Source organism: Miscanthus floridulus, chromosome 3, assembly GCF_019320115.1.
Source record: "Miscanthus floridulus cultivar M001 chromosome 3, ASM1932011v1, whole genome shotgun sequence".
In the NCBI taxonomy this organism is placed as follows: domain Eukaryota; kingdom Viridiplantae; phylum Streptophyta; class Magnoliopsida; order Poales; family Poaceae; genus Miscanthus; species Miscanthus floridulus.
Window position 1 is genome coordinate 115,855,897 of NC_089582.1, and position 72,089 is coordinate 115,927,985.

The 72,089-nt window shown below is 42.9% G+C and overlaps 2 protein-coding genes and 1 long non-coding RNA gene across 6 annotated transcripts; 1 reads left to right on the forward strand and 2 right to left on the reverse strand.

Moving 5' to 3' along the window:
• The first annotated feature begins 15,700 nt into the window (after positions 1–15,700).
• LOC136546601 (uncharacterized) lies at positions 15,701–20,245 on the forward strand. Of its 4 annotated transcripts, none has more exons than XR_010781405.1 (6): positions 15,701–16,222; positions 16,829–16,976; positions 17,672–17,732; positions 18,453–18,561; positions 19,326–19,397; positions 19,948–20,245. It is a non-coding gene; the product is annotated as an uncharacterized lncRNA (long non-coding RNA). The 4 variants fall into 4 exon arrangements; XR_010781406.1 differs by having other exon boundaries at positions 15,701–16,217; XR_010781407.1 differs by having other exon boundaries at positions 15,702–16,222; positions 16,896–16,976.
• Positions 20,246–33,291: 13,046 nt separating this feature from the next.
• LOC136542155 (transcription factor RF2a-like) lies at positions 33,292–39,413 on the reverse strand. Its single transcript, XM_066534462.1, has 4 exons — positions 37,776–39,413; positions 36,756–36,888; positions 35,176–35,260; positions 33,292–34,982 (listed from the first exon to the last, which is right to left on the reverse strand). The coding sequence occupies exons 1-4, from the start codon at positions 38,333–38,335 to the stop codon at positions 34,591–34,593; spliced, it is 1,170 nt and encodes a 389-aa protein (XP_066390559.1). The 5' UTR covers positions 38,336–39,413; the 3' UTR covers positions 33,292–34,590.
• Positions 39,414–40,684: 1,271 nt separating this feature from the next.
• On the reverse strand, positions 40,685–47,842 carry LOC136542156 (flowering time control protein FPA-like). The gene is made up of 6 exons (XM_066534464.1): positions 47,324–47,842; positions 46,436–46,678; positions 46,263–46,340; positions 45,428–46,167; positions 43,976–45,333; positions 40,685–40,944 (listed from the first exon to the last, which is right to left on the reverse strand). Exons 1-5 carry the CDS (start codon positions 47,678–47,680, stop codon positions 43,995–43,997), a joined length of 2,757 nt encoding a protein of 918 aa, XP_066390561.1. The 5' UTR covers positions 47,681–47,842; the 3' UTR covers positions 40,685–40,944; positions 43,976–43,994.
• Positions 47,843–72,089: the final 24,247 nt, after the last annotated feature.

Consider the following 72,089-nt stretch of genomic DNA (forward strand, 5'->3'; position numbering starts at 1 on the left):
CACAAAAATATCATCTACTAGATAGTCCAGTTGGATTACAGTTAGCTATGGCAAGTATTGGGTGATAAATTCAAAACTAGGGTACGAATATTAGGTGGATTAATACTTGTAGGAATATTTGTGGGTAATTGGTGATAGCTATGGACATGAAAATTTTACAGTAGACTTGTTAGGTTATTAGGTACTTGCTATAAATTTTGCAGCCGTAGACTGAGATGTTAAATAAAATAGCTATTACTCTTGTTTTATCGTACCTCGATTAAATCGGTATTAGGAGTTGCAATACCTGTACTTGCTATAAGAATGTAGGTTATGCTTCATACTTGTTAGTAGTGAGGGTACGTAGCTTAGCCTTTAGTAGGTACACCCCACTTAGTAGTTTAATAAATGTACTTTTGGGTTACGAATTGCTGTTGTCATATTGTTAGACATTGCATCATCATTTCATGTAGAGCACGAGCTGGTAGACTTTGTGCCCGTCGGCGAGCCAGAGTATGACAAGGTAATCAAGGAGTACGAGGAGGAGGTCTTCACATAGGAGGAAGCCCAGGAGCCTGTTGGTGCTGATCCTGCTGACCCGACGCCTGCCCAAGGTAAGCCCCGGCGCATAACCCCTATTTTAATAATCACTGAGTATATATATATGATGTGCATTTACGTTACAGGTATTTTATAAAAACTACATGCATAAATATATTTTCCTATGAGTCCTACTAGTATAGGGCGAGTAGTTGCTATGCTCAGGATATCGGTAGCGTGAGTAACCTGCTGTTACTCGCACATAGGTGATAAAATATGATCTCATAATAAAATGATGGAAAGGTAAATGGTGACTAGGCAGGGAAATGGTTTGGGCATTAGTGGGTGTAAAGGGTTGTGTCCTGCGGCCAACAGGGCATAGCTTGGTTACACTTTGTCCCTGTTCGTGTCGATTAAAGACCGATCATTGCATATGACTCTAGGCAAGTCATAGATTTATTGTCCCGAGTGCATACTTGGGTATAGGCGCAGGGAAGACTTATTGCTCTCTTGTCATAGATCTAGCTCTTTCTAGACCGACTGATTAGAGGCGGGGATGGTGGAGGTCCTTGCACCACACGGAGTTCGGGACTTAGGATGTGGGGGCTTGGAGTCCAAGTTTGGCTGGGGACCTAGACACCCGGGACACAAAAGTGACGAGTCAGTTCCGCTTGTGCCTAGGGTACAAGCGGGGCATGTGTTTCGGGGCACCCAGCTGGGCACATTGATTCGTGAATCGCCGGGCGATCCGGTATGGCTTGTCTGCGGTTTAGCATCGTAGTAAGAACTAAAAGTGGAAAAGGAGAAGAAACAGAACTGATTGCTCAACCCTTGCTTGAAAGTAGAACAAGTGCTTATATAGAGTGGCTAGATGAAAATTTAATACGACTGATAATAATAATCCATAAATAAGGACTTACTATTAGTATTGCTTTCTACTAAAGAAAACCAGCAACCCATAAAGCCTATCATATCCCTTGGAGTCGGGAAAGTATTCCCACTAGTCGGGTAAGTCTTGCGAGTACATTGTATACTCAGGGTTTATTTACCCCTGTTGCAGGTAATGCTTGAAGAGTACCATTGTGTAGAGGATCCTTCTAGTGGGCTCAGACGGAATCCTCGTCCCTCCCGCTAGATGTTATTTTTAAATTCCATTGTTTATCATTCCGCACTATGGTATTTGGTATTGTAATAATGTACTTTTTAAAAAACTCAGATGTATGAAATGAACTTGTATTGTAACTCGTTCTCATTATTAGATCCTTGGGAAAATATGGATCTTTTGGGTTCTTCCTCGAGGTGTGCCCGACAGACACCGCTCGCTGTTGCTCGTTTTCGGGGTGCTTAGTGTCTGGTGGAAGACGAGCACCTCCATAAGTACGCTATTTTGGGCGGTTCTACCACACCATCCATAGCAATGGATGGTCCTTAATCGACACAAATTGGGAAAACTGTGTAACCAAGCTAAGCCCGTTGGCCACAGGACACAACCTGCTACACCCACCAATACCCATACCATATCCCTACCATATATCAAATTTTCCTTTCATCCTTTTATTATGAGAGTAATAATAATTCCCTACTGTGAGCAACGGCATGTTACTCACGCTACCGATGACCTAAGCATAACATCTACTCAAACCTGCACTAGTAAGACTCTTATGATAGGTATATCTATGTGTGTGGTTCCCATAAAATTTCTGTAACGTAAATGCACAACACATATATATACGGTGAATTATAAAATAGAGGCTATGCACCGGGACTTGCCTTGGGCAGGCGCGGTGTCAACTGAGTCAATCAGTGGTGGCTCCGGGGCCTTTTCCTGCATGAGAATCTGCTCCTCATACTCCTCAATGATCTCCTCGAACTCATGATCACTGGTGGTCACGATCTCCGCAAACTCGTTCTCTACATGTATGCGATAATGATGCAACACTTAGCATTTAGGCAATATCAACTCTTAAAATAAGAATATGCATACTAAGCTACAAAAATAGCTCTAATGACTAAGATACTAAGCTAACTATCATTTTCATCAAGCAAAGTGTTGGGTTCCACTAACAAACCCTTAGCTTGGTAATTTAAGGTTATATCTTTATTTCTACTAGTGATTTAATGTATATTGAAATAAAGAGCATTTAACTACCTTAATGCTTAGTCTGTTCTAAAGCTATAAAAATTACAGTGAGCACATAATAATACAATGAAATTGCTGTAAAAATTTCAAGATCAAAACTATCATCAATTCACCACAAAAATTCCTACAATAATTAACTTAATGTTATGAAGCACTTTCAAATGATTTTATAGCTCCTAGTGTCAACATATATAAACATGAACAAAATACACCAACAGATAGATCACAATTTTACGAACCTAACAAAATTTGTTTCGTAATTTTTGGACACATACACGATTTTATATTAATTACCAAAGATCAGCTCAGAATTAAATTAGAAAACCATTCACAAATTCCTAGAAAAAGAAAAACCAATCTCTCGTGCGGCACACACGCGCGGCCCACATGAGGCCGACCCACGGCAGGGAAGCCCACGTGCTGGCATTTTTGCAAAAGAGTCCCCAATTTTCTTCCGAATCACACCTAATCCCCAATACTATTTTCCCCTCACTCAAATCTTCTCACTTAACCCCCTGACTTTCCTGAAATTCCCCCGCGCGCACCCTAGGCGACCTAGCGCACGACAGCGTGGCAGCGGTGACACAGCACGGCCGTGTCGATCACCTAGGACCTGCACCGGCCCACCTAAAGGGCTGGTCACCATCTCCGACCCGAGCGACTACGCTAAGCGTCGGTGCAGGTGACATGACTTGTCAGGGGAAGGCTGCAGCGGCGCGTTGCCATCCACGATGGCGATGCCACTATTTCGGTGAGCTGGGGCTACTACAGACCTAATTAGTTAGCGCACAAGCATCAGGAAGCTACCATGGACCAGGTCAAAGCGACGGTTGGAGAGGAGGACGATGGTGGAGGGCTCGCCACGTGTGGCCAAGCCGTGCGGCGGCGTACCGTGATGGCACGGTCGCTCAGCGACGACAGTGATATAGTAGAGGTTCGGCTAAGGTGCATAGGGCAAAGAGGGGTTCGAGGCGAGTCTAGCGGTGCATCCAATTGGGCTCAAGGTGGTCAGATGAGAGCTGCCCTCGGTGATGGGTGGTGATAAGGACATGCCACCATCGGATATGACCATTGTTTATAAAGTGAGCTTGTTCCTATATTTGCATAGTAATTTTTGGTATAATTTACTTGGTTCCACATGTACATGTCGTTATTTGAATGTAGGTACAAATGTGTCTCAACGTGCAAGTTCATCAAAGTTGAATTTTAGGTTCATCGGCAGCCCGACAGTGCCTCATTGGGAAGGCCATAACTCATCCATCCAGAGTGCGATGGAGGTCAATGAGCACTTGATGAAAAGCTTGTTTGATAATCTTTCAAATAGATCTAGTTCCATCTCAATATCATGTCGGCAAGGCCTCCAAATCACCAATATATTCTATTGCTATTTTTGGTGAGAGCTACACTGTCATCATGGGCTTGTTAGACATCCTTGGGACCCAGGCCCAAGTTGAAGCACGCCCCAAGAAGATGGAGAACACCTAAGAGATGGGCTTGGACGTCCTCCTCCTTGGCCACCACCTTAGGAGGCCAGCAAGGACGTCCAAGCCAAGCCAGAGGCCCAGTCCAATCCGAGTTCGAGTCTGCCTCGGCCGTCAGGACTAGTCTATGATAAAATGGACGCCCAGGACGCATTCGAACTCCGTTTTCGATGATCTACATATGGATGGAAAGCTAATTTGATAACAAAGCCAATCCAAGTGGTTTCATGTCAAAATCTCTTCAGAATCAATGGGAATCGTCAAAACAAGTCAGTGTCCAAAATCTGCTAGGGTACTGCGACACGTACTTTTGGTTCGTTGGACCGTGTATCGTGTTTGGGCCCATTAGGGGGCACGTCCAGGGTAGGTGACGACCCTAAGACCTTTATAATCATACGCCGCTGCCGTCATTAGGTTTTGGGTTTTGCTTAGATTGTTCTGTCAAGAAACCACCGTTTCGCCGTTCTTCGGTTTGTGAGACCCCAACTCGTGAGATTAATCTTTCATCTGTAATTTGGTTGCGTTCTTTTTTGTTCTTGCTCGTGTTCTTCGTTGTGCAGGCAAGGATTAGCCTTATTGGTGAGGTCAACCTGGTCCGTGACTTGGTTGATAACTAGAGGAGCTGTGGTGCTAAGATTGCAGGGTTCGATCTTTCGATCTAAAGCCGGATCAGTGTGTCATTCTCCGCCACAACGATAGTTACCATCACCTGACGGAAGATCAGGATCCCCGTCTCCATTAAGTGGTAATCAGAGCTAAGGTATACCATCAGGTTCTCTTTTATTCCCTAGTTTGAGAGTTTCGCATTCGTCCTATAGTCCAGTGCCATACTTTTATTTCCTATCCTAAAACCTTCCGCGCCATAGCCTTTGCATTTTTCAGTTTCAGATTCCATTGTTGAGTTTGTGTCCTAGGTCAAAGTCTTATTGCTGGTTTAGATTGTGTTCTTTTCTAGTTTGTGTTGATCCCTTCACCCGCCGCTATTCCGTATCATCATCGGTTTGCATCTTGTGTCCACTAAAACTCTTATTCGAGCAGCTTCCTTAAAACAGTCATAACTTTTGCATCCGAACTCGAAACGGGGAAAATTTTATATCTACGGAGAATGCTAGAAAATTTTAGATCTATTTCATCCCAGTTTGACTAGGTTCACAAAAATTAGATTTGCAAAATTCGATTAGAAAAATTGAGTTTCTGGGCCCACAAGTTTTGGTATGCTTTTTAGAGCACAGTCCTAATTTTCTATAGGCCACATCTTTTATTCAATTGAGCTCAAATTTTTTGTGGTTTATTCTTGTGTGCTCCTTGCTGAGAAAAAAATATCAAAAGAGCAAAAGCAAGAAAAAAAAAAGATTGGACAAAAAAATAAAAGAAAAAAAATAGTAAAAGAGAATAGAAGATATCGAAAAGGAGCACATAAGGAACACTCAATAGCTCTATTGTTTGTGGTACCTTTTGCCTTGTTCATATCCGTTGCTAACTTTAATACTTGTTTCCTTTCATCCTTTGTTTTCTCTCTTGTTTATCACAACTGGTGATAGAAACACGTATAGGCCAGCAACTAGGACAAGTGCTCTGGACATTTATTCAATATTGCTGTCTGTCACTGACTTATGTGCCACATATATATATTTGTTTTTTTTGTGCCTCCCAAGCTCCACATATATACTTCAGATCAGTACAGAAAAAAGGTCCTTGTAATCTCGGTACCACTACCTCATAGGTATCATGAACCAGCCACTAGTTGTACCGCCCACTGCTTGCATTGGTAAGAACTTTGTAAGAGTTTGGTAAGACGCTTCCACTTGCTGTCAAAAGTGACACCACTGCAACCACGTAGTCATTTGATAGGGATAATATTTTTGTATTATCTTTTGCTATCTTCTAACAATGTCAGGTTGTTCGTATCCACCGACTTATGATGGTATAGGCACTGATGAGTACATGGAGTGGGAAATTGCCATTGACAACATATTTGCTACTCGCTTTATGTGTCCAAGGAGGAATGTAAAAAATGCAGCTAGTGTTTTGCAATATTCTGCTTTATCTTGGTGGGAGTCTTTAGATCCTTCTGATAAACCTCAAACTTAGAATGATATGAAACTTCTTATGCGAGAAACCTTTATTAATCCACCTCATGTTTTGATTTCATATGATGAGGTGCACCATTTGGAGGAAGAATCTGTTGTTATTCCTCTTGCTATGACTAACCTTCTGCAGGATAATATCCATAAGCGAGAGGATAACATGGAAGAAAATGAGGAGCTCACAACCTTATATGCAAATTCAGAACCATCACTTCACAATGCACCTATTACTCCTGCTGAGAACACAGGTAATGCCTATGGTGCTACACTCACGGAAGGTGAAAATTGTCTTAATGTACGAAATTTTTCCACAAACCATGCTATCATAGAGCAATTGTTAGTGGAACCCTCTCTTGATTTATCTTTGTCCCATGATAATTTACTTGATGTTCCTTGTGATAAAAATGAATTAGTTGATGATGCTTCAGTTTTCCATGTTTTGGAACCAATTACTTATGCTGAACATAAATGTTTGCTTTCCATTGCTACCGAAAAAAAAGAAAAGAAATTATTGTATTCTTCAAATACTTTGGGTTATATTGAGTTTGATACTTTATATGCTCTTAGTAGTTTAGAAGAGAAACTTAAATGTGTTGAATTGCCATGGTTGTCTACTTATACATATCATTTTATTGGAAAATATAACTGTAAAGGAGAGTATATGGTGCATCGTGTCTATATTTGTTCAACTCTGAAATCTCCTAATATTGCGCAAAAGTATGATCAACCAAAGGATTCCAATTGCTATAATCTTGTCATGTTAAGTTTCCCTAGTTTTGTTTTAAAGAAACATGATAAATTTCAAGAAGGGGAGCAATATTGGCTACTACCAACCACGTTTCCTTCAGCTAATCCTAAACCGAGGACGGTTTATTGTCAAGAAGGGGAGGATGATGAGGACATGCCACCATCGGATACGACCATTGTTTATAAAGTGAGCTCGTTCCTATATTTACATAGTAATTTTTGGTATAATTCAATTGGTTTCACATGTACATGTCGTTATTTGAATGTAGGTACAAATGTGTCTCAACGTGCAAGTTCATCAAAGTTGAATTTTAGGTTCATCGGCAGCCCGACAGTGTCTCATTGGAAAGGCCATAACTCATCCATCCAGAGTGCGATCGAGGTCAATGAGCACTTGATGGAAAGCTTGTTTGATAAGCTTTCAAATAGATCTAGTTCCATCTCAATATCACGTCGGCAAGGCCTCCAAATTACTAATATATTCTGTTGCTATTTCTGGCAGGAGCTACACTGTCGTTATGGGCTTGTTAGACATCCTTGGGACCTAGGCCCAAGTTGGAGCACGCCCCAAGAAGATGGAGAACACCTAAGAGATGGGCTTGGACGTCCTCCTCCTTGGCCACCACCTTAGGAGGCCAGCAAGGACGTCCAAGCCAAGCCAGAGGCTCAGTCCAATCCGAGTTCGAATCTGCCTCGGCTATCAGGACCAATCTGCAATAAAACGGACGCCCAGGACGCATCCGAACTCCATTTTTGATGATCCATATATGGATGGAAAGATAATTTGATAAGGAAACCAATCCATATGGTTTCATGTCAAAAACTCTTTAGAATCAACGGGAATCGTTGAAACAAATCAGCGTCTAGAATCTGCTAGGGTGCTACAACATCTACTTTTGGTCCGTTGGACCGTGTATCGTGTTTGGGCCCATTAGGGGCGCATCTAGGGTAGGCAACGACCCTAAGACCTTTATAATCATACGCTGCCACCATCATTAGGTTTTGGGTTTTGCTTAGATTATTCTGTCAAGAAACAGTTTCGTCGTTCTTCGGTTTGTGAGACCCCAACTCGTGAGATTAATCTTTCATCTACAATTTGATTGCGTTTTTTCTTGTTTTTGCTCATGTTCTTCGTTGCGTAGGCAAGGATTAGCCTTATTAGCGAGGTCAACCTGGTCCGTGACTTGGTTGATAACCAGAGGAGCTGTGGTGCTAAGATTGCAGGGTTCGATCTTTTGATCTGAAGCCGGATCGGTGTGTCATTCTCCGCCACAACGATAGTTACCATCACCTGACAGAAGATCAGGATCCCCGTCTCCATTAAGGATGATGAGGACATGCCACCATCGGATACGACCATTGTTTATAAAGTGAGCTCGTTCCTATATTTGCATAGTAATTTTTGGTATAATTCACTTGGTTCCACATGTACATGTCATTATTTGAATGTAGGTACAAATGTGTCTCAACGTGCAAGTTCATTAAAGTTGAATTTTAGGTTCATCGGCAGCCCGACAGTGCCTCATTGGGAAGGCCATAACTCATCCATCCAGAGTGCAATCGAGGTCAATGAGCACTTGATGGAAAGCTTGTTTCATAAGCTTTCAAATAGATCTGGTTCCATCTCAATATCACATCGGCAATGCCTCCAAATCACCACTATATTCTGTTGCTATTTCTGGCAGGAGCTACACTGTCGTCATGGGCTTGTTAGACATCCTTGGGACCTAGGCCCAAGTTGGAGCATGCCCCAAAAAGATGGAGAACACCTAAGAGATGGGCTTGGACGTCCTCCTCCTTGGCCACCACCTTAGGAGGCCAGCAAGGACGTCCAAGCCAAGCCAGAGGTCCAGTCCAATTTGAGTTCGAGTCTACCTCGGCCGTCAGGACCAGTCTGCGATAAAACGGACGCCCAGGACGCATCCGAACTCCGTTTTCGATGATCCACATATGGATGGAAAGCTAATTTGATAAGGAAGCCAATCCAATTAGTTTCATGTCAAAACCTCTTCGGAATCAATGGGAATCGTCGAAACAAGTCAGCGTCCAGAATCTGCCAGGGTGCTGCGACACCTACTTTTGGTCCGTTGGACCGTGTATCGTGTTTGAGCCCATTAGGGGGCGCGTCCAGGGTAGGCGATGACCCTAAGACCTTTATAATCATACGCCGCCGCCGTCATTAGGTTTTGGGTTTTCCTTAGATTATTCTGTTAAGAAACAGTTTCGTCATTCTTCGGTTTGTGCGACCCCAACTCGTGAGATTAATCTTTCATCTGCAATTTGGTTGCGTTCTTTCTTGTTCTTGCTCGTGTTCTTCGTTGCATAGGCAAGGATTAGCCTTATTAGCGAGGTCAACCTGGTCTGTGACTTGGTTGATAACCAGAGGAGCTGTGGTGCTAAGATTGTAGGGTCCGATCTTCCGTCAGGTGATGGTAACTATCGTTGTGGCGGAGAATGACACACCGATCCGGATCGGGATCCCCGTCTCCATTAGGTGGAGTCGGCCTTATCGACACGGTGGTGGGGAAAAGCTCCAAAATTGAAGCTTGGGCGGGCACCATTCAAGCGGGGTGGCAACGGTCGGCTAGGCAGCTTGATGGCAGAGCCAGAGATGTGACGAATTAGGCAATGGTGACTTCTCCCTACTTGGTTTAATGGCGCGGGTCCGTCCACCATGGCAGTAGAGAAGAGAAAGGGGAGGGGTAGGTCAGAACTCAGCTCATCCTCTCTTTGGTGGGGCGCAACTGGCCACTAGCGAGTTAGCACATGTGCAAGCGCTACGGGCCATCACGGCTAGAGGGAACGTGCGCGCGCCCATGACCGGGCACGACATGTGCGGTCGTAGTGCCATAAATGGCGAGGCAACAACGCCGACAATAGGGACAAGGCCACGTGCATGGTGAGGCGAGCAGTAGCGGCAGCGGCTGCGCACAGCGCGATGCTGGGAGGGCAGCAGCACAGCAGCAGTGCGGTAGCGGGTGGGGTAGCAAATTGGTAGAGCGGCAGTGGCGGCCGTCGGGGCGTAGTGGCCAGTAGCTGGCCGGGCAGGCGGCCAGCGGCAGGCGCGGCGACTAGTCGTAGCCAAGTCGTGGCCGAGCTAGGTCGGCCTCAGCTGGCCATCGCGGGCGAGCATGGTACGACGACGCAGAGCGGCCGCGCGTGGTGATCACGCGCACAGACCAGGCAGCCGAGACTGTGTTCGTGCACAGATTTTAAAGCGTCTCTCAACACTAATCCAACTCGGTTGCGGCTAAACCACCTTGACCATGCTGAAGGAGGCACATCAGGATACCATAAGGAGCAAAAACATAGCGCTGACCTTTAGCTAAATTTTCCAGAATTAATTCACCAACATAGCATAGCCATACTGTTATTGGACTTAAGAATTTTTCTAGGTCTTGAGCTAAATTTGATTTCAAGTTCCATTTTGAGGCTATTAGAAATGTTAGCTAGCAATGTTATTTTTCCACAGCAAGTATTTCATTGTCATCTACAAAGTTTGTACTTCAAACTTTATTTAAGCATCACACACATGTTCTATAGTATTTTGTTCTATAAAAATTGGTTTAAAACCCTACTTGATAATTGCCTGAGTTATGGAATAGCTTCTCGTTTAGCATTTTTATTGATCATTTTAGGTTGCAATACTTTATCTATTCATTCCATCACATGCATTATCATGTAAACATGATGCTCATGACATGGTTTAGTAGTTTGTTTAGGGCGTAACACCGAGGGTGTTACACGCGCTATGCCGCCCCGCGCCGCCATGGCTGCGTGGTCGCCCCGTGCTCGCGTCCGTGTGCCGTCGCGGCCACGCGCTACCGTGGCTCCCCGTCCGTCCGTCCATGGCTGCCACGGCTCCCCGTCCGAGCTCGCTTTGTCGAACCCGCACGGTCCCCTTGATTCGGAGGAATCAGATGAACCCGCATCTGGAGGGCATATTCCATCTGGGTTCGACCTAGTACAACCCGACATCCAAACCAAATAACAGGCCATCTGGGTCCAAACTGGGATATCCCACCCCAACCCTCAATGCAAAGACACGGTAAACTACTCTCTTGGTCCCGCCAAGAGTGTTATTCTCATTTTGCGAGAAATCAAATATTTTTAACTTTAACCAAATATATATAAGAGATTATTAATATTTAGTATCGTTAGATTAATTAATCTTTGAATATATTTTTATAATAAACTTTTTTAAGATATAAATGTTGCTAATATTTTTTATATAAACTCAGTTAAATTTAAAAAGGTTTAACCTGCGTAAACATATGCGACATTGTTTTTAGGACGGAGGGAGTACATACCCTTCTAACTCACAACACGCTTTACAATTGTTGCCTACAGAGATGATCAGATGAAGCTGCTGCTCCTTCTGCAAGAGACTCCATAGAGGTCTGGTACGGATGTGGACTGTGGGTTTGGGGCAGCACTCCACGCTTATCTAGATATCTGATCACTCGATTATCTGTGGTGAATTAATAAGGCACATGGAAGTAAGTTCTTGGCATAGCTAGTACGAGTTATCTTGATCTTGGAAGTTTGCTGTGTGGCATAGTAAGTTCTTGGCATAGCTAGTACAAGGCATGTTTCCTCGATCGCTCACGGCTTATTAATTATTATTAGAAGAAGAGCAACAGCAGCACACCAGCATTAGTAGCCACTCCAAACTGCAATCAAGGCAAACATATATAGATGATTGAACCTCCCTGAACCAACCAGCTAGACACAAGAATATACAGGAGTGCTATAGAAGTGTTAGCAGTTCACTGCTTGTTTAGTTACCACGTGCTGAGATCAAGCGGCATGGTAGGTCGTCGAGGCGCCAGTTCTTGGTGAATAATCTTGTCCATGGACAGCGTAGAATAATGTAGCTTCGGCTCCGAGCGCACCACCCGTAGCAGCGGTGACGAACCACCGGGCGGAGAGAAAGGCGGCGAGGGCGACGGGGATGGCGTGAAGGCGTACCTCTCCAGTCCCGGTCCGAAGCTGACCGGCAGCGGTGACGGCGGCGTCGGTGGAGAGGAGGAAGCTGAGGCCACGCTGCTGCTCATGGGTCTTTGGATCTCTTGGCACGTATGCCGGCCGCCGGCCGCCGGCCACAACGCCGTTCGCTAGCAAAATGCGAATGTGGTGTATGAGCTCATTATATTTAGACGTGAGAGAGAGGAATGAAGAGCGCGGGCCAGGACTATGATTGTGGAGTGCCTATTTGTGCTTGCAGGTTTAGAGCCAACTACGAGTCAAGATCGTGCCAAAGGCCGGTGGCACGTGAACAGCAAACTTTCTGATGGCCATCTTGGCAAATTTTTTGGTTTCTTGGGCATTCCTGTGACTTCATGTGGCAAAGTGTAGTTAGTTCCGAAGAGTAGACCCATCATCAGTTGGCCAGACCCGGACAAGTAGATTTTGTGCACCGCTGCAGCCTGCAGATCCAAGCGACGAGAGGGGCACGCACACTGAGGCAGCAGATAGTTCATGTTTCAGTACAAAGAAATCGGTGCTGATCGGAGGAAGAATATCCCGTACGATCCGTAACGATACAGATGGTCTCTACTTCTCTGCCTCTCCTGTCTCCTCTCCGGTAGGTTAGGTACGGTAATCCTCGTGAGGCGTGAATAATTAGCAACGGATGGCCGATCGAGTTGGCTGCGCGCGCAACGGGTGACATCCTGGGGAGGGATCTCGCCATAAGCTAAAATCTATAGGGCTCTCTTTTAGCTTTTACGTTATTTTATTAATGGCATGACATTGTGGACTTGGTTAGGGCACTTCCAATATTAGAAACTATGAGCAATTTCTATAGCATAAGACATTGTACCATGAAACTGTCCATCCTAGTGCAAAATTTCCTCCTAGTATCCTGATAAAAAAACGACCAATCATTCCCTGTGTTCCTTTCTCTCATCTCTGGATCCTTTGTGCAGAAACCACACGGAGATAGTTGCACCTACGAACATGTACCTCGGCAGAGAGGTGTTTGCCGCCGCGCGGCACTGCTAGAGTCCTCGGAGCCTCCCGAGCGGAGCTTGGCACCGGAGCCTAGGAGTGGATGTGGATGCTGTAATTTCATTAGCCCTATACTCATGTTAAGTTTATGGCTCCGCCCTTGAAAGGTCTGTTTGTTAATTTGGATTGGAAGTGTTGGGCGCCCTCGCAGTAAAACGTAGACATTGGACAGCGGATCATCGTTGGTGCCACGGAGTGGAAGCCCACCCATTGTGTAACCTATGTGATCAAGCAACCTAAGGCCCTCCACAATGTGAGCGGTGCCTGATACTGCTTATGCATGCCAACCCACAGTGATGCTTTATTGACTTTCAGGCTGCAGCGTGTAAAAGTAACGCATTCTTTCTTCGCTCCCAGTTTTCGTGGCAGCAGCAGTCTCACAGCAGCAGCAGAGTACTTGCCGCAGTCTCACATCAACAGGACAGTACTAGTTTTTTATTGTTTGGAGCACCGGCGCAGCTACTTTCTCCGCTCCTAGTTTTCGTGGCATCGCTTCAAATTGGCATCGCCTACCACAGCGTGTGAAGTGAAGCCTAAATGCTCTCTCTCCTCTTTTGGCACCACTCAAGCACAACATTGTGGAGGGCCTAAGATCCTCTCTTCGTCACATGTTCCTTCACGTTAGGTTGGGACATGCTGGTGCCCGCACGTCCGACAGGATAGGATTCCGTCGGACGGCCGTTTCTCGCGTACCTGTACAGCTGCTCCCATCCGCTAATCACTACTGGAAACAGAGACTTTGCCGAGTGCAAAATTCTTTGCCGAGTGTAAAAAATCGGACACTCGGCAAAGACCTTCTTTGCCGAGTGCAGCACTCGGCAAAGAATTGCACTCGGCAAAGAGTTCTTTGCCGAGTGCCGGGCACTCGGCAAAGGACTTCTTTGCTGAGTGCCAGACTCTCGGCAAAATCTCTACACTCGGCATAGGCTGCCCGCGAAACAGCGTTCGGTCACGGCCTTCTTTGCCGAGTGCCTGCTGTTAGGCACTCGGCAAAGATTTGATTTTTTTTAAAAAAAAATTCTTTGCCGAGTGCCTCAGATCTGGCACTCGGCAAAGATTTAATTTTTTTTTTTTAAAAATTCTTTGCCGAGTGTCTCAGATCTGGCACTCGGCAAAGAATTTTTTTTAAAAAAAATACTTTGCCGAGTGCCCCTAGCACGGCACTCGGCAAAGATTTATTTTTTTTTATAATTTCTTTGCCGAGTGCTCCTGTGGATGCACTCGGCAAAGAGAAAATTTTTTAAAAAAATTTAAAACACTCTTTACCGAGTGCCTTATGCCTGGCACTCGACAAAGACACCCTTTGTCGAGTGCCATACCCCGGCGCTCGGCAAAGTTTTTTTTGTTTTTTTATTTTTGGTCTCCAATTTTTTTGTGCAGCCCTTTTAAAGCACCAGAAACTCCTAGTTATAATTTGTGGATTTTTTGTGGCTTTTTGATATATTTAGTTACTTTATTTCGTTTACTTGAATTTTTCCAAAAAATAGAAATTTGAACTGCACGTGGTACGAATAATGGAGTTTAATGATTGAAAAATTGATAGTCATGTTAGTGAGTGTTGTGAGAGGCCATATCCAGGAACGGACCCGAAATTTCAGACATCTTGTTCACGAAATATGTCCGCGAAATTGCGTGTGAAGTGTTTTTAAATTCTATAAAAAAGCAAACGAAGTCCAAAAATCATGAAACTTGTTGAGATATCGTGATATCATATGTGGAGGCTATGATAAAAATTTCAGAAGATTTCATGCACGTTGTCACGTACGATGCTTACAAAGCAGGACATCTCTACATGTGAGATCAGATCTCACATGTAGAGATGTCCTGCTTTGTAAGCATCGTACATGATAACGTGCACGAAATCTTCTGAAATTTTTATCATAGCCTCCATATATGATATCACGATATCTCAACAAGTTTCATGATTTTCGGAACTTCGTTTGCTTTTTATAGAATTTAAAAACACTTCGCACGTAAGTTCGCGATCATGTTTCAGTGAACAAGATGTCCGAAATTTTGGGATCCGTTCCTGGATACGGCCTCACACTACACTCAGTAATATGACTATCATTTTTTGAATCATTAAATTCCATTATTCGTACCACATGCAGTTCAAAATTATATTTTTCAAAAAAATTCAAGTAAATAAAATAAAGTAACTAAATATATCAAAAAGGCATAAAAAATCACCAAATTCTAACTAGGAGTTCCTGGTGCTTTAAAAGGGATGCACAAAAAATTTGGAGGCCAAAAACAAAAAAAATAAAAAAACTTTGCCGAGTGCCGGGGTATGGCACTCGGCAAAGGGGTCTTTGCCGAGTGCCACGGATAAGGCACTCGGCAAAGAGCATTTTAATTTTTTTTTAAATTTCCTCTTTGCCGAGTGCCTCCACGGGCACTCGGCAAAGACATTTAAAAAAAAATTAAATCTTTGCCGAGTGCCGTACCAGGGGCACTCGGCAAAGTTTTTTTTCAAAAAAAAGACATTTTTTTTAAAAACATCTTTGCCGAGTGTCGTGCCAGGGACACTCGGCAAAATATTTTTTTAAAAAAAATTACCAAGTGCCAGATCTAGAACACTCGATAAAAAAATTTAAAAAAAATTAAATCTTTGCCGAGTGCCAGATCTGAGACACTCGACAAAGAATTTTTTTTAAAAAAAATAAATCTTTACCGAGTGGCTCTGATTCGGCACTCGGCAAAGAGCCGGTTCTGGGACTTAAGCAACTTCGGCCGGCCGGCCGGCCGGGCAGTCAGACAGCCAGCCAGCCCAAGCGCCCACGCCCACGCCCGCGCGCCCCCGCCCCCGCGCCGCGCGCCGCGCCCACGCCGCCACCGCCCGCACGCCCGAGCCGCCCGCGCTGCCCGATCGAGCGCTGCTTTGACCGAGCGGGGAAAAAGGCCCTATGGAGGAGGGCGCCGCCGCCGCCGGCTAGGGGCCGCAGCCGGCGTGTCTACCGCCGGATCCACGAATCCACGACTGGACGGCCCCCCTGCCATCCTCGGCCGGCGTCCTTCGCGAGGGGGAGGCGCCGCCGCCCGCCTGGTCCAGCGCGCGCGACCGGGGTTGGTCCGGCGCGGCAACAGGCGGCCCCTCCCGCGCCCATCCCGGCCTTTGCAGCGGCCATCGTGGCCTTTCCAGCAGCGCGGAGGAGGAGCCCGGCGCGGCCGACCTTTCCAGCGACACGGAGGGGCAGCCCGGCGCGGATGGCGCCTCCAGCTGCTCGCGTCGTAAGGTTCTCCATTCATTATGTAAAAAGCAGTGCACATCAAATAGAAGCTCGTAGATTTACATTTCTGTACGATTCACAGTTCACCTGATATCTTGATGTAGATGATTTTCTAAAATTTGCATCGGGCCATTACGAAACTATGTTTGTGGAGTTAGTACGGCATGTCTGTGACCATGTTGTTCTAGACAAGTTTATCTATTTCTCAGAAAACTGCATGACGGACAACTGTTGCCTATTATTTCAGAAAAAATGCATGCCGTTGCAGTTCTGAAAATGCTGCTGACAATTGAGTGTGCAGGAGTGCTTACCAGTGTTTGTAAAACTCTAGCATGGTGAATTTTACTTGCTGTTTTCTTTTCAGTAATATTCCTGTTAGTTAGCTAAGAATTTTACCATGTCTGTTGCTGCCATGAAGTGTTACTTGCTATTTTACCTTTCCAGACAATAAAGTTATGTTACTTAGCATGGTGAATTTTACATGGTCCTATTTCTTGCAGTTATGGCTACCTAGATAAAATGTGAACTATTTTCTCTCAAATGAACTTGATTTCAGAACTGTAGCTATTGTTCTCTGAACCTGATTTTAGAACACACGATGCCTGCCTGCAGCCAGCAGCCTCGACGATCACGTACTGATCGATGAACTTGTGTGTATGTATGTGATACCGACCAACAGTCCAACACCAGGTGGAGGCGAACATAGGCACCGGCCAGCCAGGCACAACCGTGGCTTCCCCGGCTTCCTCTTGTACTCTTGGTACGTACAAGCTCTTTAATCTCTCCTCTGAAGTGTTAGACTTTCTGAGAAAGCATCCTTTGATAATTGATAGCGCAAACTTTTTTCGACAGAAAAGAGAATAATAGTTCGACAGAAATGTGGGCATTCGAAATCCAAAGATATATTAATCTGAATATCACACTTTAAATGGATAGAAAAGAAAGATAGTTCACTCAAGATTCTTACTCATAATTTTTAACTTTACTGGTTTTTTTTAGTTGTATGCTTTTATCCGTGACTATGATAGCTTTAGGGGGATGTTCCTGTACAGTTCGTGGTAGAATTAGTATCCTATGTTGTCATAGTCAGAAAGGCCCCCATCAAATAAATTGTGCAAATGCATAACTACATAGTTTTCAAGACAATAATTATCGCAATAATGGCGCAATTGATGCCACAATAGGGAGAGCTGGTCAGGTCAGCGTGCATCATGCAGGTTATTGAAGGCCAGTATTCATCGGCAATCTTGATTTGTTGGTAGATCGATCAAGCACATATAGCTAATTAGCTAGCATATATAGTCAGCCAAGAGAAGAGATAAAATTTGGCACTGCATATTAGCTAGCATGTACATGCCTGGTGTGTTAGCTGTTACTCTGCATCGTTGTTGCTTTACCTTTTTTCTACAATTTCATGAATGTAACTAACACAGTAGTCATGTCATCCTTGTATAGGAATCAAGTGAGAAGTTAGCGATGGGTGAATTTTTTTGGCATAAAACCTCCTGAGAAGAAGGCAAGTATAATACATTCCCATTCTGTCATTTTCAGATGTGCTGCATTGTGTTATGTCGGTTTAGGCATCTTTCCGGCTACACTGTGAATTATCTCTATTTTAGGAAATGGAACTAGTTTAGTATTTCTGAAAGCTAGTGCATATCTATAAGCATTTTCTTTCTTGTCTGAACCCAGCAACCTGCTATACTAGCCACTATTATAGTGCTAATGTTCATTATACTTGTGCTATACTGACCACTATTCTAAAAGCTCTTGTTAACTGACTAGTGTGGATCAGGTAGTGTTAATGTGCTATTATACTTGTGCTTGAGATATCATCGTTCATACTGATTCTATGGGTCCTTTCTGAACTCCTCAAGTAGTATAGGAGGAAGTTGTATTGCAGTTTTCATCGGGGCAGAGTTAGAGCTTGTGCAGTATGGTGCACACATACATTCTGCTGCGAGTACAATGTACAACAATAAATGCAGTTCTCTAGTCAAGCCTAAGATTTGTCTTGCTTTAAATTTTTGATCTGCTGCTGCACTGCAAGTTTTAAGTCGATCTTGTTCTGGCATGTATAAGGTAGTGTTGGATGACCTAGGTGTACAATTCATATTTTTATGTTCCTGTCTTGTTCACCGTGGAGAATTTTAAATTGCTTATGAGAATTCAGATTATATCTTTTGCTCTTTCTATTTGTATACATGATTTCCTTATGACCACTTAATTTTTGCAGTAAAAGGATGATAGGTTCTATTCTAAAGCAGCAGGCACCTGACAACCATAGAGCTGTGTCCATAGCGGTGGCAAGCTCCTGCAAGTGCCAAAAACCAAGCTACTATTGAGTAAGTTCTTCAATATGATGTACATAATATTCTGAACTTGACTGAATTTTTTATACCCAAATGTCTGATCAGCTGCACTTATCTTCAGTGGCCATTTATAATGGTTTTGCAGAATGTCAAGAACATGCCTTACTCAATGTAGTCACCTATAGTATGATAACAGTTGCACTTATCCTCAGCTGCAAGTACCTATAGTATGATAATTGTTCTAAAAAATATTGTCTGATCATAAAAAATTAAATATTAGTGAACTGATAGTAAATTCAGACCACTCTAACTCTTAAAATTATCTTGCAAAAGCAATGATATTTAAGATAGTAGCTGTAATCTGGAGACTACAACACAGAAAAATTAAGAATACACCTTCCATGCAAACTTCTGTACAAAAGAAGGAACTCTATGTTACTTGCTTGCTACCAATAGTGCTAGGGACATTCTGATTCAGATTATCATCGGGTTCTAATTATTGGCCTGAGCCAGATTGGTTTTTTTGGTGCCAAATTTGACAGAGAGGGACATAAATATGGTAACATATACCTGATTACTAACTGGCGAGCCAATATATGTTCTATTCCAGAAAACATCTCTTCTCTGGAATTGAGATCTCTTGGTCCAATTATTATTATTAATCCAGTAAACATGCATCCTTAGAAAGATCTATATAAATATTTGTGTACTTTACTCACTGTTTCTATTATATAAAAAAAATCATCAGTTCAGTTAGTTTCTTCTTATTTCACTAACTTTATATGTGTATATATCAGGTGCTTTCTTGACCACTCTGAATACGCAACTAGGCTATCAAAGATTGCTAAAGAAAATATCCTGGTTGGCAGGTAAACTTTCTTTTTTCTCGCAAAAAAATCACACAGTGTTTGTCCTTCTAGTGCCAATGCAGGCCGTGGGTTTCACATATTGAAGAACCTTGAAATCTTGCATATTCTACTGCCAGCTTTGTGTGCAGCAGTGGTTCTGACCACAAGTTGCAGGTTGAAATTTAAGCATACTTTTTGATAAATGAGCACCCTAGAACTTTCTCAATCATGATTTATGCCCCTCTTTTGGCAAAAAACAAAAGATCACGTACTATTTACTGACACAGTGTATCACTTTGACACTTTCAATTGCATTTAGATTGTAATTGAATTTTTATTCAGGATAAATCTCATGTGTGAGTTGACACAGAGCAAGAACTATTGTTCTGTACATGCGAATTTGTGTAGGATACAATCCAAATGGAACCAGTTTATATATCAATTGTATTTCATTTTGTAATACTTTTCTGTATAGAGTGGCCTTCTATGTTAGAAAGGCCACATTTTGGATTGCATACTAAATTGTTATTTTCTATATCGAGTAAGGTAGGTCTTATTCCTTGCATTTCAGGTATGATTGAGCATGTTGGCTGAGACCTGGTGCCTTAAATATCTTAGGATGCGCTGCTGCTTCACTCTCTATGTCTAAGTAAGTTTGGTTGATTGATGGTGCAAGAGAGCTGCTGCATACTGCCCTTCTTTCTAAACATTGCCAGCTGCAAACCTTATTGCTTATTACAGTATTCTCTGTTGTTGGCACTTTTAAATTTGTACTTTGGTTTATAATGGTTTTGCTGGATCTCAAGAACAACCCTCATACTCAATGTAGTCACAGCTTATGTAGTGTTAAAAATCTTCTATGTTGCTGCTCATGTATTTGTCATGATGGAATGTAAAAAAAATTACATTTTTCCAGTTTTGCCGAGTGTTGTGACCATGGCACTTGGCAAAGAATTTTTTTAAAAAAAAAATTCAAACTTTGCCGAGTGCCGGCCAGAGGGCACTCAGCAAAGAATTTTTTTTAAAAAAAAATCCAAACTTTGCCGAGCGCCGGACAGGGGGCACTCGGCAAAGAATTTTTTTTAAAAAAATAAAAAATCTTTTTGCCGAGTGTCTGAAGAGTTGGCACTCGGCAAAGAAATTTTGTAAAAAAAATAAAAAATCTTTGCCGAGTGCCTGTAGGGTTGGCACTCGGCAAAGATTTTTTTTTAAAAAAAATCGCCGAGTGTTTGAAGGGTTGGCACTCGGCAAAGATTTTTTTTTAAAAAAAATAAAAAATCTTTGCCGAGTGCCTGCAGGGTTGGCACTCGGCAAAGAAATTTTTTTTAAAAAAAATAAAAAATCTTTGCCGAGTGCCTGTAGGGTTGGCACTCGGCAAAGAAATTTTTAAAATAAAAATAAAAAAAATCTTTGCCGAGTGCCTGCAGGGTTGGCACTCGGCAAAGCCACCGTCAACGGGGCCGGCGCCGTGACGGTCGCTTTTCTTTGCCGAGTGTCCCCGGGGCACTTAGCAAAGCCTTTGCCGAGTGCCCGATAAAAGACACTCGGCAAAGAAGGCTTTGCCGGTCAATTTTTTACCGTGTGTTCTTTACCGAGTGCCGCACTCGGCAAAGGCTTTGCCGAGTGCAATTTGGCCTTTGCCGAGTGCCTCAGGCACTCGGCAAAGAACCTGAATCCAGTTGTGAATTCGCCCTGCCCGCATGCGCATCGCGCCACCGTCGCGTCCATACGACTCGTTCGCAATCCGCCCGTCCGACTTGATTCAACCTGCCCCCATCGGTTCGCCCCGTCGTGCCCCCGACCACGGCCCCAGCGCGCCACATGCCACATCCGCCGGCCATAGGCTCGCCGCACCCCATTCCTCGGCGCCCGTGTCGTGCCACCATCACTCCCTTGTGCGCCTTGACGCTCCGGACATCATGAAATACGTGCAACACGCATAAAACAATGCAACATACATCTGCAACAGTCTGGAACATACACTTACAACATATGTTATGAAAACATATGCAACATCCAGATAGAACACTTTCAACTTGCAACATGAAAACACTTGCTGCAACGAAAGACTGAAACAGATGAAATATTTGGAACATACAGTTGCAACATATGTGTGAAACATATGCAACATCAAGATCAAAATGCTTGCAACATACGTCTGGAACGGATAAAACATTTTTAAAAAACTCTTGCAACATGTCTCTAAAACACTTGCAACATATGCAACATTCTTGATCTACTTTTGCAACATCCATATGAAACAGCTGCAACATACCTCTAAAACATCTGAAACACTTCAAACATATGTTTGCAACATAGGGGAGGGAGAGCACCTGTGCCGGTCAATTCCAGTCGTCAGGGTGGAAGCCGGCGGCGAGTTGCGGCGCGCGAGCATCACTAGCATCTAGCACATAGCAGCCAAGTTCCCGGAACGTTGGGGTCATGGTACGTGAATACGGTACGTGGTATGTTGTTTCTTAAGTCCATTGGACGAAGAGGGTGTATAGCTTGATTTCATTCCCTTAATTAATTGAACGCGTACCAAGTATAACGGGAACGTGTTCTCGGAACGATGAACATGATCCTAATTAAATTGGTTGATACCATGAATGAATTAATTAGCACTGGTTTTCACTAAATATAAACCTTTGAAAGTTCTAAAATAATTATAAAGATAAAATTGATAGCTGAACTCGTCATGTAGTCTCACCTCTTTTTTCTTCCATCGGTTGAATTTTTGGCCTCAGATTTTCATCAAGTGGCCAGGCATGGTTCCCGTTGTGTGGATCATATTCCATCGTTGTTTAGAATGATGTTCCATCATGTTCCCGTTCCACGAATTAGAACGATGTTCTCAGAACATGGAACGTGCCCACGTTCCCATTCCCAGGCTGCTAAGAACCAGCACCAGCGGAGCGCCGAGCATCATCGCCACTAGCACCACCAACACCGGGCTTAGGTCAGCCGGTCGGGTGGTGCGCGCGACGGGAGGGGTGAGAGGCACACACGATGGGGCACGAGCCTACGGCGGTATCACTACTACAAAAAACGTTTGTAGCAATGGGACAATTTTTTATAAGGGCGGCTGGTGATGAAGCCACTTTTACAGTGGGCGTGCTCGGGACCCACGAGACCAGCCGCCCCTACAAATGGAACAGTAGGGGCGGCTGGTGATACGAGCCGCCCCCGGTGTTGCTATTTATAGAGGCGATAGGTGATTGAGACACCCTATAAATGCCCCATGTATAAATACCTGTAATTTGTAGAGGCGACTCAATCACCATCTGCCCCTATAAATGACCCACATATAAAAAATTATAGCCCCTTCTTCCTCCTCGGGTCACTCACTCCAACCCATGAAAAAAGGTGAGGAGACCTTGGGCACCTCTCAAAAATTACTCTACTAAGGGGGAAAGGTTTTGGTTTCAAATCCTTTGGTGGAGAGGTTGTAGAAGGTAAGAAAATGCTATTCCATACTTTTTTTAAAGTTTTAATAGTTGGTTAGTGAGTAATTAGAGTTTTGTTTTTCTCTCTCTTCTATGGTGCATGAGATACTTATGAAGCAAATTAGATCCAAGTTTTAAATGTACTAGGGTAAATTAGGTAGGAGAACAAGATCATACCCTTATTTGGTCCATGTTTCTTGATTTTAGTGAACAATTAGTTAGTTTTATGGATGTTTCATGTGCATGTAGATATAGATCTAGGGTTTGATTTTTTATTAATTTTGTTTTTGTAAATTTATGTTTGATGAAATTGGACTAGGGTTTGCATGAAAGATATTGGGTAAAATATAATTATTGTTAATTGTTGTCTTTGAAATTGTTTATTGTAATCAACAAATATGTATTTTAATTATTTATGGATAAATGGGCCATTAATTAATTTTCCTCTACCATGGTGTGTTTGTATGCTTCATGTAATATATTTGATTTATTTTCATATATATCTGAAGTATATACAATTATTCTCAAGTAATTATTAATTTGATTCATTTATATATATATATATATGAATAAGTAGTCCTTTAATGTTTGTTTTGTTGTTGTTATAAAAGATGGAGTACAAGAACTCTTGGATGTATGGTTCGTTAAGGTTCAAGGCATGTTTCCGTGAAGAGGTGGATAAATTTATTGAAGCCGTAAAGAAGCATGCAACGACGTTGACAGAGAATAAGGATACAATTATTTGTCCCTGTAAAGATTGCAAGAACCGTATGACATGGATAGATGTGACTATCTTCATATCACATTTAATTACGGGGGGATTTATTGAGGACTACACAGTGTGGATTTATCATGGTGAAACAGTTATTGTTAACGACGAGGATGAGGAGGAATACGACGACTAAACTCTAGAATCCATGTCCCAATATTCAGTAGAGCTTGATGCACGAATGGATCTCGAGTTTGGTAATGAACAAGGTGGTGATGCTGGTGGTTGGGATGGTAACAACGAAGGTGGTGCTAATAATGATGGTGGAGCACGTGTCGGGGATGAAGATAATTTTGAGCCCTTAGACCAGAGATTTTACTAAAGAGCCTGAAAGGTCTAGAAAATTTGGAAAAGGTGACAAAAGCATCGAAGGAGACTATGTATGGTGTTGAAAAGGGCTATTCGACACATTGGACATTGCTACGTTTTGTGCTTGAGCTACTCATCCTGAAGGCTAAGTACGGCTAGTCAAACTGTAGTTTCAATGATCTATTGCGTCTCCTGTCATGATTGCTGCCACAACCAAACTCAGTTCCTGTCAACACATACCAAGCGAAGAAGATCATAAGTCCATTGACAATGGGGGTTGAAAAAATCCATGCATGCTCCAACCATTATATCCTTTTCTGTGGCAAAATGTTCAAGTCACTAGATAAATGTCCCCGGTGTGGGGCCAACCAGTACAAGAACAATGACCTTTACGGTAGAGACGAAGCCTCCATGGGAAAAAAGAGGAATAAGAAGGGTACAAAAAAGGTGGTATAAGAATCTCAGCCCCTAGAGGACACTCCATTAGGCAATGATGCAAAGCAGAGAAGAATTCCTGCCTTAGTAATGTGGTACCTGTCAGTGACCGATCACTTGAGACGTATCTTCCTAAACCCTAAAGAAGCCACACTCATGACATGGTGGGATGATGAGCGCAAGGTGGATGATGATAAGATTGCACACTCGGCTGATTGTAGTCAGTGGCAAAGGATCAATGAGAAGCATAAAGAATTTAGCGATGACCTAAGGAATGTACGGTTTGGCTTGAGCAATGATGGAATGAATCCCTTCAATGAGAGGATGAGCGACCACATCACTTAGCCAGTGATCTTGACCATGTACAACATCTCAACGCGGTTGTGTCAGAAGAGAAAGTACATTCTCCTCACTATTCTTATTTCTAGCCCTAAACAACCAGGCATTGATATAGACGTGTTCCTTGAGCCTTTGATACAAGAAATGAAGAGGTTATAAAGGCATGGGGAGCCGATGTACAATGCGTTCTGAAAGGAGGACTTTATATGTAGAGCAATAATATTTGTTACCACCAATGATTATCCCACGTTGTTTGCTTTGTCTGGACAACTCAAAGGGAAGGTAGGATGCTTGGTTTGCTTGGATGGTACTACATGGGTGTTTCTGGATGCATCCAAGAAGATAGTTTACCTAAGGAACTGGCGCTTCTTAAAGACAAGTCACAAGTACCGCATCACATTATTCTTTAGATTTTATGACAACCCCTCAGAGATTGAACCCCCTCTGGAGAGACATCATAACAGAGAACACATACAGAATGGTGAAAAACATACGCGTTGTCTATGGAAAGAAGAATCCAGATAGGACGAACAGAGATAGAAGCACACAAAAGACGATTGGCCATCACTCGCATGTGCTACTTCTTTTCGAAGATCTCATAGTAGATGGTTGGCAAGCAAGAGATGAGTGACCTACATAAATTTGTGGTGGAGACACAAAACCAACTAGAGATGTGTTTACCTCCTGCTTTTTCTGATATAATACCACATCTCATGATTTACATGGTTCATCAGATATAGGCGCTGGGCCCTTGCTACTTGCATAAAATGCGGTCCTACGAGCGATTCATGTTGGTTCTAAGTCGACACGTGCATAATCGAGCATACCCAGAGGGCTCCATGATAGAGGGTTATAATACTAAAAAAGTCGTTGAGTACTGTCAAGAGTACCTAAAAGTACAAAAAGGGATTGGTAAACCCGATTCTCATCACAAGGGTAGGCTAGCTGGGAAGGACACTAGTGGTAGAAAAGTGTTCATCGACCATGATTATAAAGAGGTGAGTCAAGCGCATTACAATGTCTTGTAGAGTACACAACTGATGCAACCATACATTGATGAACACTTGGCTATCATTATGGCGGAGAGAAATAGTCGTACAGATGATTGGTCATGAAACAACACAAGCAACGACTAACTATATGGTTGAAGGACCAAAACATACCGCCTGGAGAAACCATAGACTCTATTACCATCAGTAGGTTGGCGGAGGGGCCATCGAGACACGTGACATCTTGGAAAGCTTATGACATCAATGGGTATACATACTATACCCACGCAAAGGATAGTAAATATGTGAACCAAAACAATGGTATTCAAATAGAAGCTCTAAATGGAATGGAGCAAAAGATCCAATACTTTGGCATCATTGAAGAGATATGAAAACTTGACTATGGAAGGGATATAACGGTGGCCCTATTTCGATGCTGCTGGATCAAACAACACCAACTGAACGAGATCAGATTGAGAGTCCTAGACCTCGAGAATCTAGACTACCAAGATGACCCTTGGGTCCTCGCTTCACGTGTCGCATAAGTTTTCTATATGCATGACCCACAAAGTAACCTCCCCCCAAAGAAGAAGACAAAGCACGTGGTTGCCTCTAGAAAATAGCACATTATCGGAGTTGATGGCATGGACGATGTTGAAGCTTAGAATAACTACAATGAGATGCCGCTATTCACAGACTTTCCTAAGAAGATTAGTGTTGTGGAAAAGAACCTGCCCAAAAACATATTGCCATGGGAACGAAAAGGTGTCAAGGAAAAAGTCATTAGTTGTTGAACGTGGAGTATTTGTGTAAGTGTGTGTGTTTGTAAGACTTCATTTATGCATGCGTATGAGACTATATATTTATGTATGTGTGTGAGACAATATTTATGCATATGTGTGAGACTACCCTTTACAACATCCAGATGAATCTATTTCAACATCCACCCTATTGCTACTAAAACTTTATGAAATCACTTAACACTTTATGAAATGAAGAAATGACTAAAATAAAAAGTTGAAGATCTTGATGAGTTATACAACTTTTATATTCATCACCTTTACAGCTGAAATCATTTAGTGGTTAAAAATAAAGTTTGAAGTTGTCATTTTCTAAAATTCAAAATTTGAATTGTTCAAAATTAGTGACAAAGATAGATGACCAGACTAAAATGACAGACCATGATTTTAGAAAATTTTAGAAAAAAACATTATATTTGGAGTTAGTATGAGGGAGAAAAACTAGTTACAAGTTTCAGCCACAGATTAAAAAGAAAAATCACACTTGTCCATCATTGATCATCATGAACTGTTGTGATTTTTCTTTTTAATCTCTAAGTAAAATTTATAACTAGTCTTTCTCCCTCCTACTAACTTCAAATGTGATGATTTTTTTCTTAAAATTTTCTAAAATCATGTCTATCAAGTTACTGTGTTGATTTAGTCATTCTTTCTGTTTGACAAAGTTTGAGCAATTCAAATTTTCAAATTTTAAAAAATAACAAGTTCTAACAAGATTTTGAAACACCAAATGATTTCAGCTGAAAAAGTGATGAATACCAAAGTTGTATAACTCATCAAGATCTAAAACTTTATTTTCTTTATTTCTTCATTTGATAAAGTGATAGTAAATATTATTCACAAATTAATGTCTCTCGTATAGTTTATGATACTATGAGTGATATGTAGATTGTGAATAATGTTTACTAACACTTTATTAAATGAAGAAATGATCAAAATAAAAGTTATAGATAGTGATGAGTTCAATAACTTTTATGTTCATGACTTTTCTAGTTGAAACCATTTAAGGTTTCAAAATCTTGTTTGAAGTTGTCATTTATTAAAATTCAAAATTTGAACTGTTCAAATTTAGTCAAATGAAAAGATGATCAAAATAAAAGTTGTACATAGTAATGTGTTCAACAACTTTTATGTTCATGACTTTCTTATTTAAAATCATTTAAGGTTTTAAAATCTTGTTTGAAGTTGCCATTTATTGAAATTCAAAATTTGAACTTTTCAAATTTTGTCAAACGAAAATATGACCAAAATATAAGTTGTACATCTTGATGAGTTCTACAACTTTGATATTTACAAAATTTTCATTTGAGGTCATTTAGTATCCTAAAATTCTATTGGTTGTTTTGAAATCCAAATTGTAAATTTCTAAATTATTATTTTTGTAAAGAAGAAAATATAAAAGTATATGTATATATATAATAAAATTATTTATATATACATATATTTATATATATAATAATAATAAACTAATATATAAATTTACATTGTGTTCTTTATATATGAATGAATTACAGAATTAGTAATTAAAATAAATTGAAAAATATTTGTAGGGACGGCTAAGTCAGGAACCGCCCCTAAAAATCGATTTGTAGGGGCGGCTAACTCAGGAGCCACCCCTACAAATGCCCTCCAGTATATAAGCCAGAGCCCGCGGGAGGCTGAAAATATTCTAAGTCAGGGCACGATTCTTCCTTTCAGACGCTGCCAGGCTACTGAACCCGCCCGTCGCCACCACCACCGTGCGTAGTTCCTCTCACCTCCGTCGGCCCGTGCGCGCCTGGCCGTGCGCTCTGGCAGTCCTCTCCCGTGCTTCTTGGCTCCGTTCGCCGCTGGGACCCTCTACAGAACTCTAGTCGTGGGCGACGTCATTCCCCCGGCGGCTAGGGTTTCCGCCGTCGTGCGCTCCGGTGTTTGCCCTCAACGTCATCCTTGCCATTGCGCACGCCGGCATGACATCTCCGTCGTCACCGCGCTCGTCGTCTCGTTGTGCCTCGCCAAGCAGGGTTTGGGGTCACCGGGGGGCGGCACCAGCTGTGGCTACCCAGAGATCGATGATGTCGTGGATTGTCCCTCTCCGCTCTCCCTCTTGCTCGGCCGGATCTCCTCCCATTCCTCCTCTCATCGGTAAGAACCCACTACCGGCGGTAAGGAAGCCACCCAGCCTGCCTACCCGCCCGAGCCCACAAGGTAGGTAATATACCTTCTCTTTTTGCATCCAATGCATGAGGTTTCTTGTTGGTTATTTGTTTTATCTCGTGATTGTTCTTGTTGTATACTTAGTTTTTGAATTTTTTATGCCTCTTCATCTTCTTGATTAAAGAGGCAATGCTATCGGAATGAATATTTTTATGCCTCTCGCGATTGTTCTTGCTACTCAGTAATTGAGTTATGCTTGAATAAATGGATCCATTTTTTGCATCGTGGAAATATCTAAGTGTTAGATTTAACTATTGATTCTATTTATAAGCATTTCATTTTCTAATCATGGTTTTCTGTTGGAGTGATTTACTTTTGAGAACCAATTATTCTCTCTATTATCAAGATATGCTTGTTGGTTGCCTGTAACATTTATAGTTCAGACATGTCTATATCACTAGACATTTGATGATTGGGTTTTACCCTTATTTCAAATGAAACCATCCTCTAGTAGATAAATAAAGAGTGTTGTTGTTCAGTTCTTCAAATGAAGCACCAACTGGAGATGTAATGACATCACCTTTTCTCCCCTTATTATATTACTTTGTGATTCCATAGTTTTTTTGCTTACTCAATTGTCTCTGTTGACTTTTGGGGCTTACTATATGATGCAGACTGGAACACCTGTTGCAGTGCAACATACACCATCAACTGTTGCTCTATGTTTGCTAAGCAGTTGTTGTTGTTTTTTGCTCAATCTCCCCTCTCCTCTCCTCTCCTTTATTTTGCCGATGATGAAATTGTTCAAGTCCCTGCATTATATGGAATATGAGCTGATGATTAAGAACTTGTGAGGAACTTGGCATTATTAGCAGCCGCACCTACATTACCTTCTCCTCTCTTCTCTGTTATGATGCCTTGATGCTTCAAGTTCATGATTAAATGATGATTGACATATTTCTGAGGCCTCTACTACTGCTACTACTTGTTTTTTATATATTGTTGTTTTATAGGACTACTTTGGTTTATAGACCTTTTTTATTTCTTATACCATCTTGCTACCTAAAGCACACATTCTTGCATCTATTAGAACAAAGGGCGAAATAATGTCGCGGACATCAGACAGTGCAGCCCGATGCCCCGAGCATGATGAGTAGCCAACCTATGAGGAGCAAGCACTAGAGGATTAGCTTACTCAGGAGTAGTTCGATAACGAGTTAGAAAAAGGATCTAGAAGTGATGCTTACTTAGGAACAGTGTGACGAGGAGGAAGGGGGAGCAGAAGGAAAAGCAGGAGAGGCTGCTGAAGGTGAAGAAGAAGAGGATGATGATGAGGAGGACTCAGAAGAGAGATATGTAAGTCTCGAGGATCCTTTCCCACGTGAAGCCAGAAGGAGGCCAACAGAAGAAGATTTGGACAAGAATTTTGACCCGAACGAGGAGGTAGGGATAAAGCCTTAGCTTATTAATTTTGCTAAAGCTTTGACTGTGTTACCTCTGCTAATAGTTTGACCTATCGTATATACAGGTCCCTCCTAAAACTCAGAAAAGACGACGTCGATGTCTACGACATCTCACCGGACAAGATGAAGTAGAGGAAAGGAGAGCAGAGGCAACAGACACAAAGACGGACATTGAGGCCTCTGCTCCACAACCTTAAGACACAACCACAAACATGACTATCACGCCAAAGAGAAAACAAGGGGATAGAAAAGCAAATCAATATCTAGATAAGGCATGCTATGTGATAACGGAGATCAGGCCAGCAGGGGAGATCCTTGAGCCGAAGGAATTCAGAGGACGAGTCCGTAATGCTATCGAGGCCCTAGTAAGAGATAAATTGAACCCAACAATCCCTAACTGTAAAGAGGTACCAGAGAAGAAAAATGATGAATTATGAGATAAGCAGCTGAAGCTTAATTTTAGATTTCCGGAGGGTAAGCACAAACAGGTAAAAAAATGCTTTCAAGATCATAGGAGAGTCATTCTAGCGTTGGAGGTCGGAGCTCAACAAGAAGTATATCCAAAAGGGGTTAACTCCCTTCAACGAGTTCAGCAACATAGCTTCTAGTCAATGAAAGGAGCTCGTGGCTCAGAAGACTTCACCGGAGGCATTGGAGCTCAGTGCTTGTAACACCGAGCTAGCAAAGGGGAACAAACACCACCATCATCTAGGCCTCAGTGGCTATTATGCCAAGGAAGAGCAGTTTAGGAAGATGAACAAAAAGGCCATAGCTGCTGGGAATATCGATGTGAAGAATTTGAAGATACGCTCAAGGAATTAGATATATGCGAGGAGTACAGAATCATCCGGTGGTAATCTTAAGTTTGATAAGCCAGAGACCCAAGAGGCAGTATCAAGGATACTGAAATATGCTGAAGACAAGGAGAAAAGCTCATTCAATCCTTCCAGAGAGAGGGACGAGCTTAGCCTTAGCTTAGGAAACAACGAGCACACAGGCCACACCAGGGGGCTAGGGAAAAGGATGACCTGGAAGCACGAATTCGAAGACAGACACATGTACAAGAAACATGGCATAGACCAGGAGGCTAATCTTGAGCTCCAAGTGAAGGCTCTAGTTGCAAAGGCGCTGGAAGAGCAAGGACTATCTACGGAGCCATGCATATTAATGACGTCGTGGAGAGAACTGGCATTAGTTGGCAGCCCTCTGAAAGTTCCTAGCAGCCAAGGTTCCACTGCAGCCACAACCCCCATCGATCACATACGGGAACCAACTAGTTGCACCTTGGTGTTTCCAGCGGCCGGTAGAACATTGTGATGGAGGTGGCAACGGGTGTGGCACATCCTCCCGGTGGCTTACACCATAATAATAAGATATCGTCGGACTACACTAGGGTCGAGGTGCATACCGTGAAGCCCGAGTTCATGCAGTGGAGGATAGACTACACAACTCCCGAGGTGCTGGTGTTACTCGGAGAACTCCCAAGGTGCTGGTGTTACTCGGAGATGTAATGGGGCAGTTCATCCTCTGGCACAAATAGGATATTATATTGACTATTTCTTCGCCGCCTCCCCCTCTCTCAAATTTGGAGCGAGTTGTTGAGGACGGGGAGATATTTTCACCGTCTCGTGACCACCACATTCTTGAGATGCCACATTCTTCCCCGTCTCCTAGCGAGCATATGCCTGATAAGCCACAGCCTTCTCTAGCTCATACCGAGCAAGTGCATGATGAGATACCACAGTCTTCTCAACAAGCACAGCCGATACATGAACTACGAGTACCTCCTGAAGAAGGTGATGTACAAGAAGATGAGGACGTGCCTAAATAGGAACTTCGAAAGAAGCATCCAATCACTATAAGACCAATTTATGTTCCGATGAAAGACGCCTCGTCGGAGCACAAGTGGTATTCCCATGACCAGTCCAAGCCTAAGAATCAAGTTAAAAAAGTCCCATCACGGGCTTCTAAGGAGGCCGTCACTAGCAAACTCCACCAAACAGGAAAGCAGTATCAAAATGTTGATGCCATCAAACGATCAAAGGATTGCCCAAAAACATATGAAAGAGGCAAGCCCTTCCTACCAAATCGGGACATCCAGCGCCTACCACTTAGAATGAGAAGGTTCCATAATTGGTACTTGTGTGTTTTTCTAATGAGCATAGATCTCGTACAAGCATGCCTTTCCACCGACACATTTGGAAGCCTAGCTAGAAAAATTATCTTTGACCTCAATAACACGCGGACATGCTTTCACCTTCAATGACGTACTCTTGCCATGTAGCATGTCTCTAAGTTTAGCACACGGTTGGCCATGCCGCGTCGTGTAAACATTTATTTCTTCTATCTAAATAAAAAATGTGCAGCCCTCTTGTGTATTCGAGAAGAAAATAAAAGATATGTTAATTAATATGCTAGTAGATGCATTTCTCAAAGGACGTACGACGTAGGCACGTAGCGCACAGACAGTGCGCTAGACGCTGCCCAAGCACACGGCAACGAATCAAGAATATACACTATACAGTATACACCACGGCACATGCTTGTGCACACGTTGGCACTTGAGAATCAAGCAGCCGCGTGACGTAGCAGTAGTGGTACGTTGTTGCCGGCGGTGCATGCCCATGCGTCGTCGATGCGATATGCATCACGCGTAGTCGTGCAGGTGGTGCGCCGGCGCCGCGGAGCCGAAGCAGCCGAGCAGCGGGTCCGCGCGCGGCCTCCACCCGCGCCACGCCCTGGCGAGAGCCCCGCGCCCACCCACCAGCGCGCGGCGGCCGCCCTCGCCACGGCCCCGCCGACCCCGCGCAGCCTCCGCGCGAGGCGCCCGCCCAGGCCCAGGCCCAGCCACTCCGCCGGCCCCTGCCGCCGCTCCACCGAGAACTGGTAGCTCTGCAGGAACAGCGCCCGCCGCCGCTGCCGCTCCACCGCGCCCAGCGGCGCGTACCCCGCGGGCTCCGGCGGCATCGCGTGCAGTGGGGTGCGGTTGCACGGGTTGGAGGACCACGCGGGTGACGGCGGCTATATGCTGGGTCGGGGGTGGTGGTGTGAATTGTGATAGGACTAGTGGTTGAACCAGAAACGGTAGTTTGGCGCCGACGGGTGCACCCGGCGCGCACCAACCCGACCAAGGATATTAGTCGCGTTTTTTTTTTTTTTTTTTTTTGCCGAACGAATGGTTGCGTTTGGTCAGCGTCGGCAGCGGCGTTCCTCCGCCAGGCTCGTCAAACTGCGAACCTTGCTGCGTCGACACGTGGCAGTGTAGGCTAGTAGTATCCCCAAAAACAGGGCTACTACCTGACCAAAGTGAAATGAAAAATTATATTTCATCTGAGTGAGACCCCTAAAATCCAACAATTTTGCCCCCTTCAAGTAGCAAATTGAAAACGCAAAGTTTATACACAGCCCGTCGCGCACACGCCGAGCGAGCTCACGGGTGCGCTCGCGCCCGCACCTGACGGAGAGGAGGAAGGAGACCGTGCCCGCGCCGGAGAAGAAAAAGGAGGAGGCCGTGCACACACCCGCGCCCGCACCTGTGCTGGAGAGGAAGAAGAAGCCAGCGGCGGGGGCAGAGGCCGGCGACGGGGGCGAGGATGAGGAGGAGGGCGGGTTGAGGACGACAGCGGGGTGCTCGATGGCGGTGCGGCGGGGCGAGGACGAGTGCAGGAAGGGAGCGCGGCGCAGGGAGGAAGAACGCGCCTAACTTTCGTCCAATTGAAAAGGGCCAACCAAATTCCATCCAGGACCATCCGAGACTACCTTTATCTAGGAAATTGAAAAGGATGCAACCAAATTTCATCCAGGACCATCCGAGACTATCGACCTGAAGTTCTGAACTGAACTCGCAACAGAACTGTTGATAGCTATATATACAGCGATAATGCAGGCTCACCGAGGAACCCTGATGGTTGTTCTGCTAAAGCAGCAGGATCGTTCTCACTAGTACTAGTATTCAAGCATGCTGCTCTTTAATTTGGTGATGTAAACTCTAGAATTATACCCCCTCTGTTCAAAAAGAATGGAATTCTCGCTTCTTTGCTGAAGAGTCAAACTCTGTTCCAAAAAGAATGGAATTCTCGTTTCTTCGCCGAAGAGTCAAACAATTCTCGATTACCAAGGAGTCCAACAATTCTAAATGATACACCACCACTGCATCCAAGGCAGGCTACATATCTAAATGCAATAGCAATACATCCAGTACCGTGCTACCTAGAGTACCTGGCTGAGACGGGAGATTTCATCTGAAACCCTGAAATTCCAACCATTTTTACCCTTAAACTAGCAAACAGATACAAACAAAATCCAGATAAACATCTGTTACCATCCGAGTTTCTGAACTGAAGTACGTTTGCAGCCTTGCAGGTGACCTGAGCCTATAGATCACCGAGTTAACGATAAACTGAAGCTGAACTGAGCCTATAGATAGATAACTGAGTTAACGATAACTACACTTGCACAGCAACATCCCAAAACAAGGGATCTCCACTCCTAACCACCACGTACACCAAAATTCCAGTGCCAGTAAAGCTTAGCTGCCGCTGCTCCCAGACTTCCCATCGCCCCACTGGCCTTGGCCGCCCAGATGCCCTTTCATCTTGAGGTCCCTCGCCACTTGCTGGAGCTGCTGCGCCTGCAGCGAGTGCAGTTGCTGCTGCTGCTGCTGCGCCTGCAGCGAGTGCAGGTGCTGCTGCTGAGAATGTTGTGACTGCTGCTGAGGCTGGGAGTGGAGCTGGAGCTGCTGCAGCTGGTGCGTCGCCAGCATGGATTGCATCGCTTGGTTGTTGTGGAACATCTGCTGGTTGCCTCCAAACGGGCGTGGCATGGCACCAAAGTTCATCATCATCCCTCCACCACCATTGGCCACCTGTCCTGTTGCCACCTTCAGTCGCTGGACCTCTGCTTTCAGTGTGTCATTCAAAGCTGCAACAAGAACAGCAAAAACTAGTGAACTATGCTCATATATTTCTCATGCACACAGGCTCTGGCATCATGCATAGGAAAAGTAGGAAAAACTAGTAGCATGCAAAAAATTAACTGTTACTGCAGTAGACCTAATAATAAAAATGTTGGACAAGGTAAAATCCATCAATCACAAGGGTCCAATGAATATTACCATCTTGTAAGTGGACTTGCTGTTCCATGGTCTGCAGGCGAATCTTCAACTCACTATTCTCGGTTGTTAGCCCAGTAGTGTCTCTCTGACATAGCAACAAAAGTAGAATAACAGTTAGTAACAAAAGCAAGGTAAATGAGCAGAATAGCTGTTATTAATCGCATGAGCATAGTGAAGCATGTAGGTGTGATCCACAAGTATTTTGTATATTAATTGGTAGCTCCAGAAAGGAATGATGCTCCATATAAAATGATAAATTGCTAAAGTTAGGACCTCATTTCACTAAGCTTTAAGATGTCAAAACTTTTGTAATACGGCATACTTTTCTGTACACAGCATAGTTCTGTCCAATCATTAAGATAATATGACAATGAATAAAAAGATCACTTGTGTGACATAAGAAACTAGTATAAATTATAGCCTCTCTAACATTTTTTTTTTCTGAACATTATATCCATATAGCCATATAGGGAACACCAAACACCTCCTATTACTCTGGTAACTATGTGAATGGTATGAAGACCTAACAAGGGATAAAGGCTATGTCTCACTCATAACAAGGAGGAAAGTAATACCCACAAAACCATCAAGCCATTCCAAAACTAGCATGGCATTATGGCCTACTTTGATCAATAGTTTCAAACCACAGGGATATGAGATATCGCAACTTAGAAAATGATCCTTCCAAGATATATCTCATCACATGTGGCTCTACTGTAGTAAACCACATGAATGTGGTGTTTTGTGCAATGCAAGGACATATCTCGATGCCACTTGTGTTTGTACAATTGTACTAATATTACATCTTTCATTGATGGAACATCATTCCTTTCCATAAAGAAAGCAAATTTACTCAATGCTATTTTATATAAAAAAATGGCAACATCTGAGAACAATGATACAGTATATTGGACAGATCAAATGGTCCTTAACAGATAGTTCTACTTTAGCACAGCCTTTTAAAACAGAACAGAGAGCTGGTTCACACCCAAAAAGAAACTGGCAGCTGGTATGACATAAATATGGAAGGATTCAAGGATCAAACCCCTGATCTCTCCAAAACTCCCAAGTTACCACCCAAAAAACACTACCTATGGTTACGAGTTATGACAATGAAAAAGCTATAACTTCACCTTGGATTAAAATTAAATAGCATTTAAGCATTTTGCAATCAAACGACTATGCCTAACGCCCAAACTATGCTTATCATGCATATGGCAAGGCAATAAATAGTATGGATTAAAAGTCATGAATGTGGACCGCAGTAGATCCCTAAAAATACATGTTGATGAGAGCAGGAAGTGCAGAACACAGGTCCTGGGTTCCCGCGCATGCGTCAGCAGGGAGCCAGGAGCCGCGCTGCGTTGTATGGAATTATATTAAGGCATCTAACAAAATTTGAACCACACATCAACTACTCAACTGCAGGCCCGAGCACATACTGTGAGTTCCAGTGACTCGGTGGCCAGTTTTGTTTCTTAAATCATTCTTCTTCAGTATAAATTAACTGTCTATCAGTTCCTAAACCTTGATGATCTCAGGAAGAACCCAAAAGGGAGCTCCAGAGAAATAGTGCCTACCTGCAGCAATGCTAGCTGAGCCGACAATGTTGTGGCTTCTGTTTGCAGGGTTTGCACCTTGCACTCAAGTTCAGCAATATATCGCATCTTCCTTTCCTTCGATCTTGCAGCAGATTGTCTATTAGCCCAAATCCTGTCAAATGATACCGATAATAAATCAGTATAAGCGTGCTTATTCACAGCATAAAATTCAATTTATCTTGAAGAATGATCATTCTGAAAGGAGGCAATGGAAGGACTCTAAAACTGAGGGAACAAATCACACTTGCACTCTTTGATTGCTTGGCCGTATGAATGCGATATTTCTTATTCCTCTCACCTGACCATGACCTATCTTTCTTGTAATATGGCCAATATTTCTTATAACCTGATCCACTCTATGAAGCAAACCTTGATTACTTACACCATTTCCATGCATTCAAAGTTCCAAACTACATAACATGGCAAATTTTCCCTTAGCTAAAGATCTCAGAGAAAGATTTCCAGATGCAATTGTCTGATGTGAAATGACCAACAGATATGTAGTCATTCAAAGTAAGACTGGCCAACCGAACTGATTTGTATGTAAAAGGACTATATGTAAGAAATTTCACAAGAACAAACATGAAGCTCTGGGAATCAGACATTTTCACCCACAATACTACTTGTGCAAAGCAACCCTCAATACAGTCTTTGGCTCTTTGAACCTAAGAATCAGATTCTTAGTTGAAGTTCACTATGTAATTTCACCCTCAGTCTCACCTACCATCTACAGTCCAGTTTGCCTCTCACGCAACCTGTTCTGTGAAAATGTTCAACTGCACTAACCTCCCTTTACTAAGAATATAGCAAAGGCAGGATTTACTGATGCAATCATTTGATATGAAAATGACCAACAAATAATGCAGCCAATTCTAAATCATCATAGCCAAATCTGTTTTAAAAATAAACCTGGCCAACTGAACCAAGTACCCCAAAAAAATTTTGCATAATAGATGAAATTTCACAAGAACAAACATACAATTCTGTGAGAAAACAGACCTTTTAGCCCTCTTTGGGTCAACAAGAGCAAGCTCAGCCAGTTTCGCCGCAGACACTGCTTTCTTGGCCTCTGCAGACGACATCCCCTCCATCCCCGGCGCCCCCACCAGCTGTTCCGCCTTGATCGACATGGACTCGTCCATGGACTGGCTGTGCTGATGCCTCGGCCTGGGCGCGTGGCCCAGCTCAGCCCCATCACCGCCGCCACCCGCGGCGGACGAGGACTCAGCCTCGGCCTCCGACGACGCCCCGCACGACGAGTTCAGCTTGTCCACATCAAGGAACATGGAGAAGAGCTCCTCGTCGTTCTCGTCCGACAGCGACGGTCCGTCGCCGCCTCCGGGAGCGCTGAGGTCGAGGTCGTCGGGGAGGCCCAGGATCTCGGAGTGCGCACGCCGGTGGCCGGTGCTCCGGGTAGGGAAGTCCGACATGCGGCTGATGTCGTACTCCAGCGGCGGGGTCGACGACGAGGGCGGCGCCCCGGCACGGCGCGTGGACTGCGGCGGCAAGCCGTCGCTGGGGCCGCCATCTCCCGGCATCGGAGCCTTGTCCTTGTTCATCTTCTTGGCTACGACCCAAGATTCGGGTGAAGACTGCGCCGCAAAAGAATTTCGGGGTTGAATTGCTAAGCGGCGCAAGAACAGAAATCGGAGAGCTTGAGGAGAATTCTCGTTCAAGAATAAGATCTACGCGCTGCCGCGCTGGGTTGCAACCGAGCAGAAGCGAGAGGAAATGACGAGAGGATTGGAGAGGCAAGGTCTGTCTGTGTCGTCTGTCTGTCACTTTATCCCTGCAACAAGCGAAAAAGAATTCTACAAGTACACGGCGTGCAGTTTGCTAGTGTAGTTGTCCTTGACTCTTACGCAGGTTTGTATAGTACTTAAAGCATGTGCAATGCTTTTTTAGCTAGTACGCGAGATCTGATCATATATTAGATAATGCAGTGTTGTACCATCCGGGCGTATTAGATAATACAGATTTACACAAAGTCTGTTCGTATTAGACAAGGTAGGTTTACACAAATCGATGTGCATATAAAAATAAAATGTTTTCATCTCTCAAACTTTCTATTAGAAACATGATGATGATACCTCAACTAGAACAAGAAGATGATTGTAAGTCTGCGACCTATGCGCCCTTTGTCGTCAGGAGTCGAAGACGATGGACCATCTACTTGTTGCCCGCGTCTATACGTGTGAGGTCTGGGCCAGGCTTCGTCCTGCCCTGGCACAACCGGCGCTGGTGGAACAGTCTGTTGTTGCTGCCGATTGGGGTGGTTCCTAGTTTCATGTTGGTACCCTAGTTAATCTGGAAGGAAAGGAATAGTCACGTGTTCAATAGGTTTGCAACGATGCCGGCTCAGCTGCTGCCAAAGATCAATGATGGCAAGTCTTTGGGTTTGCGGCAGGTTTCAGGAGGTTAACTCCGCTTCCCTTTCGTTGGTCGCAAATTGTAACCGTGTAATTGCAGCTTCAGTCTCCCTAGCGTCTGTTTTCTCTGTTCTTTTGTGTTCCTCCCCTTCGGTTGGGCTAACCATGGCTTGCCTCGTGTGCCTGTGTTGCTACCCTCTTAATAATGAAAAATATGTTTCTTGAGCGTGATCGCGAAAAAAAAAGAACATGAAGATGAATACATGCAACAAAATGTAAACAACCAATATATATTTTATCAAATGTGATTTATCTATGCAGATAAACCAAACACCAAGACACTACATATATTTATGTTGGCTTAAGTTATGCCATATAAGGCTAAATTTAGACAAAGGCTAATGCAAACAACCAATAAGACCTATAGATGTCTAAATGGTTGTCTGACACAGCAAGGCATGATCTCGATAAAGCACTACCCGCTTTTACTAAGGCATGGCACGGTGGCGGAGTTGGCTCGTGTTGTGATCAGTAGATCACCCATGGGCTCGACCCCTCGACCTAGTCACAGCACGGAGCCCTTTCTTTCAGGGCGCGTCGGTTCAGTTGGCTCATCCAACTTGGTGAACCCGTGCTAACACAGTGGAGCGACGGTGCCGACTATGCGCGCCATAGGCCATAGCTTGAGCAGCTTGGAGGGGGCAACGACTAGATCTATGTGGCTTGTACCTTAAGCGACATGGGTCCTTAGGCTTGAGCTCCAAAGCTCGAGCAACTACTAAGCTGCAAAGGACATGGAGCTCTTTGACGAGTGCAATGCTTCACGGTTAGCCTCAGCCCTCGACATCCTACACTGCTACGTTCGAAAGAAGAGAGAGGATAGGAGCAGTGCTTCAAAAGGCTGGACCACGAAGAGAAAGGGAGGGAAAGCAATTTTCTACTCTCTATGTCCTATATTACAATGCATTCTTAAAATATTAAGACAACTCTATATAATACTCAAATGATGCATACAGGTATAGATTAAACCCAATTAAGGTGTTTCTTCTTAAATTATAGCTTCGAGACTTTGCTAAATTTAGACATGGAGACCGCATAGAATGCATTATATCTCAGTACAAATTTTAGAAGTCATAATGCATTGTATTTCAGGACAGAGGGAATAATATGTAATCGGGTAAATTTTTTTGAAAAGCTTCCAAAAATGATAACAAAGGTCCTCCTAGTTGAGTTTAGGGGGTGAACGGTCGTTGCTGTTGCCACTTGTGGTGTCCCTTACGACTGGACCGTTTTTATCCATGCAGTGTTGCTGAGGTACTGGATCATTCTTATCCAATTATCCATGCAGTGTTGCTGAGGTTTTCACAGTTAAGAGAGCGCGAGGCATCGACCGAACCCATGGACTACGACTATGGCGCGATGCGCAAGCGCACCAGCGCAGCTACGCGAGACATGATTCCACTCGAGTCTCTGAACAAGTTTCCCTTCTGTTGGAATCAGCAACCAGCAAAAGTACACAGCACACAGCACAATAGCATATGGTTTCAAATCAAAGGAGTAAATAATAATATAACACGAGACCATGTTAACATCCGAGTACAAAATCCAGGCCGGATTATTCTACATCAGATACATGGAAAATAAAAGGAGAAAAAGAAATTCTTTTCTGGTAATGTCTGTCTTTAAAAAGGCAGAACTGGGGTGGGTAGGCGTAGTAGGCTAACGGACTGACACCATGGGCCGCTTCCGTTGTGCGCTGCATCCTTGTTTGAGACCGGCTGAGGTGAGACTTGCGGTACCTACACAATCGTTTTTGTCAGGAATATGACGCTGAAGAATCTGACTTGCAGGTGGATAGTAAATAACGAAACGAGTATTAAACGCATACATAAGTTGCATATTATTTAGGTGATGTTTAAATCCAGCAGCTAAAGTTTAGAGATGTCACGTCGAGTTGGGTATCATATGGGAGTGTTCGGATAATAATAATAAAATAAATTACACAAGTTCTCTTAATCCACGAGACGAATTTATTAAGCCTAATTAATCCGTCTTTAGCATATGTTTACTGTAGCACCACATTGTCAAAACATGGGTTAATTAGGCTTAAAAAATTCGTCTCGCAAAGTAGTCGTAATCTGTGTAATTAGTTATTTTTTTGTCTATATTTAATACTCTATACACGTGTCGGACTAGACTCTAGGAGAAGAAACTAAACCAGGCTTAAACGAGTGTAGTGCAGGAAACGCATGACAAAAGTTACACTACTGCCGGACTGAAGCCTTTCATAGTTTTAGGAGCTAGTTCGAGGATAAACGTGGAATGAGAAGTTCAAGCAATTTGTGTTTGCCTAACAGAAAATGTTGGAAATCGGAACAAAATCCTAACCGTATGGGTCAAGCGCCCCACGATTCAGCCCAGCTTGACTTTGGACCGCCAAGGGACACTAGCACATCGGAGATAAAAGGAACTTTCAGCGACAAGGAGAGAGCGAAAGCGATTTATAGAGAATGGCTGTTATCCGAATTCTATTCCCTCTCCTCTATCTTTTTACCCAGTTATTAAAAGAAAACGAGTCTATCATCTTAACTTTGCCCGCTGTACTTTCACTCTCTCTATACTAATACTGCTTTTAATTAATAAAACAAAGCGAGAGAACCATCGACACAAGCTCGACCGCGTGCGGTATCAACTCGTCGTCGTCGTCCACCCAGACGCCGACCAAGCGTGTCTATCGAACCCGTGCGTCGAATAATACGTGTCATGGGTTCATTGACCATCGATCAAACAGTAAACGTGTACGTGTCACCATGTGAGCATCGACAGAACGAAGATGTTCGCACGCACGAGTAGCGGAAGCGAAGCGTGCCAGTGATGGCCCGCTTGCAGAACGTGTAAGAATGTGTTCACTGTTCAGCGAGAGAAGCCGGGCCAAGTATTTCCTCGTACTCCTGACGTAAAAGAAAAAACATGACGAGCCGAACATGTGATAAGCCCTATTGTTTGGTTTGCTACCAAAACTTGCCAATCTCTCATATTTTGCTTGCCAAATCCATGGCAAAAATTTTACCCAACTTTGGCTTGCCAAATCCTTAGCACAGCAAATTTTAGCCACAAACCAATCAAGCGTTTAATTCTGTTGGTAGACGAGGACCCTCGAATAAACCTAGGCTGCACGCACTGCGCACTGCATTGTTTGTACGCAGGCCTGGAGCGAACAAACCTGCGTCACAGCTTCGAAGATTTTCTACCACTGGTGCGTAATAAGCTCACCCTGTTCACTTTGCCGATAAGCATGACTGAAAGTACCGTTGGCTAATTTGTTGTGAAAAAAAAATACTATTCATTGGCTGAAAAATTACGGTTTATAAGCGCGATCAGGGCTGTTAAGGCCGGCGCGCTTTAGGGGATTGGGACACATGGAGCGAGCGAATAATTAAAGCATTCGCGATGGCGTCGAGACGAAAGCGTCATACGCTACAGGCACAGGATGCAAACCAGTAATGCATAGTTTTGCTTCATTTCCTAGGGAGTACTCAACATCGATGAGTGAGGCGCTGAAATGTTTGTATTGACAAGCTCATTATGGATAATCGCCGCCCCTACGATCGATGGCCCCGATGCTCCATTATACTCCGTTTAATGCACTTATCCTACAAGTCCATCGATGCGCAAATGAACTAGCTACATGAAAACAGAGGCAGGCAAGTGATTGCAGCTGGCGCTGCGGGCTGCTATCAAATGCCACATGCCAGTTTGCATGTAATAACAAGCAAAAGGTATGATAAAGGGGAATTGGAGAATCCAACGTAGCTCATGGATCAACAAAGAAATCACTAGCAGCCAGGCGATTTCAGTCGATGTTTAACCACAATGTTCACCGTTTCATTGTCGTTTTGTCATTTGGCTCGTGAATGACAGTTTTTTTGTTCGGCTGAAACGAGGCTTGTGGTATGCCAAGGACGAATACTACCCGGCCATGGTGATTTGGATAACAGAACATCACTGTAAGGCGTTGTTGAGTGTGTTATTGGTTACGAAAGATGTCCGGTGCTACATAGAAGAAAGCAGCAGGGGGTCTAAACCGAGTCTCGCAGAAGACAGCAGGGTTCGCAGTAGACGAATCACCATACTGTAGCATGGTTTCTCATCGTAGTGTGAGAAATGGTACTCCCACTTTACCACGAGAACCAAGAACTGCGTTAAAGCTGGTGAAGAAAGCTTTTTGTTTCATTTTGTTTCAAGGTATCCTCACTGCTTCTCAAGTATAGATATCATAAAACCATTACATTAAAGATGTCCATACATTAATCAATTAGAGATCTAATATTGCCTCATGTAAGCAACGTGGTGTTTTAACAGTGATGACTACTTTATCTACTGTTTTACTGTAATGCTGAAACTCTCACTAGACTACCAAGGAACTGTGCAGATCAGATTTAGCAAGGCAGTCAAGAAAGAATACACAGATGTCAACATATCATGCAAGCAAACTGGCAAGAGATGTGTTATGCAAGCAAATAAAACTAAAATCAAGTGTGCATACTGGCCTTACTTGACTAGGAAATGAATGTCTAAGATTAAACCTTGTTCTAATGTTTCAGTGTTAATTGTGTGTTGTCTCTATAAATTCTAAGCCAACCTAACACAATCTTGAGACGGCAAACAATGGCCATTTTGTTTAAAACAAACTCATTTCATTGAATTACATTTTGAACTTACCAAATGCAAGCTAGTGTTAGGATTAGGTTAACAATAATTAGATGAACCTTGCACAAGCAGATAAGATATAGCAAACAACATAAATATTAAATGAAGAGGTGCACTTACCTGAAGCAATAATTAGGTCTCAGGATTGATTTCCAGATCCGCGCTGCTGTAACTGAAGCAGTAGATTTTGGGCTAACTGGAGTGTCGCCTGGTACTTCTTGCTTTTATCCTCCTCGGGAGCTTGTGCAGCACCAGGACCAAGATTTTGCTGTTGCCCCTGAGAAGAGAAATCCTGACTTGCTCTATCAACATGCAGTGGCATAGAATGCTGGAGCTGGACCAAATTCCCGATCTGATTATTTATTGGAGGTCCAGGGTTCACTTGTGGAATGGTAGGGGTGGGGTTGTTAGTGTTACTGATTTGAAGGTTAGAATGGCTAGCCGGAGCTAATGGACCATAGTTGCTTTGGGGCACATAATACTGCTCTGGCTGATACAGTTGCTGGTTTGTCTGTGTGGGCAAACTGTGTCCACCTTGAGATGGTAATGTAGCAGAACTGTGTGGTACTGTTGGAAGTGGAGGTGGTTGTGGTAAGTTCAAAGCAACTTCAGGGTTGTAAGCAGTATGCTGTATTGAGCGCTCCTGAGCACTCACCATGTTCCCATAGTTTGTCAAATGAGCAGCTGAAGCTTGCCTGCTAAACTGCTGTCCTGGATGCTGAACATTGGCAATTTGCCCAACGGATGAATTTGAAGCAGTAACTTGGTTTTCAGGAATCCATACTTTCGAAAGCATAGATGGATCCTGCATCTGTGATGGTCTGTCTGTAGCATTCATCTGACCACTTACCAGCGGTGATTGCACACTAGGCAGAAGTTTTGCTAAAGTAGCCATAATGTCAGGCTTGAGCGAAGATTGAACTTGCAGCGCAGTTGCTTGATTAGCAGGAAAACCTGCAAGAGCTGGCTGGACTGCTTGGCCTTCATCCACCCGAGGCCTTCCAGGAATATGCCCCAAACGATGCATTGAATCTTCATGCAAAGATGCTCGATAATCAGCATCAACGTGGCCACTGTCGTTAGGAGAAATGATACTATACTTTCTTTGTGTAGGCAGAGTTTCCCTTTCATCATAGTAAGGTTGCTGTTCTGTCCCAGTTAACTGTGGCCTCAGTGCAGCAGCAGCAGAGATTTGTGGAATGTGCAATACCACACCATAAAGGCGCTCTGGACCATCAACTTGTAACACATTTGTTAGGAAATCTGATGGTGGCACCAAAAACAAAGTAGTCCCAGCATCAACTTTTACAACCCCTGCCCGGCTTTTTGAGCCCAGGTAGCGCAAGAACTCAGTATAAGAAACGAAATCATCTTCACTATCTGGTAAGAAAAAGACAATGTCAAATCCAGTGGCATCTGCATAGTGCTTTGCCAGCATATCCAAACCAGTCCGAGCTGAGCAATTCATAACGTCCGGTCTGCAAAGTTTAAATAGCAGAGTAAGATCATTAATATACACAATTCAACTTTATATAACAGAACAAATATTTGTGCAACGATGTTTGGACTTACAGAGGTATGTCACTGCCCTTTGTTATAGGCAAACAACGAGCACAACAAACAGGGGATCCACCTTTGGCAATACTGCCACGCCAACAGTGATCAATGTATGATGTTCGATGCACTGTGCCCCGGACTCGAATAACAGGAGTTGAGCTTCCCTCAGCATGCACAGAACTGCCCTGATGACAGTACCCAGCAGAATAAAGACCTGCGCTGCCTGCCCTTAGATGAGGGTCAGCACCAGCATCGAGCCTCATTCTTTTTGCTTCTCTTGGGTCAAATGATTCAGGTTGAGAAAGGATACCACCTGGAGTAGGCATACCCCCATAATCGTAATATCTTGATCTTCCTCCTCTTGGTGGATCATACCCTTGCAAAGTTCCACTGCCAATACCAGGGCCTTGACGGCCATCACTGGAATACATTTCTGATCTAGGAAATCCAGCAGCCGATGTGGGGTTATCCAATTTGTTTGGTGCGAGCTCACTGTTTGAGAAAAGAATCTGAATCCTAGGATCATTGAAAAGATGACCATCTAGATTCATCTTAGCATTATAAGCGTCCGCAACATTTGCAAACTCAACAAAAGCATACTGCCTTGTCTGGAAAATTTTTATCTTTGTAACGACACCAAATGCTGACATGGCTTGCTTAAGTGTCTCCTCATTAATGACTTTATAAGCACCTGGAAAACCAACCCAGAGAACATTGGTAGGTTGTGCTTCTCGCATCCGTATTCCAGCAGAACCCTGCCAGGTAAACAGAACATGATAGTAAGCAACATCAGCAGATGAATGAGAATCACCAACGACACAACAGATGTCTACATATCTAAACAGTGCACCTTTGGAGGGCCACTGCCTCTCTTATCACCCACTGGCCCTGATACTCTACCATTGAAGCTGCTAGCTTCTGACCATTCCTATACAAATCAGTACAAACAAGTTGTAACAAGAAAATCCACTATAAAATTTTAACAGAGGAAATACAAATCCAGCCAACACTATGGATACACACCGCTCTTCCCTTCGACCTCTGGAAATCAACACACAATTCCTTGCCACCTAAAGTTTTTCCATTCAAGGCTCTGTGAGCAGAAATTGCATCTTCAAGCTTCTCAAAATCAATGTACGCTGAAGTCTGATCTTGGGAGAATGCAACACCTTCAACTTTTCCGAACTTTTGAAACTCCTCCTCAAGCTCCTCCTTTGAAACCGATGGGCTAATGCCACCAACCCACAGATTCCTAACAGCTTTAGCCTATATATAAAAACCAAAACAACAAACAAAATCTTATAAAGACATGATCGCATGGTACTCAGTCTCAGATTCCAACAAAAACATGGAAACACACAGGACCCTATAACTTAAAATTAAACCATGACAAACACATTGCACACTGAATCTTCAAAACAAGTCAGATCCTTAGTAGCATAAAACTGCATCATCCTGCATTTTTGCATGAATCATCGGGCCGAGCACTACTGTGTAAGAAATTTGCAAGGAAAGGAGCATCTTCTAATATAATATAGAATAAGGACCTAATCAGCCAGATTGCAAATAGATAAACATTGCATACGGCCAGTATCCTCGACCAAAATTGTCGGTGTAGCATTTTCATCAGCAGCTACAAATTCCAGATCGATATCTGCCATCACAATAAATAGGCGGACCTATAAACCCTAGCTAGCGGGGGGGGGGGGGGGGGGGGGGGGGGGGGGGGGGGGGGGGGGGGGGGAGGGGGGCGAGGGGGGGGGGGGGGGTATCACGTGGCGTCGCGGACACAAATCGCAATAAGCAGCCGGATAAATCTAGGGCGGGGGTTCTTTATTTTCATTCAATAAAAAAAAAAATCTAGCGCAGGAGGGAGCAGATCCCAGCTTGGGGCAGAAGGAACTAAATTACCGGCCGCGCGAACTCGGTGCGCATGGCGGCCCCCTTGACCTTTTCACCCCGGGTGGCCTCGACGGCTGCGCGAGCCTCGGCTGGGGAACGGAAGAGGACGAACGCGTAGCTGCGAGATCCGGCTCGTGCGAGAGCGCAATCGAGCGCGCCGTACGGCCCGAACAGCGCCAACAAATCGCCCTCGGTCACGTGCAGGGGCAGGTTGCCCACCCAGAGCGTGTTCGTCGCCGGGCCCCCCGCAGCGGCGCCGCCCTCAGTGCCGACGGCGTCCTTCGAAGGCGAGCCAGATCCGGAGCCGAAGCCGGAGCCGGAGGCGTGCGCCTGGGGGGATTCCGCGGGCGGAGGCTCCGACGACATCGCCGGAGCGGCGGATAGGGAGGCGGTCGCGGGAACCCTAGCGCACGGGGAATTTGGGTTGGACCTGCACGCGAGCACGAGGGCTCTCGAGCAAAGTTATTACAGGACCGGACATCCTAGCGGCGAGGCCGTCCGTTCACTGTTCTAACCCAGTTGAACCGTCGGAGTTACTTAACCCCATCTTTTATATTTGTCTACTTCACTCCCTAATCGTCTGTTTTACCCCCGAACCATCTGACTGTAGCAAATCCATTGGTACTGTAGCAAACCCGTTGTTACTGTAACAAACCGCCGTCAGAAAAACCGCCCAGGGTAAAATAGACGGTTTTGGAAAGTTCAGCGGGTAAAACAGACGGTTTCATAGTTGGGGAGTGAAGTACACCAAATATGAAAGGTGGGGTTAAGTAGACTTTTTCCATTATTATTTTGGATCGGACAAATTGAATCGATCACAAATAGTTTGAACCGATATATTAATAATTAATAATTACGGTTCAATTGTTTTTCTAGCACTCAATTCTTCATATCCGCATATGTCCAATATAGTCTTAACTAGAAAGCACTCCATTTGTCAGTAACTCGGTAGTGCTGAAAAAGACATAATATGCATAGAACACAAGCTCACCGTTAGCCATGTCGTGGAGCCGTGGATGCCTAGATGGAGCTTGAAGATGAAGCACAGCAGCAGCTGTCGCCGGTCGGGATCTGGTCGCTGGACTCCGAAGCCTAGACATGATGCAGAGAAGCAGGCAGATGCTGAGTAGAGAAGCAGGCGTCGAGAAGCTTGGAGCAGAGAAGCAGGCGCCCAGCGAGCCCCTGGCCGAAGTGCGTAGAAGCAGCTGCATCACCGCCCCGCAGGCCACGGCCGCCCGTTGCTTGCCCCTGTCGGCCGCCGCGGCCTCAGAGGCCCAGCTGCCCTGTTGCCCGTCGGCCGCAACAACCGCCTGCGCGCGCCATCGACCGGAGTCTCAAGCGTGCGCCGCCGCCCGACGCAGCCGCCTACGTGCGTCGCCCGTAGGAGCACAACCGCCTCAGAGTCTAGGCTCTGTGGTTTGGGTGATTCGGTCCGTACTTATTCAGAGCACAAATGTGTTCGAGTCGAACCGGGTGTCATCGTGTATTTTGATCGTACCTGCCCGACCCCAACGAGACCAAACCCAACATGACCGGAAATTTAACTTTCTATAAAAAAACGTGCTCTCCTGTTATCACTTTTATGGTTATCTTTTATGTAAGGTGGTGTTTAAATTCAGAGAGTAAAGTTTAGGGATGTTACATCGGTGTCACATCGGGATGTCATACGGGAGTGTTTGGATAATAATTAAAAAAATTACAGAAGTCATCAGTAATCCACGAGACAAAATTATTAAGCCAAGGTAATCCATCATTAGCACATATTTAATGTAGCAAGACATTGTCAAATCATGGATTAATTAGGCTTAAAAATTGTCTCGCAAATTAGTCATAATTTGTGTAATTAGTTATTTTTTAGTCTATATTTAATACTCAATGCATATGTCCGAGCATCTGATATGATTAGGAGTAAACTTTAGGGGAAGAAATTAAACAAGGCCTAAATTGCTATTGCAGCAATAGCGGTCAGATGTCCTCCAGACGCCCGCGCCTGCTACACTTGTACACATAGGCGGGGCCCACCCACGTCACTCCCTCACGCTTCCTTGCTTCCCGCACCCCTCCATGTCTATTGCGCTTTCCTCCATGCACAGTGCCCCAGCGGCTGCGACAGGTGGCTTAGATTACAACAAGCACAGCACCCCCGGTTTACTTTTAAAACAAAATATCCAAATAAAACAATTGCAACATACGTACGAAACACAACTAAAACATTCGAAATATGTGTTTGAAACACATGTAAACACACATGAAAAACAATTGTAAACATATGCAACATTCAGATAAAACACTTACAACGTATGCATGAAACATGTGCAACATCCAAACAAACACATTTACAACATACGTCTGGAAAATAGATGAAACATTGGGAATAGAGACTTGCAACATACGTGTACAATTATTGCAACATATGCAATATCGTGATATACTTTTGCAACATTCGTACGAAAACACTTGAAACATACCTATGAAACATCTGAAACACTTAAAACATGTGCTTGCAACATCGAAAGCCCGGCCCGGGGGATTCCAGCCATTGGGGTCAGAGCCGGCATGGGATAGCGAGCACGACGGGCGGGAGCGAGCGGCATGGGATGGGCGTGTGGCAGCTGTTGATGGTCACTAACACCTGTTTTGACCATCAACATCCCACCCAAAAGCATGGTAAAGTGAGGTAAATCATCATCACATGTGAAGAATTATGTTTAAATTTCACCTAGTTCCACTTGTGCTTGTAGAATTATTTATATGCAGGAAATATGGCAAATTTTGGCCAAAATGGTGACAAACATGGACCAAGGAAGCAAGTGGACTTGGCAGGGCCACCTGGGCCCACAGGGCAGCACCGCCCAACCCCACCTGGCGCCGCCTTGGCACTTTGTCACGTCACTGATCCGTGGGAGCCCTCCAGAACCAATGGGATGTGTTGATCTAAGTCGGTTCAATCAATGATCATGATGAAGAGGCCATGGATCCATGGGCCCATTGTCATAGACTTGGAGCTTCACCAACTGACTTACCGAGCAAGTTTCACCATGTGCCGCCTCTACAACCGCCATTGGGAGCTAACCATCGCCATTGGATGGTAAGGCGGTGGAATAGAGGGCCGACCGGCACCCTTCCTAGGCTGCTCGGCACCCAAGTCACTCCACCAACCTTGCCACTGCTTACAAATACCCCTCCCCTCACTATACACTATAAATAGTGGGTGTGAAGCTCGGTGGAGAAGTGCCCCATTCATTTCCAAGCTCTCCAAGCTTCTCTTAGCTTTCTAGCTTAGCATTAGCTATAAAGTGGTAGTCTAGTAGTGGAGTAGAGCAATAGTTGAGCTTCTCAGAGTCTAGAAGAGTCTTCTGGGTCTGGTATAGCTCATTTGTAATTATTTCATTTCTACATTACTTTATTCAGTATTTATTTCAGTACTTTATTCTAGTATTGCTTGTTTTACTTTAAGTACTTAGTCATTAGTGTTCATCACTAGTGAGCTTAGGTGCTTATTGTTTGGCATTAGTAGCATAGGTTATTTTGAATTTGTAGTCTTTCGTTAGTACCGGTTCTACCGTCTAGTTAGGGTGCTTTGATCTCATTTCATTGGAGCTCGGATCGAAGTAGTAAGCCTATAGATTAAGCATGGTGCTTAGGCTATAGATTACCTGTGGATAAGGCTAAGCCTCTGGATAGATTATGGTAGGTGGCAAGTGGTGACAGCTTTGTCCATCCTCTGTATTCCACCATGATAGGTCTAGTTATTAAATCGTAGGACTCATGGCAGACCTTATCTATTTAACTCTCCTAGTTGATAGGCGGATTGTGCCCCGAAGTACTATCGCATTTCTCCTAGTTATTTGTTTACCCTTAGTTACTAGAAAGATATATCACCCACTCTCCCACCTGGCTATCTCTAGTTAGCTTGTATTTAGTAGTTAGTTTAGGTACTTCACACCCATCCTTCACTATCATTCACCTACCTAGGATCAACTTAAGACATACCTTTAACAAATCCTAGTCCTATATAAATTCTAGCCTTTCGCCTTCCTATGGAAAAATATAAATTCGACACTTGGTACTCACCGAGCGAAGAGCTACGCGATAGTTCTATGCACTTATGGAATCCTCTAATAGTTGTTAGGAAGTATCAACAGCAGCAACGAGGCAAAGTAGGCGTGCGGCATTCGGACGGGGTGGTCACTGCGTTGGAGAAGGCTAGCGTCGGTGAAAGGTCCTTGTGTGGTTTTGGTAATTGAGTGACAACCTAGGTGGACTAATTATGTTTATGTGAGATACACAGGTGATTAGTCCACAGGTACATGTGTATGAGCAACATATGCCATGAAGGTGAAAATGGCTTAGAAATGTTGCAAAGCTCACACATGTGATGATGAAGGAGCTCATTGCACATGAGACATGACATTGAGTCATGTGATCAAGGTGGAGAAGATTAAGACAAGACTTGGCTTGATGGACCGGTTGCAAGCGTGAAGGGCAAGTCGGAGGCTTTGGAGCGATGGATCGCGTGGCGGTGAAGCTTGAGCAAGACTTGGCGCCGATGGATGAAGGCAACGATGAAAAGCAAGTGATGTCAAGATCGATGAACCAATGTGATCACGTGATGATATGAAGTGGATCATATCATTGTTGATCATATTGGTGCATGTGTTGCATCGATATTAGAGGAGATGGAATGGAATGTGCAAGGCAAAGGTATAACCTAGGGCATTTCATTTCACCAGTCAGGTGTGTAGAGAAGTTGATGACCGGGTTTAGGATAGATGGCCGTACTATCAAGAGGGGCAAACTTGTTTACATATCGGTCATCTAGTGCCACTCGAGTGATCTAACTTTGCATCATCGCTAGGATCGAGTGGTGTGGCAAGTTGAGTGGCTAACACCCTTGAAAATATTTGTGAAAATATGCTAACACATGTGCACAAGATGATACACTTGGTGGTTGGCACATTTGAGCAAGGGTGAAGAAGTTAGAGTTGAAAACGAGTTAGTCACGCTGGCTATAGAGCTACCGGACGCGTCCGGTATGGTGATCGGACACGTTCGGTATTTGGCGATGTACTTAGCGACCGAACACGTATAGTCATCACACCAGACGCGTCTGGTGTGAATCAGCAAAAACAGTGTTCGGTGAGATAGTTGATCGGACGCTGGTAGCGTCTGGTCCAGTGTGACTGGACGCATCCGGTCGTTCGCGGGTGCTTACTGTACTCGACCGGACGCTGAGGCTCAATGTCTGGTCAGTTTCTAATAGACGCATCCGGTCGGCCCTGGAGGCTTACTGGACTCGACTGGACACAGCGGCTGAGCGTCCGATCGTTTTATGCTGAGCATTCGGTCATCTTATCAGAGAGCCATTGGAGGCAACAGTTGAACATGTGGCGGTCTGGCAGCTACTGGACACATCTGGTATTCACGATCGGTGCGTCCGGTGCAGCATCCGGTGCTGCGTCCGGTCGACCCGAAAAATGCCCAGTGAAGGGGTAACGGCTAGTTTAGCCCATGGGGTTATAAATAGAAGCCGTGGTCGGCCTTTGGCCATGAGCTTGAATGAGGGGAGCACACTAGAGTCTTGGTAGCTTGTGTGGTAGTGCTTGGGAGCCATCCATCTCACACATACTTGATAGTGATCATCCGATTATGTGAGTGAGCGATTCTAGTGCGATTGCATCATGAGGTTGCATCGAGTGGCAGTAGTTGATCGAGTTGCAAGCCGGTGGTGCTTGTTACTCTTGGAGGTTGCCACCTCCTAGATGGCTTGGTGGTGGTCTCCGTCAAAGCCCATAAGAAGCTTGTGCGGCGCTCCAGAGAAGTGCTTTGTGAGGGACATTATGCTCGCCCTGCGGGAGCCACAAAGAGCAACTTTAGTAAAGCGTGTCATTGAGCTACCCTCACTTCCGGGGTAGGTTCTTATGGCGCCCGACATGCAGGCTTGGCGGGTGATGCCAATTAACCATCGAACCACCAAGTAAGCAGTCAACATAATAGGGACTAGCATGTTGACAAACACGTGAACCTCGAGAGAAAAATTATCGTGTCAACCTTGTTCTTTCCGTTGGTTTGCATCCCCGTTACACAAGCTTGTGATTACTTTCATATACATTGAGCTTGTGTTGTTGCTTTTGTAATTAGTTAGCTTGTGTAGCTTGCTTGTTACCTTCTTGCTTGTGTAGCATAGAAGTAGCTCTCTTGCATGGCTAATTTAGTTTGTGTAACCTTGTTAGTCATATTGGTTAGTTTGTGTAGCTAAGTAATTACGCTCTCTAATTTGGCATCGGTTGCCTTATTATTGAGCATTGCTAGTGAGCTTAGGTGGCTTTGTGCTTTTGCTTACTAGCATGTGTAGGAGCTCCCTTGTTGCTTAAAATACTAGTGGCATAGGTTTGTGTGACCTTGCTCCTAGAATTGGTTAGGTGAGCTTTAGCTAGCCCGACATCTTTGTTGCTTGATTAGTATCTTTGGATGGTGCTAGAGAACATAACTAGAGGGGTGTAGTTTTGGTTAGACCGATAGTTTTAATTCCGTACTTGTTTTGGCTAGCCGACACGATTAATTTTAGAAAAGACTATTCACCCCCCCCCTCTAGTCCGCCATGTCGACCCTACAAGTGGTATCAGAGTCCGGTCTCTCATTTGTGGTCTTCACTGACCTGAGAGGATGGCGGCTTATGGGCTAGATGTTGATTGTCCACATATTTTTTTATGGCACACACTTTACACGATGGAAAAATTGGATGATATGCAATTTTAAGTTTATTTGCCCTCAAATGTGGTGAATGGTAGATGTAGGCTTTTCTCATATGTTGGATGAAGATAATCTAACTCAAGAACAAGAGAAATGCCTAGATCTCAATATCCAAGCTACTAACATCATGTATAGATTTTTGCATGATTGCATATTTGGAGAGATCATCGACATGAAGACCGCCTATGAGATTTGGAGTTATCTCAATGAGAAATACGGGACGGTCTCCGATGATAAAGATGAGCCCAAGAAGGAGGCACATGAGTGTGTTGAGCATAACCACAATTTGGTGATTATGGAAGATTGATCCACTTCATGGTCAAGTGATGATGATAATGATCATATCACAAGATCACTTGACAAGATTGATGATGATGCCACAAGTGATGCCAATGATGATGCTACTCCATGCACACTTGACGGTGAGAATGATGAATCATGCTCGGGCTATGAGAGTGATGTTTCTTCAAGCTCTCTAACTACATCACATTGCTTCATGTCACAAGGTGACACTAAGGTATCTAATGCAAATGTGATTGATCTTGATTCATATGAGGAGCTTCTAGATAGATATGGTCGCATGATCAAAGCTTTGGAAAAAGAGATGGCTAAAACCAAAAAATTGAAAAATGAAAACTCTTTTCTAAAGAACACATGTGAACAACAAAAGCATCTACTTTATGTTACTACTTGTTCACATGAGGAGCTAAAAGTGGCTCATGAGGAACTTAGTGTTGCTCATGATAACTTGGTAGAAACCATGTTTTTCTCACTATGAAGATTTCTAGTGGAAAAACTAAAACTAGTGAGAGCTCATCACATGGGTCAATTGATCAATCACATATTGTTACTAACCCTTACGATGTAGGCAAGAAGCATGTATCCACCTCTTGTGATGACTTATTAGATATGCCATGCTCTTCATAATTAAATGCTTGTTCTACTTCTATGTCTTGTGAGACTAACATTTTGAAGGAGAACATTAAGCTTAAAAGTGAAGTGAAGAAATTGAGCAACAAGTTAGAGAGGTTCTATAACTCAAAAGTCATCTTTGAGCATATGTTGAAGACTCAAAGAAACTATGGTGACAAGTGTGGCCTTGGCTTCAAGAAGAAGATGACAAAGGGTGAAAAAGAGAGAGAGAGAGAAAGATGAAGAAGCTACAACAAAGAAAGCTCTCTCATACCATGTGCTACTGGTGTTATGAAGTGGGACACCTTGCAAATGGTTGCCCTAACATTGAGAAGCTCAAGAATATAAAAGAAGAAGAAAGGCTAAAGCATGTCAAGTGCTTTAAGTGCCGCACTTGGGGTCATCTTACCTCAATGTGCCCAACTAAGTAATTAGTGAAGCAACAAGTGAAGCCTCAACCAAAGCCACAAGTTGAGCAAGAGAAGACACCCTAAGTTCAAATCAAGATCAACCATGAATATGGTGGTGGTTTGATGATAAAAAAGAAGAAAACAAGAAGGGGTGGAAAGGCAAGGCATCCAATGCAAACTCAAGATGCTAAGATGATGAGCAAGAATGAAGATGATAAGAAAGATCATGCTCACATCAAGTGCTTTAAGTGTGGAAGCGTGGGACACTTTGCCTCTAAGTGTCCTACCAAGCTTGAGAAGAAGGCTCAAGCAATCCATGAGAGGCAAAGCAATGAAAAGCACCACATGAGTAAGGAAGAAAAGGCTCAATCAAAGAGAAAGTGCTACTCATGCTGGGAAAGGAGACACATGGCACATTCATGTCCCCTAGGTAACACCCCTAAGCCTATTTTAATTGATGATGATTCTATGCTTAGGAAGGATGACAATGGTACCTCATTGGTTGCAATTGCAAAACATCTCACTATTCATACTAAGGCTATGCCTAAGTATGTTGCTCATTTGGGTACCATCAAAAAGTGGATGATTGTTTATAGATATCAATGACATTGGAGGCTTGGTTCAAATGATATTCATCTTGTTGATCATGTAGTTGAGCTAAGTATTGCTAAGTGATGATCATTATCCCAATGCCATGACAAATTGAGTGAAGTCCAAATGTGCTACAACATACAAGTGTCGGTTTTAAGTTGTTGGTGATTCATTGGATATATTTGATGACTTGCAAATAATTGAGTTAAAGCTTGGTAGTTGGATGATCATGAGCTAACCAAGGTATATCTCTTGTTGATCATTTCATTTGGGTGCATATGAGTTGATTGAATTGGATAAATATGCAAAGTTGCTTGCTATGAGTTGTTTGAATGGATAATTGCTTAGTAATCAAGTTTGGATTGATTTGTGTTTGATAAGTTCATAAGATGACTTTTAATAGGTGGTTTGAATGAATATATGTCTTATGGAAGTATTCAAACAAGTTAGTTTCAAGTTTGATTCACATTTGATGAAGTATAGCTCAATTGTTGAAATTTGTCCTATAATTGAGAATCTGAGCTAGCTGTGATCTTAGCCATATTTGAGTAATCAAAACCTATTGGATTGGCATAAAAATTGGTGTATATGCTCTATACTTATGGTATAAGATGATGTACAATTTTCATGAGAATTGGATAAGAAATGCTTCGGTTTTAGAGTGGATCTTGTCAGCTATAGTGTAGCAATTTTTAGAGTGGTGGAAGAATTGATATATGGCAGCAATCTAGAAGTCAAATGAATCTCAAATTTTTATAGCTGCTAGATAACTTAGTAAAGAATATCTCCACCAAATTTTGTGGTATTTGGATTTGTACTTTGGGAGATATGCTGATTTCTTTGAAGGGTACAAAATCTGTCAGAAAAGTGATAAATGTTGAATTGATCTAGAGTCACTTTGATTGAAAGGTCCTCAAGTTGGAAACATGTTTACAAGTGTTTGAGGTACCTAAGTTTGGTTTTGAGATGATCTAGAAGCATGACAAGATATGAGTACAATTCTATTTGATTGTGGAGTGTACTTTGCACACATTCGGTACTCAAGATGAAGATCAAGATCAAACTCAAGTTAAAGATGAAGTTTAAGTTCTAGTGACTATTGGAAATTATTTGGTAGCAAGAAAATGACTTAAACAAGAAGAAAGAAAAAGACTTAAAGAAGGAATCAAGGTTACTCACCAAGTTAAGTCCATCACTTGGATCAATCAATCAAGTCATTTTAAGTGAGTATCAAGAATGATTCTTGGAGAGAGGTCACTTCTCCCTAGTGTAGGGGCTTGCCGCCTATGTGTAGGTGAACCAAGTGTGGTACTTGGAAGGCTAATATGGAAGTGGTGATCCAAGGAACATTTGAGATGCTTAGTTGAAGCAATCAAAAGGGTTGATCAAGAAAAGCAAGCAACACCCAAAAGAGAGCTAGTCATGATATTTCAAGTGGTATTCTCAAATTGATGCTCTCATGCAAGCAAAGATCAAAAGATAAAGCAAGCCAACCACAATAAGAAAGTGCACTTGATCATAAGTGGTATTCATTTCATATGGGTGAAGAATGAAATTCAACATGGTATCTATTGGTCTTCACCAAGCTTATAATTGGACTTCACATTGCTATTGGAGTAATGAATTGGAATCTATGTGACTATCCTCTACTCCAACATAGCAAAGGTATCATTATAATGTGCATGATCATTTCATCCCTTACTAGTATGCGGTTAGTGCATATAGTACATGCTTCATAGGATCATGCATAACAAATGAAATGCTTAAATTCATAGCCTACCACTATTGTTTGAATGATTACTTGATCTAGTGGTTAGTACATGAATTTGTTCATGAGCTAGTAAACCTAAGTACTTGACTCAATTTGGATTACTAACAAGTGACAAGTACAACATTGGTAGGATAACCCTTGCAAGAGGTGTGAAAAAGCTTATCATTGGTTCAAACCGGACTTGGAAGCTTAGGCAAATCAATTTAGTTCAAGTCAATCATAGAAGCTCATGATAGTGATAAGAGTACAAGCACAAGATAATAATACAAATGGATATCTAGTTTGTATGTTTCAAGTGGTATCTAGACTCAAGTATTTCATCAAGATTTCATAAGTGATGTCTAGATCAACTCACAAGTGATATCCTATAAGTGGTACTCATAAAGATAGCAAATGTTCAAGAAATGGTCTTTATTGATAAATCCAACAAGTGATTCCAAACTAGAAGATTCTTTCAAATGGTATTCACTTCATACAAGTGATATCATATCTATACATAGTATCAAGCATGCAAGATGATGGTTCCATAAGTGATCCTCAACTTTAAGTGATCATCAAATGAAGAATGCATCCCTCAACTACAAGAGCTCAAGTGTATCAAATGGATGACCCATGCTATCACATAGAGGGAGATGTACCACAAATTGATATCAAGATCAAAGATATTATGTGTGGTTTCTCAAGAAGCCCTATATAAGATACAAGGGGTACAAGTTACAAGTGGTATCTACAAGTGGTGTCATTCCAACAAACAAGTGATGTCCATCAAAAATTCAAGATTCAAGCCTCAACCATCTACCCCAAATGTATACCTTTGCATCAATGAGAAGCTCACCTTTTTATGGAAATTGATGACAAAGGGGGAGAGATTATACAAAGATATGAAAGCCTTGAGATTGAGATTGTACAAGGGGGAGAGATAAGATATAAAAGCTCAAAGAAGTAGAGGTTGGACATGGACATGGACAAAGAGGGAGCAACATTGAAGAAAAGAGATGGATCAAAATTCTTGGACAAGAGAAGCACACAAGTAGGGGGAGCAAGCTCATGAACTTTGATTGACTGCATTTGATATGTGCATATTTATGTGCTTGCTTGCATTGCATAAGCTCTCAAATTCAATATGCATGCTTGTGTGGTGTATGCTAGTTGTAGAACTTGAATGATGATTTGATAACTAGCATGCATAGGATGATAGCTAGACACTTGGTATGCTTTTCGAGTAATGCTAGTACCTTGCTTTTAATATTGATCTCACAAGGTATCTAGTGCTTTTATTTCCAAGTGATATCTAGCTAACCATGGTGCTAAGGATGAACTTAAAGGTGCAACTCTGATTGGTATCACGCTTCAAAGGTTTACTCTATACTCCTTAGCATCATCTGGTAGTAATTACTCTCCCACAATTTTAATCTATGCATATGTGCGACCTTCAAATCAAACACTCTAGCACATATGTAGGGGGAGCTAATACTACCATCTCGGGTTTATGGTACTTGTCCAAAATTATTTTCACATGGTAAAATTGCTTGGGCAAGAAACATGAATCCAAAAGAGCTTAATTTCCATATCTTTGTAGAGTTGTCATTGTAACAGAACCGCCCAATTTATACAAGATCAAGTACGGCTGTCCCCGCTAACACGTTGACACACACATACTTTCACTCATATAAACCCGGTAGTCCACCGAGTGTCCCGAAAGACCTCGGTAAATCAACATCACAACCAAGATCGCGTGATTAAGCAAATACACATCACATATATAGGGTTGCGGTGGAAATAATATTACAACGGGTTCCCACTTAAAAGTACAAGTTTGGGTTTCAAAATCGATTAGTGAAAACAACATAGCTTTCAAAAGATTACATTAATATATGTTCCAAATACATTGCTAGCATAAGTGACATCATCCGACAAAAGCATATAGATGAGAAGTAACTATAGAATCACCGAGCTCACCGGCGGTTAGCCACCATCTTCAACAGGTCGAGAACTTCACCTGCAACATGGTGGGATAAACCCTGAGTACGAGAAGGTACTCAGCTAGACTTACCTGTCAAAACCAGAAATAAAGGACACCAAGGGTCATGCAAGGCTTATAAGGTGGGCTAGCTAGACACAGTTGCATAAAAGAGCTTATGAATATAGTGACCAATTTAAACTTCGCATCAAGTTTATCATCATTTACCTGTCCACTAGATTTACACCTATACTAGAGCACTCACTTATTAGGAGCAAACAATATTAACCATAGCAGGTATAATAAGGCTGTCATCATCATATCATCATTTCTGAACCATTATGTTATTTAGTGTATCTACTTTGGAGATAAGCCCATCAAGTTCTCACTAACCGGGAGAGACGGCAACTCAAATCGAATTACAACTCAGCTGAGGGGGTATTCCTAACTCTCACCCTGGCATACTTTGCAAGGGTAGTCGTGGGTCACCTTTGGTACAACTCAGGAACCAAATTCGTGGGTTCGATCAGCGCCAACGCTCTCAGGGATTACCCTTCTACCAGGACAATCAGGACTTTTAAATCACCTGCCCTTGGACTCACGCCTATGGCTCTCTTCCGAGGCATACTTTATACTTATCGACTCCTGACCTGAGTTGAGCTACTCGGCTTCGAGGTCGGTCTTCGGACACGGCCAACTAAGAGAGAGGCATGAATTCAACATGAATAGGAAAGGCTCCAAGATTTCATCCTTAAGCAACACAGGCGGAGTCACTACAAACCGGCAAGCCTCCGCCCGGTCTTCATTTCAAATTAAGATAGGTTCTTTTCCACGATAGCAAATATAGTCAACCGTGCCATATGTATATCCCTATATCTCGTAGGTGACAGGAAATCACCTGACTTCTATCGCGTTTAAGCAGGGCTAAGCACTACACGAACTTGAGCTACATAGGATTCAGGGTATCAATATCTAGACAAGGATCGGATAACCAATGCAGCAAGTGTTTGCATCCAACACCTAAACTTAATGCAACAATATATATATATGTAACAATAATACTTTAACTGCATTTTAAAAATTAGGAGGCTCAATATGCTTCAGGGCTTGCCTAGGATCCAACACAAGTCAGTTAAATTAGCTTGCACCATCCTGGTGACATCTCAGGTCCTAGCACTTGCTTAGTCCTTCCATCTTCGGGATAGATCCATCAAACGCTGTCTTCGGGTTTGGCTCCAACATCGCATCCTTCACATGGTGCATCTAGCGTACCTAGATGAGATGCAATATGCAAGTGTATAAATACATGGAAGTGCAATAGACAATGCATCGCATGCCGTAAGTAAGACAAGCACAAGGTTACATTAATCATGCACAAGCACTTCGCGTTGCCTACTTTAAATATCGCACAATTTATCATCCCACGATAGCAAAGAAGATGACAACACCAAGCATGACACAAGTTTCCCAAGATCTCAGGTACTCTAACTCCACCATCATCAAAGGTATGAGCCACACTTAGCAATATACAAGCAAACAACTATAATTGGAATCTGTCAATTTCTGGACATGCAAACAACAACTACAAGACTTAGCTATAACTAGAGTTACACAAATCCAAATGACTTGCAAGGAAACATTCTGGAAAGCTTATGAAATTATCTACATTTCATCTATAACCATCATAGCATGACTCACAAGTTAAGTAGGTCGAAATTATACATTTACCAAAACTGGTCTAAACAAGACAGAGAGCAATCAATTGTATAACCCAAATTTAAACAGGTATCACTCACAAACCACAATACCAAATACTACCAAATTTTAATAGAAGCTAGATACATTAATTATCTACAACTTTGTTATTATCACCAAAAGCTCATTCAAATCCTAACTAGATCAAACACTAGCATCTTTCAGATCTGCTCAGAATACAATCAAAACCTGATAGGAGACTTAAAAGTCATATAACTCCTACACTATCAGGCCTATGGCCTTACAATTTGAACACAAGAAAGACCATGGAATTTTCTACAACTTTTGTATTCACTACAACCATAGCTAACATCATTTACACCGCGAAAATAATTGCACAAGTAAAACTGCAAATGCAATCCAACAGCAGTGGTATAGAAAACTGATAGGAACTTCAGAGAAGCATAACTGGAGTTCTAGATATCCAACAAATATGAACCATAACTTTTTGAAAATATTAGGAAGTTACCTACAACTTTCTTATTCTCATATTAAAATGATTCTACAGTTATAAGGGTCAATTAATCCAATAATTGCATCTCTGTCCAAAACATAGACAGAAACTGACATACCACTTTAAACATCTATAAATGGATTTATACATGTACAATAAATGTGGTTCTAGACTTTTTAGAAAGCTTATCAAATTCTAAACAACTTTGTTGTAAACACCTAAAGCTAATTCTACTATTAAGAAGGCTCCACAATACCAACAAGGTAACCCTGTCAGAGTTTGGGCAGAAACAGCCACTGATATTTAAGAAAGTATAACTCAAGATCTACTTAACCAAAAATCATGATATTTAGCTTTTTGAAAAGCTTAATAAAATTACTACAACTCATGTATTATCATAAAGTCATGATTCATAACTGAACTAAGGCAATTAATTTAATCTTGCAGACCTATTCAGAATAGGGGTAAGGCAATACAGGTAATTTGTTATTTTTATAGATCTTAAACTATCAAGCCTAAAATACTGAAATTTTTACCAGACATCACTAATCACATCAGTAACACTCCATAAAAATTTCACATTTATTTGAGTAAAATAACTGCAGTTATCAAAAAGACAAGACATGACTAGCATTAAGGACCTCACTGCCTAAATCTGTTTTACAACTAAACCTTTAAACTAAAACATGTAATATTATAGATCTAGTACATAGAGAATTTCACAAGTATTCCAAAAAGTCCATATTTACTATTTTACGAGTTTTCTACAAATTACTACGAATTTTCATAGGGTAGCATTCAAATCTGTAAAAACCAGAGAAAAGGGATTGAAATCTTGCATCGGGGTCCCTGCGGAAAACACAAATTAAACACGAACAAATGGATCCTTTTCGGCACTGTTCACTGAGTCACGGTGTCTTCACATAACCCCCTGGACTTGTTTCTCTTCTCGCGCGAGGTCCTCCTCTCCTTCTTTGGCCGAGCAGAGCAGAGGAGCTTGCCGGAGCTCGCGATTCCGACCACTGCGGTGCTCGTCGGCGGCAAGGGAGGGGTGCTGCGACTGCGCTGGGCTCATGCACGCTTGTGGGAGTCCTCGGCATGGCTAGAAGTGGCTCGTGGATGCCTGGCCACAGTGACCGGTGGCACGACGGCCGGCGCAGCACGCTGATGGTGGCACGAGGGCGGCAGCGGCTGGCTTACTCCGGTGATAAGGAGCGGCGCACACAGGCAAAGACACCACGGCACACTGGCGAGACAAAGGGGACTCAAGGGACAAGGGAGGGGTGGTGGCTGTGGAGGCGACTTCCATGGCGGCCGCGCTCTGGCGTGCGCGCGTGCGGTAGAAGAGCGCCAGGTGAGCGGAAGCGAGTGAGGGAGGCAAGGAGACCCACAGGCGCTCGGTTTTGGAGCAGCAAGGCACGAGGCGGCGCATGGCGTAGAGCTTGGACGAGCGTTGGCCATGTTGGGCGCGCTCCGGTGCATGGCGGCCACGGCATCATTTCGTCGAACACGTGGCGGGCATCAGTGTAGGCAAGGTGGAGAGCCGATTTGGGTCGGCTCAGGTTCGAATTGCACATTGGGCCAAAAACAAAATTTGCTCACCTTGGTCTGCTCTACATATTTCATTTAGTTACCAAGGTCATTAGGGCAGTAGATTAGCAGATAATTAGCTCCTAAAATGACACTATCAACAGCTTAATAAGGATTAAGCCTTGCTCGGTTAGGACTCCAATTTGTTGGTCAAAACACGATCAAACTTGACCCAACTTTTTACATGCTCTTCTCTAATGAAATATCTCCAACTTCTATTTTTGGGTCAAAGCATGATGCTTAATAAAAACTCAAGAACACGACATGCCAACCTAATGACAATGAATTCCAGACTTGGAATAATTCTAAGTGCTAAAAACAACAGCAAATTTGATCTTATGACCTCGATTTGACTTACTTCCAAGTTGATCTAGCTTTTAGTCCAAAAACCAAGTTTGTTCTACATGATATGGACTACAACTTTCATTTAAGGTCCAACCTCAAAACTGGTATAGAACCTACTGTTCTACTTTGACCAAAGTAGGATCACGATGAAGCTTAAATTATCCTTTTTGATCCATTGGAGCATTTTCTGGCCACCTGCTCAACATGAACCCTTCATAACTTTTGTTCATGAGTGCAAGTAGAGTTGTTTGAGCAAGGTACCAAGGTTTTGTTGACTTCATAGGTTTCCATCCACTTGATAAAGCAATTCATGCAAAGACATGACTTATCATTTCATGTGACTTTTTGATTCCAAACTTCATGAAACTTTTCCAGCGATCCATATAGATGGGTATTGATGTGAGAGACATGAAGATATTCCAATAACACTAGCCAAGCATATATCTTGAAAAGGGCCTATATGTAAAGCAGGGGTGCAATATCCGAGTTTAGGTTGGGGCTCATTTCCATAGGTTTGACCTTGACATCTTCATCACCAATTAACATGTCATGGTTGAGCTTAAACCCATTGCTTAAGTAGTGACAAACACCTGGGGTGTTACAGCCCTCCCCCCTTAAAGGAATCATGTCCCAAGATTCGGTGCGAAAGACTTTTAAGGGAAGAGAAACATGCCATCCAGTTTCCAACATCAGTGATAGCATTAGGATACTTAACTTTAGAGTATCAGAGGAACCAAGTTGCTCACGACACTTTCTAATACTTGCTCTTCATTGTAAGTTGTTGTCTAAAGAATTTCCTTCGTTGGTGTCCATAAAGCATTGTTACATTGGGAGGAATCCAAGACAGCACTGTCCTATGTACTTCATCCTTGATGTACGAAGAGTGATACAAGCGTAGACTAAATACTTGTAACATCTACTTCTCTAGTGGTTATAGCACAGATTTTATGGACTTTGCACTAGATCACAGTCGGTTGACGGATATTCCTTGCAACGGTGCTATATTTGTTCCCAAGGTTTGAAAAGCAGTTCTCTACTAAAGTGGCTTGAGCACAACTTCTCATAAAGGATGTGATCATAGATGGGGTAAACATCCTTTGAGGGTATGAGAAGCTAGTTAACCAATATCCAAACTAGTTGTAGCGGTGCACTCACTCATATGTCAACTGATGGAAAGCTACATAATGTTCCATGTGTGCAATGCTCTTTCTCTGATAACAATACTGTATTACCTGAGTTAGTTGAGTGAGCGGTGAATGTGATAGCTGACTTTGTTGACTCAGCGTTTTCGATGACCATTATTTAAGGGAATTCTCGTATCCCAGCGGCAACCGTTATCTGAGTTGTATCTGAGGCAACCTCTTGGGTAAAAACACATACAAGGTACCAAAGCCATGTTAGCATTGGAGAACCATTGACGCAGAAGGATGTTAGCGAGGCTTGGAGGACAACATAAGTTGCAAGTAATCACAAAACTAGGGACTAGTTCACTACCAAACAGGTTAAGTAAATTTTGCCTTTGTGGTGCAGTTACACAGCAAGTTGGTTGACTTGCATTGTAGCAAAACCAGCTTTCTTAAACTATATTTGCCATTGACGCTTCCATTCTTAGGCCAATCAATATCTCAAAAACCATAATCCAAAAATCTATGGTTTGACACCTTTCCAATTACTTTCGAATTGCAAGGGCATAATTTGACTTCTATAACACTTTGACTGCTCACGCATTGCTGATCTAAGAGGGCAAAAGCAAGACACATAGGGTTGCACTTAGTCTTCTCAAGGGTATGGAGGGTTGTCTAACAGCAATACACCTACAAGTTGTAATTTCTTAGCATGAATTACAAACACAACCGTCTAATGCAAAGGATGATCACAGTCACAGCGAAATTGCAGGTTCTGTACCCTTTTGTTTTCTATTCATATTTCACAAACTATTGCTCCAATATGCACAAATTTTGGTGGGCATGTAGATCCATGGGTATTCTAACAACTCACCAAAATTCAACTCAACCAGACACCGTTTGACCATCCAAACAATTCATCTACCAAAACTGCTCTGTTCTGAAATGGCAGCAAACCAAGCCGACAAGATATCTCTCAAATCCGATGTTTTACTCAACCAATACTCAAACTAACTTAAGACATTGAAGGGTCCTAAGCAAGGAATGAGATCACAAGTTTGGAGTAAATCCAACTTCGTTTGAGTCACTAATCGCCAGCTTGAAGATAACCGGTTTAGTGCCACAAAATCTGGACAGATTTCGTGTTCTTTCTTTTCTTTGCTTCACACATTGAGGTGTGTGTTTTGCACTCTATAATCTTTCTCATAGCAGCAATAGCCTTTCTCTAGCTGAAGATGGAGGCTATAGTCTTCCTGACCTATTTCTTAGGTAACAATTTCCACCGTTGATCTAGACACCAACTTGACGATGCACAAGCATTGGACTTGTGGGCTATTTTCACAGGGCGCGAAGCATTACTCCACATGGAGGGCATCCCTATATAGATAAGGAACCATTTTTGAATATTCTCTGGCACTTCATCCAATAGAGCCTTGAACAAACCTGTTTGTGGTACCTAGGGGCACATCGATGCTGATCGAAACTAGGTACATGCTTCCTCTAGTTCCTTATGTAGCCAATGCAATGTTTTGTACTATCTGTGTGATTATCCAAGATGGAATTGACTTGATAGCATAGGTTTTGGAAAACAAAGCAGTAGCTACATTGCTAAATGGCTTGCTATTACATTGCTTATCATTGCTCCACGAGGCATGACCTTCATAATTAGCAAAAATTGTCACCTAGCTGGAGGTTAAGCTTCCGACTAGTAACTAATCAGTTGTCTCTCAACACTAAAAGTTCTAAATCTATACTCTTGCCAACAATAGTTGTGATTGACGCATAACAGATGGTCACCATCGAAGTCAGTAGACAAGGGGTCACACTAGAGATTGTTGATTTCAACTATATGACCATCATGCACCTACAGATCAAGAACTTGAACAGGAGGTTCATGAGCACCCGGTGACCTATTACACCACATGATATTGCCATCCATTATCATTAGATTGATAACTTGTCCAACATTAAGTGTTGGATACCTTTCTGATCTAACATGGATGACATAAGTTGCTCATCAGACAATCGACGTCATTACAGGGATAGTTAGGTAGAGTCGCTTGTTTACCACCTCTTGCAGTCTGTTATTGTTTATGTCAGTGACCAGTTCTTCAAAGGATATCCTTTTTGTGACTTCAAAAGGAAGCTCTACTACTTTCGGTTAGATATATGGACCTTCGATAAGATATGGAGAGATAACCAAGGAAGAGCTCACATGAAAATAACACATTGGTACAGTTTGGCAATGGATCATGACTAGAAACCTCGATACCAGCGTGCACCCAGCAGCACAACCATGCGTCGGTCGCCCACAAGGAGGCCCTAGGTTCCATCACGGCACCATAGATCGCTAATCATGGCACCATTACTGATTATACAACCAAAGTGAAATTTCCAGTGGCACCAATTAGATTGTAAGAACAAGCATTGTGCAAAAGAGGGATAGCAAACAAGGATAGTCATAAGGTTAGGAATCAACAAGGAGGCGATCAGAAGATCAAAACACAGCACAAAAGAACATAGGCTAATTGTCGAAGGCAACTAAGCAGGAGACTCTTGCTAATTTCCATATACGTCTTGTGTCCACCCAAGTGATTACTAGATAAAGATTAACATGAGATTTGGTCTTATCAAGTAGCATCATAAGATCAAGATTGATAAACATCCAGAGACTTAAAAGGGTTGGAGGCAAAATAAATGAGATTCGAGGGACAGAGCCATTGCACTAACTAGGGATTGAGTTGATAAAGCAATGGCATGATCTGTGAGGAAAAGGTTCTAAAGCTAGGATAGATAGCGATTAGCGTTGCACCAGATCATCTGTAAAAGAAGGAGCAAAATAAGGATTTTTGAGCAGGGTCCTCCCACATAGGAGCGGGACAACCATGAAACATGCAAGCATTCAAGGGAACTAAGCTTGGGCCTAAGGTCAAGCAAAGGCATAGATAAAGTCTTCATAGCACAACGTTCAAGGCTAGCAACCACATGTACAGGCTCAGGCTCCCAAGAGAGAACCTAATTGGAGACGACAACTGTGCGATTACGTAACTTGAGCGTTGTTTTAGGATAAAGCTATTTGACACTCGTATGCTTACCGAGGACAAAAGGGGGACAACTACGACACTAGCAAGATAACGAGCATCCAAGCCTACATCATGGTCTTAAGCGAGCTTTTCGAAACACTCAATCCGATTAGCTTAAGCAACTTATTACTAAGCACAAAGCTCGTACATAATAAGCAGTCACCTACAATAACACCACTACACATAAACATGCGAACCTGGTGGTAAGGTACTGTTATCTTTTATTTCCTTTCTACTAAGTAGGTGGATATCTCTACAAAACAAGTTTTACTTACATTTAGCAATTTAGTTTTCAAAGGGGTGAACTTTTTGTTAACTATTAACTCATCATCTATTTCCTTTGGAAGCCAACATACGAGGCAAAGCTAATCACACACTAACTTCAAGCATAGCTATTCAAGTAGCATGGGACAAGACATTTTGGCTAGCTTCACATAGGGAAAATAGTGACATCACATTGATCACAAGTTACTTAGCATTAGGACAAGGTGAGGGAAGCATATTTATGCACAAGCACAATCATGATGCATGCTCGTCCTATTCATCCTTACGAAATTGCCAGCCTAAGGTGGCAATCACGTTCTATGTCGATGGCATAACACGTACTCTCTCGATATATAGCTAGTCGTCAGCTATATTCAATCTACGCATTTGTGGTTAGCATACCTGCAGGCAAATTCATTGCAGCCCATCCCCACAAGAGATAAATAAGCACACAATGAAAGAAGTAAACTAAGATACTCTCCATATATACATCCCTCGATGTATATACTTCAATATCCATAGCTACCCGATAAATATACCCATAATTAAGTACCTTCATATATACATGTGTGTAACATGTAAATATTCCAGTAACCAAAGCTAACTCTCCCCTCAACCGACAGTGGGACGGTCATGCTCTCACAACTCACACTTACCTAGGCGTAGAGACAATTGATCCATACATTATCATTCAAGCGAATGGCATCCATACAATAGCACGCCATATGGACGACGAAAGTAAAAACCCCATGTTAGTACTTAGATAGCCACCTAATAGTCCTTAACTGGGCATAAAGGATGATGTCGCTAGCATAGTTTTGCAAATTAGTTTTGACAAATTTGCCTGTAGCTAAAGTTTTAGTTAAAATAGGCTTTTTAAAACCAAAACTTTGTTTTTAAAACAATGTACATGACAGTATTATGCTTAATCTTGCTCTGATGCCAGCTGTAACAGAACTGCCCAAGTTATACAAGATCAAGTATGGCTGTCACTGCTAACACATTGACACACACACACTTTCACTCATATAAACCCGATAGTCCGCCGAGTGTCCTGAAAGACCTCGGTAAATCAATATCACAACCAAGATCACGTGATTAAGCAAATACACATCACATACACAGGGTTGCAGCAGAAATAAGATTACAACGGGTTCCCACTTAAAAGTACAAGTTTGTGTTTCAAAATTGATTAGTGAAAACAACATAGCTTTCAAAAGATTACATTAATATATGTTCCAAATACATTGCTAGTATAAGTGACATCATCCGACAAAAGCATATAGATGAGAAGTAACTATAGAATCACCGAGCCCACTAGCGGTTAGCCACCATCTTCAACAGGCCGAGAACTTCACCTGCAACATGGTGGGATAAACCCTGAGTACGAGAAGGTACTCAGCTAGACTTACCCATCAAAACCAGAAATAAAGGACACCAAGGGTCATGCAAGGCTTATAAGGTGGGCTAGCTAGACACATTTGAATAAAAGAGCTTATGAATATAGTGACCAATTTAAACTTTGCATCAAGTTTATCATCATTTACCTGTCCACTAGATTTGCACCTGTACTAGACCACTCACTTATTAGGAGCAAACAATATTAACCATAGCAGGTATAACAAGGTTGTCATCATCATATCATCATTTTTGAACCATTATGTTATTTAGTGTATCTACTTTGGAGATAAGCCCATCAAGTTCTCACTAACCAGGAGAGACGGTGACTCGAATCGAATTACAACTCAGCTGAGGGGGTATTCCTAACTCTCACCCTGGCATACTTTGCAAGGGTAGTCATGGGTCACCTTTGGTACAACTCAGGAACCAAATTCGCGGGTTCGATCAGCGCCAGTGCTCTCAGGGATTACCCTTCTGCCAGGATGATCAAGACTTTTAAATCACCTGCCCTTGGACTCATGCCTATGGCTCCCTTTCGAGGCGTACTTTATACTTGTCGACTCCCGGCCTGAGTTGAGCTACTCGGCTTCGCGGCCGGTCTTAGGACATGGCCAACTAAGAGAGAGGCATGCATTCAACATGAACAGGAAAGGCTCCAAGATTTAGTCCTTAAGCGACATAGGCGGAGTCACTACAAACCGACAAGCCTTCGCCCGGTCTTCATTTCAAATTAAGACATGTTCTTTTCCACGATAGGAAATATAGCCAACCGTGCTATATGTATATCCCTATATCTCATAGGTGACAGGAAATCACCTGATTTCTACCGCGTTTAAGCAGGGCTAAGCACTACACGAACCTGAGCTACATAGGATTTAGGGTATCAATATCTGGACAAGGATTGGATAACCAATGCAGCAAGTGTTTGCATCCAACACCTAAACTTAATGCAACAATATATATATGTAACAATAATACTTTAACTGCATTTCGGAAATTAGGAGGCTTAATATGCTCCGAGGCTTGCCTGGGATCCAACACAAGTCAGTTCAGTTAGCTTGCACCGTCCTGGTGACATCTCAGGTCCTAGCACTTGCTTAGTCCTTCCATCTTTAGGATAGATCCATCAAATGCTGTCTTCGGGTTTGGCTCCAACATCGTATCCTTCACGTGGTGCATCTAGCATACCTAGATGAGACGCAATATGCAAGTGTATAAATACATGGAAGTGCAATAGACAATGCATCACATGCCGTAAGTAAGACAAACACAAGGTTCATTAATCATGCACAAGCACTTCGCATTGCCTACTTTAAATATCGCACAATTTATCATCCCACGATAGCAAAGAAGATGACAACACTAAGCATGACACAAGTTTCCTAAGATCTCAGGTACTCTAACTCCACCATCATCAAACGTATGAGCCACACTTAGCAATATACAAGCAAACAACTATAATTGGAATCTGTCAATTTCTGGACATGCAAATAGCAGCTACAAGATTTAGCTATAACTGGAGTTACACAAATCCAAATGACTTGCAAGGAAACATTCTAGAAAGCTTATGAAATTATCTACATTTCATCTATAACCATCATAGCATGACTCACAAGTTAAGTAGGTCGAAATTATACATTTACCGAAACTGGTCTAAACAAGACAGAGAGCAATCAATTGTATAACCCAACTTTAAACAGGTATCACTCAAAAACCACAAGACCAAATACCACCAAATTTTTACAGAAGCTATATACATGAATTATCTACAACTTTGTTATTATCACCAAAAGCTCATTCAAATCCTAACTAGATCAAACACTAGCATCTTTCAGATCTGCTCAGAATACAATCAAAACATGATAGGAGAATTAAAAGTCATATAACTCCTACACTATCAGGCCTATGGCCTTACAATTTGAACACAAGCAAGACCATGGAATTTTCTACAACTTTTGTATTCACTACAACCATAGAAAACATCATTTACACCACGAAAATAATTGCACAAGCAAAACTGCAAATGCAATCCAACAGCAGTGGTACAGAAAACTGATAGGAACTTCAGAGAAGCATAACTGGAGTTCTAGATCTCCAACAAACATGAACCATAAATTTTTGAAAAGCTTAGGAAGTTACCTACAACTTTATTATTCTCATATTAAAATGATTCTACAGTTATAAGGGTCAATTAATCCAATAATTGCATCTCTGTCCAAAACATAGACAGAAACTGACATGCCACTTTAAACGGCTATAAATGGAGTTATACATGTACAATAAATGTAGTTCTAGACTTTTTAGAAAGCTTATCAAATTCTAAACAACTTTGTTGTAAACACCTAAAGCTAATTCTACTATT

Excerpts from the sequence above, each read along its gene's own strand:
- LOC136542155 (XM_066534462.1), bottom strand. The coding sequence starts at position 38,335 with ATGAACAAGGACAAGGCTCCGATGCCGGGAGATGGCGGCCCCAGCGAC. Across the intron at positions 36,889-37,775 it reads GACCCAAAGAGGGCTAAAAG|GATTTGGGCTAATAGACAAT; the intron begins GTCTGTTTTCTC and ends ATCATTTGACAG. Across the intron at positions 35,261-36,755 it reads CTCAGCTAGCATTGCTGCAG|AGAGACACTACTGGGCTAAC; the intron begins GTAGGCACTATT and ends TTGCTATGTCAG.
- LOC136542156 (XM_066534464.1), bottom strand. The coding sequence starts at position 47,680 with ATGTCGTCGGAGCCTCCGCCCGCGGAATCCCCCCAGGCGCACGCCTCC. Across the intron at positions 46,679-47,323 it reads GCACCGAGTTCGCGCGGCCG|GCTAAAGCTGTTAGGAATCT; the intron begins GTAATTTAGTTC and ends TTTTATATATAG. Across the intron at positions 46,341-46,435 it reads AGAGGTCGAAGGGAAGAGCG|GAATGGTCAGAAGCTAGCAG; the intron begins GTGTGTATCCAT and ends TGATTTGTATAG.